This window comes from Hyperolius riggenbachi, chromosome 12 (assembly GCF_040937935.1).
Source record: "Hyperolius riggenbachi isolate aHypRig1 chromosome 12, aHypRig1.pri, whole genome shotgun sequence".
NCBI classification, from domain to species: Eukaryota; Metazoa; Chordata; class Amphibia; order Anura; family Hyperoliidae; genus Hyperolius; species Hyperolius riggenbachi.
Window position 1 is genome coordinate 159,181,506 of NC_090657.1, and position 72,089 is coordinate 159,253,594.

A 72,089-nucleotide genomic window follows, 5' to 3' on the forward strand; every position below is an offset into this window, starting at 1 on the left:
AATAAACATGGCAGCCTCCATCTCCCTCTCACCTCAAATTCTCTTTAAAAGGGGTTCTGTGGTTCTTTTTAAAAACAAAAACTGACACTTACCTGGGGGCTTCTACTGGCCCCCTGCAGCTGTCCTGTCCCGCGCCGTCATCATGCGATTCTCCGTTCCCCACCGCCGGTCACCATCCAATTATTCATCTAACTAGACGAATGCAACTCCCCGCGCACATCCTCACTCCCGTCTCCGGGAGCTTACTGCGCAGGTGAAGTATGAAATTTTCTCGTACTGCGCCTGCACAGTAAGCTCCCGGAGACGCGAGCGGGAACGAGGACACGCATGGCGGCACAGTTGCATTAGTTTAGTTAGACAAATAATTGGATGGTGACCGGCGGTGGGGAACGGAGAATCGTAGGAGGACGGCGCGGGAAAGGACAGCTGCAGGGGGCCAGTAGAAGCCATAGGTAAGTGTAAGGCCTCATTACCACGGAATGTTGAACTGTGTGCTCAGCAAGCAGTGTCCAGGCAGCAGTGCAGCAGTGAGCAGTTACCAGGCAGCAGTGAGCAGTTGTGAAAGTTTGAGAGACATTTCACTGCCTATCAACCGTCCGTGGAAAAGAAGCCTTCGTTTTTAAAAAGAACCACAAAACTTTAAGTTGAATTACTAAAATAAATGGGCTTTTGCACAATATATATATATTTTTATTCAGTTTTTCTAGGAAAAATGTAATGCTTTCATTGAATCATTATGTATGGTAAGCTTGACTGCAAAATATTGTAAGTATGAATTGGGCCAAGAAAAATGAGCAGGAAGCATACTGGACTGACTTTATTCCAAGCCACATAGAATTTGCATTATTTTCACATGCAAGCAGGATTTATTAGCATCTCATTTAACTCCTCTAGAGCATGGGTCCCAACCTGTGGGCCGCCGCCCACTGATGGTCCGTGGGCAGTTTTCTTTTAGGCCGCGGCGGGTCTGTCACCTCACCCCCCTCCCCCCATGGCCGCCGCTCCTGTTACCTTATGAGCGGGCGCCCGCTTCTCTTATATTCCCCCAGGCGCCGCTCTCCTGTTTGCAGCATCTCGTACAGCAGCGCTTCCTGCGCAGCTGCTGTAAGGAAGAGAAGGAGGCAGGGCAGCGGTTCCCATGGTAACGGTGATGCATATTACCGCTACAGGAAGCTGCTGCCCTGCTACCTACCCATACTAGGGCACTATACGGGCCACTATGCTTGCTATATACTGGGGCACTATACTAGCCATACTGGGGCAACTAAACTCCCTATACTGGGGCAACTATGCTAGCTATGCCGCCGCACCCCAGACCCCCCTCCCCCCGTAATCCGCTGCGCACGACACTGTCCACTAGGTCGCGCACGCACACACTAACCCCGCCAGAGAAAAAAAAATTTGGCCAGAAAATGGTCCCCAGGCCGGAAAAGGTTGGGGACCCCTGCTCTAAAGTTCCCCAACCCTTTCCTCAAGGCCCATCAGTACATGTTTTGCAGAAAGCCACAAACAAACAGGTGAGGTAATCAGTGTCTCAGCAGAGCTGTTTAACTACCCTCTGTGGATTTCCACAAAACCTGCACTGTTGGTGGGCCTCGAGGACAGGGTTGGGGAACACTGCTAAAGGACTGTGATTTGGCCTTGATGACCGATTCAAAGATGTGGACTTTGCAGATGGCATTTGGTTGCTGGTACAACGCAAAGATGTCCAAGAAGGACCGATAGACTGAGAACAACATGCATCTGTTGAGGGAGTAAAGATCAAAGACAAGGCGGCCACATTCATAGTGGCAGTTGTGTTCCCTGTGATCAGGACAACGGTGGTACACATAGGCTCACGTTGTCAGGAACAGTGAAGCAGTCAATGGAAAGTATGCTTCACTCTTACTGTTACCGTAATACACATGCACTGCTTTATGATGCCACAACCCGTTACACCATCGCACTGTGAACGTCGCATAGGTGGTGCGTTACTATGCAGCTGCAACACACTAATGTGAATGTTCCCTGAATGTAGATCCCACCCTCCAAGTGGCAGAGAAGGAGTTGGACAGTGGTGATGGTCCGAATAACCAAATTCCAAATCTCCCTAAATTCAGAAACTTTGCAGGAAATTCTACATCAAGGGACAACTGAAGTGAGAGGAATATGGAGGCTGCCATATTTATTTCATTTTCAACATACCAGTTGTCTGGCTGTCCTGCTGATCTATTTGGCTGCAGTAGTGTCTGAATCACACCAGAAACAAACATGCAGCTATTCTGTCAGATCTAACAATAATGTAAAACACCTGATCTGCTGAATGCTTGTTCAGGGTCTATGGCTGAAAGCATTAGAGGCAGAGGATCAGCAGAACAGCCAGGCAACTGGAATAGATTAAAAAGAAATAAATATAGCAGCCTCCATATCCCTCTCACCCCAAGTTCCCTTTAAGCTGGGATTGGGGCTTTATTCATTGGAAATGATAGTAAACCTGAAGTGGAAAAAACGGGGGTTAAATACTTACCTAAGAAAACAGAAGGCTCTGGATAGCATATTGTCCTCCCAATGCTCTGTACTGGACATTGGTCATGGGCCGTGCCCGGTGAAAGCACATTGGAAGTAGTACCAGAGAACTTTCATAGACAAGTGCACCTGTAGCGCGCATGCACTAGCAGTACGGAAACGATCGCTTCAGCAGTACTTGGAGACGCGAGTACTTCCAAAAACTTCCTGAAGCACAAGCAGGTCAGAGGCGCTTACAGAGGATGGTGCAGGAACACCAGCCAGCACAGAGGAACGGGAAGGCTCAGGAACGCCGGGCAGCACAGAGGAACGGGAAGGCTCAGGAACGCCGGGCAGCACAGAGGAACGGGAAGGCTCAGGAACGCCGGGCAGCACAGAGGAACGGGAAGGCTCAGGAACGCCGGGCAGCACAGAGGAACGGGAAGGCGCAGGAACGCCGGCCAGCACAGAGGAACGGGAAGGCGCAGGAACGCCGGCCAGCACAGAGGAACGGGAAGGCGCAGGAACGCCGGCCAGCACAGAGGAACGGGAAGGCGCAGGAACGCCGGCCAGCACAGAGGAACGGTAAGGCGCAGGAACGCCGGCCAGCACAGAGGAACGGGAAGGCGCAGGAACGCCGGCCAGCACAGAGGAACGGGAAGGCGCAGGAACGCCGGCCAGCACAGAGGAACGGGAAGGCGCAGGAACGCCGGCCAGCACAGAGGAACGGGAAGGCGCAGGAACGCCGGCCAGCACAGAGGAACGGGAAGGCGCAGGAACGCCGGCCAGCACAGAGGAACGGGAAGGCGCAGGAACGCCGGCCAGCACAGAGGAACGGGAAGGCTCAGGAACGCCGGGCAGCACAGAGGAACGGGAAGGCTCAAGAACGCCGGGCAGCACAGAGGAACGGGAAGGCGCAGGAACGCCGGGCAGCACAGAGGAACGGGAAGGCGCAGGAACGCCGGCCAGCACAGAGGAACGGGAAGGCGCAGGAACGCCGGCCAGCACAGAGGAACGGGAAGGCGCAGGAACGCCGGCCAGCACAGAGGAACGGGAAGGCGCAGGAACGCCGGCCAGCACAGAGGAACGGGAAGGCGCAGGAACGCCGGCCAGCACAGAGGAACGGGAAGGCGCAGGAACGCCGGGCAAGTATTCCTCAGTTTTCAGACAGTTTTAAAATAAAATGTTCTGGATGTTATGGATAAAACCCACACATTTTATGTGCCCATTTGTCCCGGTTATTAAGTTTAAAATATTTCCCTAGTACAATGTGTGGTGTCAATATTTTATTTAGAAACAAAAAGGTGTATTTTTCTGTTTTGCATCCATCACTAATTAATGTTCAGTCCCTCGGGTAACTTTATGTAATTTTTTTAATTGCCTTTTCTTTTTTACTATGCAAGCGTTTTGAGTAATAGAGTGTGTGTGTGTGTGTTGGGGGGTTTAAGGGGTTCATTTTAATGGTATGTTTAGGTGTTTACATATATTTAGAATTTTAAGATTTTTTTTAACAGTGGTCCTTTAAACCCATACAGATAAGAAGCATGTTTCTTCCTGAGTAAAATGAGCCATATATTACTTTCTCCTATGTTGCTGTCACTTACAGTAGGTAGTAGAAATCTGACAAATCCATAGGGGTTCTCAGCATGGTGTTTATGCTTTATAAAGACTCTCCCTGAAAAAGAGATAGGCTCTTCACCCTCCGCACCCTCCACAGTCACCCATGGTATGTGTCTTCTGTTTTTGTATGGACAATGTATTTTACCGTATGATGATTGCTCAATAAAGTGTATGACAGCAGGGATGAGCAGAAACTACGCCAGTGCGAATTTACGCATCGTAGTTTGAATCTACTCATCCTAGTTCGTAGGTGAAGTTGCAGAACTACGCTTACGAATTTACGCGTAGCTTACGCTTACTATGCGTAGTTAACATGTGTATTGCGTAGTGAACTATGTATGCATTACTCGCGTCTATTTTTCCGCGTACGATTGTATGCTTACAAATTTACGCATTGGAAAGGGGAATGTACGCATAGAAGAGTTCCCGGGATAAGCATCTAAATACAAATTAATGCATAAAATTTTCTGCATACAGGCATAAGCATCCGCATACACTACGCTTCGCACTACGCGTACTATTTGCGTATTTTACGAAATGCATACAAAGCGAATATTTGATTTCGAAGTCGTAGTTTGGCAAAGCGTAATTGCATAAAACTACGCGTAGTTCCAGCGTAGCGAAGTTGGCTGACTACGACCATCCCTGTATGACAGCAGTGCCGGCGCTCTCCTTCTCTTCGCATATAGATATGACTTTGGCCTGAGCACGCTGAAGACGTACAGTACACACACACCACAGTCTGGGAGTGTGCTGTCCCCCCTCCCGGATGGAAGACAGCTACTGCAGTGCCAGCATCTGTATTCTTTTTCACTTATATGACATCCTGAAAAAGATTTACACAAAGATGCTGGACAGCTTACCTGCTCACAGTATACTTTTTTTGGCAGTTGGACGGAGTAACTGCCATTCACAACGTGCTTTTGAAAATAAATAAATATCAGAGAACCCCCCATGAGGAGATGGGCTAGTCCAAAACCTGTCGATTCTGTCAGATTGCGACTACTTCCTGTAAGTGACAGCAAGAGAGGAGAAAATGGCTCATTTTACTCTGGGAGAAATGCACTTTTTATCTGTATATGTTTACATATATTTCAAATTTTAAGATTTTAGTGGCAATGGTCCATTAACCACTTCACCCACAAGGCTTTTTACCCTAAGGGACCAGAGCAATTTTCACCTGTCGGCATGAAATTATCTATTTTTTTTTTCCACCACCAATTAGGCTTTCTTTAGGTGGTACTTTTTGCTTAAAATTATTTTCTTCTAAATGGAGAGAAATGTATGTAGGTGTAATTTTACTATTTGGCCACAAGGCGTCCTCACACTTTCTGTTTGTAACGCATAGGAAGTAACGTATATATGTTACTACGTTTGTTACAATGACCGCAGGCATCTCATTTATGCAATCTCCCCACTAAGGGGCGGCAATGAGAATGCACACGGAAGCGCTCACAGCGGCAGACGAATATCTACGTCCCTGGGACTTGTTACCACCAGAGAGGTAAAGCAACCAATCACAATACCCATTACCAAAAACTTTTCCCTGATACCTAACCCAGCCCAGCCCCCTCCCCCCCAGGAGTTGTGGGTGTGGTTATGAGTTTTACATTCAGGCCCCTCGAGCATTCTACTCATAACAGGGACAGGCGCAGTGTCACAGCTGCAAGCAGGTACACTTCTTTGCACAGCAAAGAAATGAACAGCGCTACTTAAAAACAGATGAGTGCTTACCTGCAAAAAAGTGCACACCCCACTCATGGGATTCAAATACACAATGAGCACACACATGACCTGTCTACCACTTGGAGGATGTTAGTTTCACTAACAATTTGCAATTGTTAGGTACTTGTCCCTCCCACTGTCGTAGAAGTCTTTCCTCCATGGGAGGGGACCTAACACTAACTAAACCTACCTGTGCATATGCATAGCCTGGGCGCGCTACCAGTAAAATTAAGAATTGCGCAGAAAAAATGTGGGATCAGCGCATCACCAGGCCGCCCCTGAATGGCCTCAGCTCAGAGATGCGCTGAGCCCCCCCAGGAACTACGAACGCACCTTGAACCAAACAGAGGCTCTGCATATACACCAAAGAAACACTAACAAGTGGGAGCAGCTGACCAGAATTAAATCAAACACAGCAAAGAAATGAGCAGCGCTACTTAAAAACAGATGAGTGCTTACCTGCAAAAAAGTGCACACCCCACTCATGGGATTCAAATACACAATGAGCACACACATGACCTGTCTACCACTTGGAGGATGTTAGTTTCACTAACAATTTGCAATTGTTAGGTACTTGTCCCTCCCACTGTCGTAGAAGTCTTTCCTCCATGGGAGGGGACCTAACACTAACTAAACCTACCTGTGCATATGCATAGCCTGGGCGCGCTACCAGTAAAATTAAGAATTGCGCAGAAAAAATGTGGGATCAGCGCATCACCAGGCCGCCCCTGAATGGCCTCAGCTCAGAGATGCGCTGAGCCCCCCCAGGAACTACGAACGCACCTTGAACCAAACAGAGGCTCTGCATATACACCAAAGAAACACTAACAAGTGGGAGCAGCTGACCAGAATTAATTAGGTACACTTCTTTACCAACCACAGAGCAGCTGACAGATAACACAAGCCAGGTTTATTCTGAGGTGAGATTTATTTTAGAAATAGAACATTTACACATCTAGACACAGGAAACCAGCAGATCCATCCTTCTATCACAGAACGTCTACAATTCAGCATCTGAAAGACAAAAACAACAAGAGAAACATAATTATTACACAATGACTGACAACAAACATTGCCATCAGCTGATCCCAAGGGTGACCAGGAATGGGTACAGTATAGTGATGAAGCTTATTATAGAAGGAAGGGCAGGGGGGGGGGGGGGGGGGGGTGTCCAGAAAGCAACGCAGATACCTCATCCCTGAATAGCCTCCGAGGGGGGTTGGGCTACAAGCTGAGGGATCTTGAGGGGTCTGTGGCTAAATCATATTAAAGGTAGAGGTTCAGCAGGAAAGTCAGGTAATGTGCCCTGGGTCCTATAGACCTCCCCCCCCCCCCCCGCATTCCATCACCGTTAGCAGTCCATGACCCATGTCTCTTCCACTGCGGGTGGGCTTCGGAAGTCTTAGTAGACGGGTTGCGCCACACTGCGCATGCACGAGCGCCCTCACACACAGTACAGAGCCGCATGTCTCAGCAGGCCAGAAGACTTCCGAAACTCCCCGTGATGGGAGATTCAAATCGAGGAGCCTGCGCTGGAGCAAGGGGACCAGGAGAAGAACGGGAAGGCTTTAGATGATCCAGAGCCTTCCCTCTTCTTAGGCAAGCATCTTTTTTTTTTTTTATTACGCTTCAGATTTAGTTTAAATAAATGTCAGCCTCCATATCCCTCTCACTTCAGGTTCCCTATAAAAGGACAACTGTAACCAGAGGGATACGGAGGCTGCCATTTATTTCCTGTTAAAGGAAACCTTAAAGGGAACCTAAACTGAGAGGGCTATGGATGTTTCCTTTTAACCTCCTTGGCGGTATGGACGAGCTCAGCTCGTCCATACTGTCCAATCGCTAGCTACATGATTTAAAAAAAAATAAATCCAAAAAAATACTGCTGCGCAGCCTCCCTGGCGATCTTAATAGAACGCCAGGAAGGTTAAGCAATACCAGTTGCCTGGCAGTCCTGCTGATCTCTTTGATTGCAGTAGTGGCTGAATCACACCCGAAACCAGCATTCAGCTAATCCAGTCTGACTTCAGTCAGAGCACCTTATCTGCATGCTTGTTAAGGGGCTGTGGCTAAAAGTATTAGAGACACAGGATCAGCAGGAGAGTCAGGCAACTGGTATTATTTTAAAAGGAAAAATCCATATCCTCAGTGTAGGTTCCCTTTAACTGAGAGGGATATAGATGATATCTGTTTAACAATACCAGCTTGCCTGGCAGTCCCGCTGCTCTTTGGCTGCAGTAGAGGCTGAATCACACACCTGAAACAAGCATGCAGCTAATCCAGTCTGACTTCAGCCAGAGCACCTGATCTGCATGCTTGCTGAGGGGCTGTGGCTAAAAGGATCACAGGATCAGCAGGAGAGGGGGGGGGGGGGGGGGGCCTCCATCAAGAAGTTTCAATGTGGTGGCTTGCTGCTAATAGGTTTCGGGCACAAGGAAATAAGTATAGCAGCCTCTATATCACATTCACCACAAGTTTACTTTAAAGAGACTCTGTAACAAAATGTTCAGCCTTATTTCTTCTATCCTATAAGTTCTTATACCTGTTCTAATGTGGTCTATCTCACTGCAGCCTTTCCTAGTTGCACAGTGGCTGTATTATCTCTGTTATATAATCTAATCTTATTTCCTCTGACGGCTTTGTCTGGCTCACGCAGTAAATGTGCTGTCTGCTGTTATAGGCATAAGCTATACACACCCTCTCCACGCCCCTCCAGGCTCTGTGTGAGTCACAGACTGAGCTCCTCTCAGCCTATCACATTCTGGTTAGCAGCTTTGTCTTGTTTATAAACACTGCCTAGTACTGGCAATTACAATCTAGGATTGCAGCAGGGAGCGGCAGAAACAGCACAGAGGGGCCCAGGAGAACAGAAGGAATAGAATGGTATGCTTTTTATAGTAAGAATTTTAGAGTACAGATTCTCTTTAAAACAGAAGGTATTTACCTTCAGCTTTAATTGAGCAGCTGTGGTTAGCATTAAAATCAGAGACAGACATATCAAATGTTTATACAGTCGAATCTTGTTCTAGTAAACCTCTGGATATAGTAAACTCTGGCCTCAGGTCCCAGCAAATACGTCTGTATAAATATACAATGTATGACCAATTTTGATATAGTAACCAACTTTTCCCTTGGAGTTTACTATAAAGGGATTCTACTGTATTGGAGTCATGGCAGACAGCAGGGCATCCCCCTCAAAACCGGTTCTGCAGCCACTGCCCTCCCCTTCCCCCCACCAGTTGTGCAGCCACTGCCCTGCCCTCCCCCCCCGCCAGATGTGCAGCCACTGACCTGCCCTCCCCCCCACCAGATGTGCAGCCACTGCCCTGCCCTCCCCCCAGATGTGCAGCCACTGCCCTGCCCTCCCCCCCCCCACCACCAGATGTGCAGCCACTGCCCTGCCCTCCCCCCCACCACCACCAGATGTGCAGCCACTGCCCTGCCCTCCCCCCCACCACCAGATGTGCAGCCACTGCCCTGCCCTCCCCCCCACCAGATGTGCAGCCACTGCTCCCCCCCCCCCCCACCACCAGTTCTGCAGCCACTGCTCCCCCCTTCCCCCACCAGTTCTGCAGCCACTGCCCTCCCCTTCCCCCACCAGTTCTGCAGCCACTGCCCCCCGCCAGTTTTGTAGCCGCTGTGTCCCTAACCGACCCCCCCCCCCCTCCATTTCCCACAACTTTAGTAGCCACTGTGCCCCCAACCCCACCAGTTCTGCAGCCATTGGGGTGTCCCCTTCCCACCAGTTCTGCAGCCACAGTTCTCCCCTTCCCACCAGTTCTGCAGCCACTGCCCCCCCCCCCCCCCACTTCCCACCAGTTCTGCAGCCACTGGGGTGCCACCCACCCACCAGTTCTGCAGCCAGATGAACGCCAATGGTCATTCCTCGTCACTCACAGTTGTCATTCCTTCTTCGGTTTGACAATCCGGACATTTGCAATGGCTGTTTTTTCCGCTTCTGCCTTGAATTGGGGTTTCAGCGCCGCCCGGACAGCCTGAGCACAGATTTGAGAGTAGCGGATGTAGCTGAAAACAAGAACAGATAGTCCTATAAGTCAGCGCAGCACCACCTGCTGTGTATCATGACAACACTAGAAGAGTGAGGAACAGAAATACGCCTATCACCCCACCGCACATATAGTACAATAAAGCTGGCCATACACTGGCCCGATTTGCCCGCCGCCGATTTGCCACCGCACATATAGTACAATAAAGCTGGCCATACACTGGCCCGATTTGCCGCCGTTTCGACAGCAGATTCGATCACTGGGCAGTAACACCACCACAACAGATTGTGAACGGTTTCAGGCTGAAATCAGTTCACAATCTGTTTGCAGTAAAGGTAGCCATACGATCCCTCTCTGATCAGATTCGATCAGAGAGGGATCTATCTGTTGGTCGAATCTGATGGCAAATCGACCAGTGTATGGCTACCCTTAAGTCAGTGCAGCACCACCTACTGTGCATCATGTGAACACACAGACAGAGGCACAGCAATACTAACCCCTGCACTGCTCAGATAGTCCTATGAGTCAGCACAGCACCACCTGCTGTGCATCATGAGAATACAGAGGCAAAGCAAAGCAATACTCCCAAACCACTGCACTGCTCAGATAGTGGACTAGATGCTCCAGGAGTTTAGAAGCAAAATGGGAGGAAGAAGATAGGGCGGTAGCCTGATGGGAGGAGTGTGATAGGGCGGTAGCCGGACGGGCGGAAGGGACGTAGGGCGGCAGCCTGATGGGCGGAAGGGACGTAGGGCGGCAGCCTGATGGGAGTGAGGTTTTTTTTAGCAGGGATGGTACGGAGGTTGCTTCATTCCACAATCCAAAAACATTTATAGAAAAATTATGAATGCAAAATGCTGTATAAAGTAAAAGTGCACACAGTACAACAGATGAACCGACACTTTATTAGTGAGTGCTGAAAGAGAACCCGAGGTGGGATTTAATTATGCTAGTGGGGCACAGAGGCTGGTTGTGCACACTAACACCAGCCTCTGTTGCCCCATGGTGTGCCTCCAGGACTCCTCTGCGCACCGCTATACCCCCCCGCAGTGCTGGCGACACACAGCGTGTCGCCAGCTCAATGTTTACCTATGCGCTGTCTGTCAGTGCCGCTCCCCCGCATCGGCGCTACCCGCCCGTGTCCCTTCCCTCCCGCTGATTGGAGGGAAGCAACGCGGGCGGGTAGCGCCGATACGGAGGAGGCGGGGGAGCGGCGCTGACAAAGAGCGCATAGGTAAACATTGAGCTGGCGACACGCAGTGTGTCGCCAGCACTGCAGGGGGTATAGAGGCGTGCAGGGGGGTCCTGGAGGCACACCATGGGGCAACAGAGGCTGGTGTTAGTGTGCACAACCAGCCTCTGTGCCCCACTAGCATAATTAAATCCCACCTCGGGTTCTCTTGAAGATTCACCTGTCACGCTTGTTTGATTCCTGGTCTCCTCCAGCATCTCTGCAAGCACCTATAACGTGACGGTGTAGTGCAACCGCTACCACATGGCAGTGTTCTCCCCAGGCTAGTTTTCATGAGCACCCGGCTCAACCCGTCACTCAACAATCCTCCGGTTCCCCGCCTCGGCTTATGCTAAGAATACACGGGTCGATCCGGCGGCCGATTAGACGCCGGATCGACCCTAGCCGCGTCCACGCGGATCGATCCCCGCTGGTCCCCGCCGGCGCTTCCTTATCAGCGCTCGATTCCCTGCCAATGTCCGCTGGCGGGGATCGAGCGGGCAAGGGTCGAGCGGCATGATCGGGCCAGCTAAATATTATCAGCTGGTCGATACACCACACAGAAACGTACCGTGTATCCCCAGCATTAGTTTAGTATTCCACCGACTGGCCAGTTGATGGTCTCTTTGCAGGATGCTTCCTGGGACACGAGGTTCACCACACAGTGGCCATCGACTGGCAGGTCAGTGGAAACCAAAACTCAGCCGCAGAAGGCGCAGCACAGGACGTCGGCAGGGGGCTGGTAAAATCTCCAGGTAAGTGAAATACCTTTTTTTAGTTTGATTTATGTACACCTGAGTGTTGGGGGGTACAGACTAACCAGCAAGCTCATGGTGACCCAGAACTCATTGGAGTGTGTAAGGGACTACAATGGTCCTAAAAGCCCCCTTACTAAGATGTTAAGAAAAACAAAAATTTGCTTTCCTAAAACAGAAAGAATTTGCGATAATTCAGGTTGGAGTGAGCTCGAGATGTCTCCCAGAGCACCACTGCTGAATATATGCAAATTAACCATTGTACCCTTAGAAGCTAAACACACCTCCAGAACCGCTGGAATGCAATGATGTGTCAGCTTGTTAAATTGTACAGAGCCATAATAATCCAACATGCATACAGACTGTTTCGGATTGTTTGATCCTCATCAGTGCATGGCATGGATTAATTTGGCTCTATGGAGTAGGGGGGGGGGGGGGGGGGGTGAGAGAGGGTTGTGGAAGCGCAGAGGATAAACTGTGTCCGGAGATGACTCTGCCGGTGAGGCGGAGCACCGATCCCGTGAGATGCTCGGATGGGAGGGGGGGGGGGGGGTTGGAACTGAGCCGACTCTCAGCTCCCCCCACCCCCGGCTGTCCGTGAACGCTAACTGATCCCTCCCCCCGGTCTCCCCGCACCTGAGGCCAGCCTGTCTCCAGTACGCCACCATTATGCTGATTCTCGGCTCTCCGGTCACCGCGTACACAGAAGGTCAAGAGGAGAGTCGCCGCCGGAAATGCAGAGCCAAGCTACGCCCCTCCGCCAATCACAGAGCCTCCTGTTGCGCAGACCGGGTAGAGACGTCACACACGGCTCAAACTTTTTTTTTTTTCAATTTGTAAACTTTATTTGTAACAGTTTAATTTTCCACCAGGGAGCGATGATAACTGCGAGTTACAATATTCTTCTCTAATATTCTCTCACGCATGATGGTGCTGAGCTCAATCTCACCCCTGCAGGACTAGAATCAGCACGTCCAAAATATATATCTGAATGTAAAATCACTACTTACCCCAACACTTTCTTACAATCACTGCACTAACTGCCAGTGACTGCCACACACTGCCCTGCTATAACTGCCACACACTGCCCTGCTATAACTGCCACACACTGCCCTGCTATAACTACCATGCACTGCCTGCTATAACTGTAATACACTGCTCCCTGCTATAACTGACACTCTGCCTGGCGCCTGCTATAACTGCCAAACACTGCACTGCTGTACCTATCACACACTGCCCTGCTATAACTGCCACACACTGCACTGCTGTAACTGCCACACAATGCCCTGCTATAACTGCCACACAATGCCCTGCTACAACTGCCACACACTGCCCTGCTGTAACTGCCACACACTGCCCTGCTGTAACTGCCACACACTGCCCTGCTGTAACTGCCATAACTGTCACCCACTGCCACACACTGCCCTGCTACAACTGCCACACACTGCCTGCTATAACTGCCACACACTGCCCTGCTATAACTGCCACACACTACTTGCTATAACTGCCGCACACTGCCTGCTATAACTGCCACACACTGCACTGCTGTAACTATCGAGCACTGCCCTTCTACAACTGCCACACACTGCCCTGCTATAACTGCCACACACTGCCATGCTATAACTGCCACACACTGCCTGCTATAATTGACAAACACTGCTCCTTGCTATAACTGCCGCACACTGCCTGCGATAACTGCCACACGCTGCTACCTGCTATAACTGCCACACACTGCCTGCTATACCTGCCAAACACTGCACTGCTGTATATCACACTTTGCCCTACTAGATCTGCCACACACTGCCCTGCTATAACTATTATACCATACACTGCCTGCTATAACGGCCACACACTGCTCCCTGCTACAACTGCCACACACTGCTCCCTGCTATAACTGCCACACACTGCTCTCTGCTATAACTGCCACAAACTGCCCTGCTATAACTGCCACATACTGCCCTGTTATAGCTGCCACAAACTGCCCTGCTATAACTGCCACACACTGCCTGCTATAACTGCCGCACACTGCTTCCTGCTATAACTACTGCACACTGCCTGCGATAACTGCCACACACTGCCTGTTATACCTGCCAAACACTGCACTGCTGTAACTATCGAGCACTGCCTTGCTACAACTGCCACACACTGCCTGCTATAACTGCCACATACTGCCCTGCTATAACTGCCACAAACTGCCCTGTTATAACTGCATCAAACTGCCCTGCTACAACTGCAACACACTGCCTGCTATAACTGCCACACACTGCCCGCTATAATTGCCATAACTGTCACCCGCTGCCCTGCTACAACTGCCACGCGCTACCATGCTCTAACTGCCACACACTGCCTGCTCTAACTGCCACACACCGCCCTGCTATAACTGCCAAACACTGCACGGCTGTACCTATCATACACTGCATTGCTATAACTGCCACACATTACCCTGCTATAACTGCCACACACTGCCTGCTATAACTGCCACACACTGCCTGCTACAACTGCCAAACACTGCACTGCTGTAACTATCACACACTGCCCTGCAGTAACTGTTACACACTGCACTGCTATAACTATCACACACTGCCTGCTATAACTGCCACACACTGCCCTGCTATAACTGCCACACACTGCTTGCTATAACTGCCATAACTGTCACCTGCTGCCCTGCTATAACTACCATGCTCGAACCGCCACACACTGCCTGCTATAACTCCCACACACTGCCTGTTATCACTACCACTCACTGCCTGCTAGAACTGACACACACTGCTCCCTGCTATAACAGCCACACACTACCCCTGATATAACTGCAACACACTGCCTGCTATAACTGCCAAACACTGCACTGCTGTAACTATCACACATTGCCCTGCTATAACTGCCACACACTGCCCTGCTATAACTGTTATACCATACACTGCCTGCTATAACGGCCACACACTGCTCCCTGCTACAACTGCCACACACTGCCTGCTATAACTGCCACAAACTGCTTCCTACTATAACTGCCACACACTGCACTGCTGTAACTATAACACACTGCCCTGCTATAACTGCCACACACTGTCTGCTAAAACTTCCACACACTGTCTGCTAAAACTGCCACACACTGCCCTGCTATAACTGCCACACACTGCCTGCTATAATTGCCACACACTGCAATGCTGTAACTATCACACACTGCCCTGCTATTACTACCACACACTGCCCTGCTATTACTACCACACACTGCCTGCTATAACTGCCACACACTGCTTCTTGCTATAACTGTGTGTATACTATAACTGTTATACCATACACAGCCTGCTATAACTGCCACACACTGCCTGTGATAACTGCAACACACTGCCTGATATACCTGCAAAACACTGCACTGCTATAACTGCCACACTGCACTGCTGTAACTATCACACATTGCCCTGCTATATCTGCCACACACTGCCCTGCCACACACTGCCCTGCTATAACTGTTATACCATACACTGCCTTCTATAACGGCCACACACTGCTCCCTGCTACAACTGCCACACACTGCTCCCTGCTATAACTGCCACAAACTGCCCTGCTATAACTGCCACAAACTGCCCTGCTATAACTGCCACACACTGTCTGCTATAACTGCCACACACTGCCTGCTATAATTGCCACACACTGCACTGCTGTAACTATCACACACTGCCCTGCTTTAACTGACACACACTGCTCCCTGCTATAACAGCCACACACTACCCCTGATATAACTGCAACACACTGCCTGCTATAACTGCCAAACACTGCACTGCTGTAACTATCACACACTGCCCTGCTATAACTGTTATACCATACACTGCCTGCTATAACGGCCACACACTGCTCCCTGCTACAACTGCCACACACTGCCTGCTATAACTGCCACAAACTGCTTCCTACTATAACTGCCACACACTGCACTGCTGTAACTATAACACACTGCCCTGCTATAACTGCCACACACTGTCTGCTAAAACTGCCACACACTGTCTGCTAAAACTGCCACACACTGCCCTGCTATAACTGCCACACACTGCCTGCTATAATTGCCACACACTGCAATGCTGTAACTATCACACACTGCCCTGCTATTACTACCACACACTGCCCTGCTATTACTACCACACACTGCCTGCTATAACTGCCACACACTGCTTCTTGCTATAACTGTGTGTATACTATAACTGTTATACCATACACAGCCTGCTATAACTGCCACACACTGCCTGTGATAACTGCAACACACTGCCTGATATACCTGCAAAACACTGCACTGCTATAACTGCCACACTGCACTGCTGTAACTATCACACATTGCCCTGCTATATCTGCCACACACTGCCCTGCCACACACTGCCCTGCTATAACTGTTATACCATACACTGCCTTCTATAACGGCCACACACTGCTCCCTGCTACAACTGCCACACACTGCTCCCTGCTATAACTGCCACAAACTGCCCTGCTATAACTGCCACAAACTGCCCTGCTATAACTGCCACACACTGTCTGCTATAACTGCCACACACTGCCTGCTATAATTGCCACACACTGTCTGCTATAACTGCCACACACTGCCTGCTATAATTGCCACACACTGCACTGCTGTAACTATCACACACTGCCCTGCTATAACTGCCACACACTGCTCCCTGCTATAACTGCCACACACTGCCTGCAATAACTGCCACACACTGCTCCCTGCTATAACTGCCATACACTGCACTGCTAAAACTATCGCACACTGCCCTGCTTTAACTGCCACACACTGCCTGCTATACCTGCCACACACTGCCCTGCTATACCTGCCACAAACTACCCTGCTATAACTGCCACACACTGCCTGCTATAACTGCCACATCCTACCCTGCTATAACTGCCACAAACGTCATTGCTATAACTGCCACAAACTTCCCTGCTATAACTGCTACAAATTGCCCTGCTATAACTGCCACGCACTGTCCTGCTATAACTGCCACACACTGCCTGCTATAACTGCCACACATTGCCTTCTATAACTGCCATAAATGTCACCCACTGCCCTGATATAACTGCCACACACTACCATGCTCTGACACACTGCTTGCTATAACTGCCACACACTGTCTGCAATAACTGCCACACACTGCTCCCTGCTATAACTGCCACACACTGCCTGCTATACCTGCCAAACACTGCACTGCTATAACTATCACACACTGCCCTGTTATAACTGCCACACACTGCCCTGCTACAACTGTCACACACTCCTTGCTATACCTGCCATACACTGCCTGCTATACCTGCCATACACTGCCTGCTATACCTGCCACAAACTGCCCTGCTATAACTGCCACACACTGCCTGCTATAACTGCCACACATTGCCTGCTATAACTGCCATAACTGTCACCCGTTGCCCAGATATAACTGCCACACGCTACCATGCTCTGACTGACACAGTCCCTGCTCTAACTGCCAGACACTCCTCCCTGCTATAACTGCCACACACCGCCCTGCTATAACTGCCAAACACTGCACTGCTGTAACTATCACACACTACCTGCTTTAACTGCCACACATTGCCCTGCTATAACTGCCACACACTGCCCTGCTATAACTGTCACACACTGCTTGCTATAATTGCCAAACACTGCACTGCTGTAACTATCACACACTGCCCTGCTGTAACTGCCACTCGCTGCCCTGCTGTAACTGCCACACACTTCCCTGTTGTAAGTGCCACACACTGCCCTGCTTTAACTGTTACACACTGCACTGCTACAACTGCCACACACTGCACAGCTATAACTGTCACACACTGTCCTGCTATAACTGCCACACACTGCACTGCTATAACTATCACACATTGCCCTGCTTAACTGCCACAAACTGCCCTGCTATAACTGCCAGACACATCACTGCTGTAACTATCACACACTGCCTGCTATAACAGCCACACACAGCTTCCTGCTAGAACTGCCACACACTGCCTGCTATAACTGCCAAACACTGCACTGCTATAACTGCCACACATTGTCCTGCTATAACTGGCACACACTGCCTGCTATAACTGCCAAATACTGCACTGCTGTAACTATCACACATTGCCCTGCCATAACTGCCACAAACTGCCCTGTTAAAACTGCCACACACTGCCCTACTATAACTGCCACACACTGCCCTACTATAACTGCCACACACTGCCCTGCTACAACTGCCACACACTGCCCTGCTACTACTGGCACACTGCACTGCTATAACTGTCACACACTGCCCTGCTATAACTGCCACACACTGCCATGCTATAACTGCCACACACTGCCATGCTATAACTACCACACACTACCCTGCTATAACTGCCACACGCCACCATGCTATAACTGCCACTCGCTGCAGTGCTATAACTGCCACACACTGTAATAAGTGCCACACACTGCCTTGCTATAACTGTCACACACTGCCCTGCTTTAACTGCCACTCGCTGCACTGCTATAACTGCCACACACATCACTGCTGTAACTATCACACACTGCCTGCTATAACGGCCACACACTGCTCCCTGCTATAACTGCCACACACTGCCTGCTATAACTGCCACACTGCACTGCTATAACTGCCACACACTGCCCTGCTATAACTGCCACATACTTCCCTGCTATAACTGCCACACACTACCATGCTATAACTACCACACACTACCATGCTATAACTGCCACACACTGCCCTGCTGTAACTGCCACACACTGCCCTGCTGAAACTGCCATACTGTAGTAACTGCCACACACTGCCTTGCTGTAACTGTCACACACTGCCCTGCTTTAACTGCCACTCACTGCACTGCTATAACTGCCACACACTGCCCTGCTATAACTGCCACACATTGCTCTGCTATAACTGCCACACACTGCCTGCTATAACTGCCAAATACTGCGCTGCTGTAACTATCACACATTGCCCTGCCAAAACTGCCACACACTGCCCTGCTATAACTGCCACACACCACCATGCTATAACTGCCACTCGCTGCAGTGCTGTAACTGCCACTTGCTGCAGTGCTGTAACTGCCACACACTGTAATAACTGCCACACACTGCCCTGCTGTAACTGCCACTGGCTGCACTGCTATAACTGCCACACACTGCCCTGCTGAAACTGACACTCGCTGCCCTGCTGTAACTGCCACTCGTTGCCCTTCTAAAACTGCCACACACTTCCCTGCCTTAACTGTTACACACTGCACTGCTACAACTGCCACACACTGCACTGCTATAACTGCCACACACTGCACTGCTATAACTGCCACACACTAATGCTATAACTGTCACTCACTGCCTGCTATAACTGCCACACACTGTCCTGCTATATCTGCCACACTTCCCTGCCATAACTGCCACACTGCACTGCTATAACTGCCACACACTGCCCTGCTATAACTGCCACATACTTCCCTGCTATAACTACCACACACTACCCCGCTATAACTGCCACACACTGCCCTGCTGTAACTGCCACACTGTAATAACTGCCACACTCTGCCCTGCTTTAACTGCCACTCACTGCACTGCTATAACTGCCACACACTGCCCTGCTATAACTGCCACACATTGCTCTGCTATAACTGCCACACACTGCCTGCTATAACTGCCAAATACTGCACTGCTGTAACTATCACACATTGCCCTGCCATAACTGCCACACACTGCCCTGCTATAACTGCCACACACCACCATGCTATAACTGCCACTCGCTGCAGTGCTGTAACTGCCACTTGCTGCAGTGCTGTAACTGCCACACACTGTAATAACTGCCACACACTGCCCTGCTGTAACTGCCACTGGCTGCACTGCTATAACTGCCACACACTGCCCTGCTGAAACTGCCACTCGTTGCCCTTCTAAAACTGCCACACACTGCCCTGCCTTAACTGTTACACACTGCACTGCTATAACTGCCACACAGTGCACTGCTATAACTGCCACACACTAATGCTATAACTGTCACTCACTGCCTGCTATAACTGCCACACACTGTCCTGCTATATCTGCCACACTTCCCTGCTATAACTGCCACACACTTCCCTGCTATAACTGCCACACACTGCCCTGCTATAACTACCACACACTACCCCGCTATAACTGCCACATACTGCCTGCATGTAACTGCCACATACTGTAATAACTGCCACACACTGCCCTGCTTTAACTGCCACTCGCTGCACTGCTATAACTGCCACTGGCTGCCCTTCTAAAACTGCCACACACTGCCCTGCTTTAACTGTTATACACTGCACTGCTATAACTGCCACACATTGCCCTGCCATATCTGTCACACACTGCCCTGCTATAACTGCCACACAATACCCTTGCTATAACTGCCACACACTGCCCTACCATTACAACCACAAACTGCCCTGCCATTGCTGCCACACACCGCCCTGCAATGACTGCCCTACACTGCACTAATTGACACGCTGCACTGTTATAACAGCCACACGCAGGGCCGGATTTCTGGCAAGGCCACATAGGCCATGGCCTAGGGCACCAGAAATTTAGGGGCGGCTCAGTGAGGGACAGTAAAGCTGTTCTATGCAGCCATCCCTATCTGCAAGGACTGCTTTAACCTTTGAACTCTCTGTCCTGTGTACTTGTGTCGTCCCTGCAAGACCTGTAAGCTCTATACTGCAGGTACACTTCAGCCTAAGGCCACATACAGACATCAGACCATAGTCTTTGGAAAATGAAAGATCACAGACCAATCTTACCACCCTTCCTGTAGTATAAGAGCCATACTCTACACAGTCTTTTCTATGGAGCTGAACTCCACATCAGAAAAAAATCATTGCAAGATGCTGCACACGCAGATGCTGTACAGACACAAAAGATCAGTATCTGCAAAAGATCTGTTCCTGCCAAAAATCCATTCCTGCAAATTGCAATGATAGTCTATGAGATCTGCAGATCATCATACACACATGATTTAACTGACATTCATCTGCAGATCTGAAAATCCATCCTGGTGGATCTGATCTGCAGATGAATGTCAGTTAAATCATGTGTGTATGATGATCTGCAGATCTCATAGACTATCATTGCAATTTGCAGGAATGGATTTTTGGCAGGAACAGATCTTTTGCAGATACTGATCTTTTGTGTCTGTACAGCATCTGTGTGTGCAGCATCTTGCAATGATTTTTTTCTGATGGGGAGTTCAGCTCCATAGAAAAGACTGTGTAGGTATGGCTCTCATACTACATGGAAGGGGGTAAGATTGGTCTGTGATCTTAAATTTTCCAAAGACTATGGTCTGATGTCTGTATGTGGCCTAACTCTCATGGTGACACAATGGGTCCATCATTAATGAGATGGCAAACATAACGTAAAAGTTCTTAAGGAAAATATAACTTATAATTTATACGCGTATTACTGAAATAGTTATTGTCTGTGACATCCAATGATGTAAGTACAATTCTCATTGGGGCACACAGAGATAATAACCATACAGACGGTATAGTTGGCCTTGGGCGGTAAAAAATACAAATCCGGCCCTGGCCACACGCTGCCGTGCTATAACTGTCACATTGAACTGCAATGATGAGCTTCACCAATATGTTCAGGCAGCGAGTAATATGTATCCCTCATAATATACCGCAGGCGGACATGGTGTAATAATGGATAGTGAACAGGATTACGTATTGCCCCTGCTGCATGCTGTTCCTCCGCTTCACCAGCAGGGGGCGCCTGCGCTGCAGTGAGAGAGACACCTCAGTTCCCCATCAGGCCCTCCTTACATTCCTTACGCAGCGGAGACAACGTAACAATTGGAGAATAGATGACCGACGCAACCGTAGCTTTACGCATGTTTTCTTTGTATTTATGTAACCTGCGGGGAGATGCCCTCTTGTGGCCACTTTCAGTATTACATGTGGAAATGTATAAGACTTTCTCAACCAGGGTTCCCTGGAACCCTAGGTTTCCTTGAGGACTCTGCAGGGGTTCCCTGGCATTTTCCCCCATAGTGGAGGAAGTACAGGGTGGGCCATTTATATGGATACACCTCATATACCACACCATACCATCACATTTTTTTGTCCCAACAGTCTTGGAGGGATCTATCCAATGTGGGTTAGTGTCAGCACAATAGCGGTGGTTTTGTTTGTTAACTTCACCATTCACATAAAATGATGTATCCATATAAATGGCCCACCCTGTATAATAGAGCACATTATAATAGGGGGTACTGTAAAAGAAGCACTAAATTGGGGGTCAGAATAATAACGAGCACAGCATGTGTGGCAGTGTAATAGTAGTTAGTGGAATAAACAGCCTCACCTACTTTTAAAGACCTTGCCTCTGCAAAAATAAATGCAGGGGTTCCTAGAGATTAAAAAATTGTTTGCAGGGATTCCTCAAAATTTAAAAATTGTTTGCAGGGGTTGCTTGAGATTAGAGATGCTCAAATCCGAATTCGGGAGATACCCAGATAGTTGCTATCCGGATATCTCCCAGTACGTGTGTGTGTGTGGGGTGTGGTCGGAGTCAAGCTTACCTGTCTGACGTCTTCTTCTTCCGTCCCTGGCGCCTCCCACGATCTGTTCCACGCGCATCACGTGACTACAAACACTTTCTCCTTCAACCCGGAAGGAGGAAGTGTTTGTACTCACGTGACCGCCGCGTGGAACGCATTGCAGGAGGCGCCAGGGACGGACGAAGAAGATGTCAGACAGGTAAGCTTGACCCTGCCCAGGTGTACTGGTAGATATCCGGATAGCAACTATCCAGGTATCTCCCGAATTCGGATTTAAGCATCTCTACTTGAGATCCTTTGTTCTCTGGTTGAACTCGATGGACACAAGTCTTTTTTTCAACCCAAATAACTATGTAACTATGGAAAAGTTATAAGCAGGATTCCTTCAGGGTAAAAAGGTTGAGAAAGGCTGCTATAGCATATGGATTTTCAGAATAATTAATTTCACTAAGTACAAGGGAGGTTATACCCGGAATTGTTTTGGCTCATACAGGATTGATACAGTCAGTATATTATATATATATATATATATATATATATATATATATATATATATATATATATATATATCTTCACAACTATAGTTTTATAGTTTTAAGTGTTCATTATTGATGTTGGTGGTCCCGGTGATGTCACAGCCTAGGGCTGATTAGACCTGCAAAACTTTTCTCACAGAACTCACAGAACATTCTGGGAGATTGTTTTTTTTTCTATTGGCTTCAGCAGTCTCAGAAAAACACTCCACAGAGAACTAAAGACCTTCGTCCATGCATAAAGGAAGAATAACTGACAGGACTAAACATGTGGCCGCCTGTGAAATTACATAAGATAAATCGGGGTGAGTAAAGATTTAAAAAAAATGGGTAAACAAAGGCCCGAGCCACACTGGCACTAAAAAAAAAAAAAAAAAACCAAACCATAACCGGCTCCCGAACAGATGTTAACAGATCCAATGTTAACTTATGGATCCATTCACACTGGTCCGTTTGAACTGATCTGTTCTGTGCGATCTGCTGGACAGACTGCAAGTTTGGATCTGAATTTTTACTCAGACAGATGCTGTCCCACAGATCAGTTTTCCATCCATGCAGGGCTGTTTCTTGGGCAGTGCAAGCAGGACAACCACCTTGGGCGCAGACCGGCAAGTAGAAGAAGGGGGGCGCAGGCTGAAGGACATAACCACTAGGGAGCTGGTGACATGGGGTGCAGCCAAACGGAAGAATGAAGATTACCAGCGCAATCACCTTCTTTGTCTCCTCTTGGGCTTTGACCCGGAAATTATATATAATTATTTATTCTTAAAAGCACTGGGGAAATCAGTATACAAGCGCTTTGTGATTTCCCTATACCTTCTAATGAGCCAAAGCACTCAAAAAAATGGTACAGGCAGCGCTTTTGAAATCGGAGAGCAATTGAAAAGCTCATATGTGAAGAAGCAAAACAGGGAAGGACCCGCAACATCCACACACAAATGAGCCAAAGGGAGCCAGGAACCTGTGAGCTCAGCAACCAGTAGAGAAGAAAGAAAATTCCGCTGCACCAATGGCTGGGTGAGAAAAGGTTCTCCGTTTATTGTTGCATCAGTGGGTACAAGAAAAGTTAAAAAAGCTCACGCGTATCGGAGCTCATGGCCCCTTAATCATAGCTTTCACATTGTTAGAATTGCTATAACATTATAGATTAGAGTCATATGTTAGACTAACGTCCATTCTGAAGTTTAACCCTTGAGGAGTCCTGGTCCCCAGTTTCCAAATCCAGAAAGCCTCTCTTTCGTAAAACCCTGTACAGATCACCCCCTCTGGCAGAACGCATGACCCTCTCTACCCCTTGGAAAAGAAAACCCCTCATGTCTCCCTGATGTGCATTCAAAAAATGCTTAGACACACTAGAAACCTGAGAGATGTAAGATTTATTCCTGAGGCATCTAGAGGCTCCACTGTAATGTTCAGAAATGCGTTGGCGTAGAGGTCGTGTAGTACAACCTACATATTGCAACCTGCAGATGGTGCAACCGACAAGATAGACTACCCTATGATCCCCTATGGTGAATTATTGAGAGCAGCTAGAAATTGCTCTGACTAAGGATATGGAGAGAGAGCTGGCTTTGGTGGAGCGGCGACTTCAGGATAGGGGCTATGATTGCAGTTTAACTAAAAGAGCTAAAAAACAAGTATACAATAAAAATTGCATTGAGTTGCTGCATAAAGGTTCTGATTGCAGACCGGGACGTAAAAAGAGGGGATTGACTTTTACAACCCCATATAGTTTAGAATATAACCAAATTGTTAATATAGTTAAGAAATACTTACCCATTCTGCACTCGGACCCAAAGCTCCATGAAATCCTGGGACAAGGTTGCAGTTTTTCTGCGCGTCGGGCTCCTACCCTGGGGTCCCGGCTCTCCCCGAGCCTTTTCTCTAGTTTGGAGAAAAAGGTTCCCACGTGGTTAACCTACACAGGTTGTTTCAAATGTGGGTATAATACCTGCAGGTATTGTACCGTGCATGGTGCAACTCGAGAGATAGTCTCCACCTCCAATGGAACGAAATTTCAGATTAAGCAGTATATAAATTGCAACACAAATCATGTAGTCTATCTTGTCGGTTGCACCATCTGCAGGTTGCAATATGTAGGTTGTACTACACGACCTCTACGCCAACGCATTTCTGAACATTACAATGGAGCCTCTAGATGCCTTAGGAATAAATCTTACATCTCTCAGGTTTCTAGTGTGTCTAAGCATTTTTTTGTATGCACATCAGGGAAACATGACGAGTTTTCTTTTCCAAGGGGTAGAGAGGGTCATGCGTTCTGCCAGAGGGGGTGATCTGTACAGGGTTTTACGAAAGAGAGAGGCTTTCTGGATTTGGAAACTGGGGACCAGGACTCCTCAAGGGTTAAACTCCAGAATGGACGTTAGTCTAACATATGACTCTAATCTATAATGTTATAGCAATTCTGGATGTTCACCAGCACTTTGGATTGAACTTTGAGATAGATATATATATATATTTTTTTTTTTTTTTGCCATGTCTGTCTTTTGGTGTATCTGGATAATTTTGACATAGTGTTGATATGCTTGTTACTGCGTGTGTAACATTTTATGTTATTTCATATTTTGGCTTCTGCCATTTTAATGAGGAGTTATATTATGTGTGTTGCTTTAAGGCCTTTGGCCACACCTCCCTCCCTCCTTGTGGTGGGACAGCACTGGACTATTTAAACTAGTGCATTGTAACAATGTGTAAGCTATGATTAAGGGGCCATGAGCTCCGATACGCGTGAGCTTTTTTAACTTTTATTGTACCCACTGATGCAACAATAAACGGAGAACCTTTTCTCACCCAGCCATTGGTGCAGCGGAATTTTCTTTCTTCTCTGCTCATATGTAAACACTCTCATAGGAAATCATATCACAAGCGCTTTCAAGGGCAATTTCTTGAAATTGCCAGCACTAAAAAAAAACCAAAAAAAAAACCCACAAAAGCTCATAGTGTGAACAAGCCTTGCGGGTTCAGTCCACGGGATGGGGGCGCAATTTTTACACCCTCACCCTGGGAGCAATTTAGCCTAGAAACTGCCCTGCATCCGTGCCAATGTGAACCGCCTCTAATAAATGAATACTGTAAAAGAAAAAAAAAAGCGCTATTTTATTCATCACTAGTTTACCTAAGCCCGTTTAAAAACAGGCTCTAAGTCTCTTCACGGTTCATGCCGCCAGTAAGTGCGCGCGCACCCGCCCACCCTGCCTCCTGTCCCAACGGCTGTCAGTGCTCGACATACGCAAAGCACTGACACAGGGACACTTACACTTTATTACATAGGATGTTCTATGCCGTACAGTTCCTCTACAAGAGGATGACTAAAGCCTTTTTAGCACCAGCAGCTGACAGGCAGCGAATTCACAGCCTGTGCACTGCTCCCATCCACCAGCCGGGCTCTTGCTAGAGTTTGTCACAAACAGACAGTTCCCCCCCCGAGTATCAATGTGGAATCTTCGCGGGTTGATCCGAGAAGGGGGCCGGGGCAACCCGTTTCTATGTGCAGGATGCCTTTCCAGGTGGTCACAATGACTGTTGCAGAACTTTTACACTTCATTCTGGGCTTAATTTCATGGTTGATAATGAATTTTTATCAGCAAATACGAGGGACATCCATGGGGCGGCCTGCTCTCCTGCCTATGCTAATCTGCTCCTGGGATTTTGGGAACAAAGATGTATGTACAAGCATCAACTGTGGCAGGAGCAGGCCACCTTCAGGATCAGATAGATAAAATACGGGTGGTATGGACAGGTACTAAGGACAAACATCCTTCATGGATGATCCAAACGATAATAGATTTAACCCTAGCTGATGGCCCGGCATGTATTTAGCTGGTGTTGGCTCCACCCACATTTTCTAACCCTAACACACAATTACTCAATGACCAAGTTTGTGAGCTTTGTGGTCTTTGGCATCAATAATTTGCATTGAAATTAAACAAATCGAATTGGCTGTTTGGGGTTCAAATTCAGAAAAGAGGGTGGAGCTACAGTCACCCAATGACCGACTGTACCAGGTTTGAGGCTTGTGCCATTAACTGTGCAAGAGTGGCAGCAATGAAATATTTCCCCTTGAAAATCAATAGGTGAATTTTGATTGGCTTTTGTAGACTCCCCCCACTTTTCTGGATATAAATCCCAGTCACCCAGTGACAAACTGTGCAAAGTTTGAGAACCCTGCCATTAACAGTGTAAGAATGGTTGCAGTTCACATTATCCCAGTGAAATGTGTATTTGTCTCCGCCCACTTTTTGGTTATGGGGATAAAAAGTAGCCTATATGTTATTCCCAGGGAATGTACTGTGTGCCAAATTTCATTCAAATCCATTCAGCCATTGTTGCGTGATTGATTAACAAACATCCAAACTTTCCCATTTATAATATTAGTGAGATTATGGTAATTTACAGTGTAAACAGGCGGTTCTCGAGTTTCTTGGCTCGCCAAATAAAATGAGGATAAATTAGTGTCCTCCAGTTATAGGAAACCTACAACTGGTAAAACCGCGGTTTTTAAAGAAATTTGGTCTCAGTCTTTTGACGGCGCTCAAATTAATGTCCGAGTGCTGCTATAGCTGCAATTCACATTACAGCCTATGGTGGTGCCAGCTGCACTCAAATGTCCCTGTGCTGTTTGTTCATCTTGCTTTCTAAATAGATGGCAATTTTTTGTTTTCCCTCCATACACAGATCATGTCCACCTGTCTATTGTGCAACCCTAGGGACAGAAAGTGTATTTGCACAGCTTTTGTATTGCCCTCTGATGTATTTATAAATGTTAATCAGGTCACCTCAGTCACTTTTTTCCCCAAGCTCAAGAAGTCCACTTTTTACAACCTTTCCTAAGTGAACCTAGAATTGTACAGAGAAAAACAGGTTCACTTACCTGGGGCTTCTACCAGCCCCTGTGTGTATACCATCACTGAATGATCCTTAAGTTCCCTGTAGTGCCCCTTTCATTTGGTTGTGCAGCCCTGTTCCACACACCTGATCGCTCTCCCAGGGATGGGAGCGCTCTGCACATGCGCAGTACAGGGAAATAGAGGTTGCGTGCCGACTTACCAAGTCGCCCAGCCAAAAAGGGACGTGTTGGGGGACTGGAGGATAGTTTTTTCACAGCATGGGCACAGGGCGGCTGCAGGAGGCTGATAGAAGCCCCAACTAAGTTAAAATAAACCAGGGCTGTTTTCACTAAAAATGTTTTATAGATACCTGGGGCTACCTCCAGCCCCATAAGCTCAGATCTCTCCCACACCGCTGTCCTCTGATGTCCTCAGCTCCGGTACTGGGTCCCCGCACTTCCGTCAGTCGGAACAAGTCTACGCAGAAGTGAGCCCTCTACGTATCTCTCCAGCAGCTGCTGAAGAGATACGCAAACAGAGCACTTCACTTACGTCAGACTGGCTCCAACTGACAAAAGGGAGGGGACCCGGTAACGGAGCTGCAGACAGGACGGCGGCATGGAAGCAATCGGTGCGTATTGGACTGGAGGAAGCCCCAGGTATGTATAAATCGGTTTAGTTAGAACAGCTCTGGTACACTTCAAACTTTTTTTGTACAATTTAGGTTCCCTTTAATCAGGGCTGTGGAGTCGGAGCAATTTTGGTCCTTGATTTAATAAACTGAGGAGTCGGGAGTCGGATGATTTTTGTAAAAAAATCCACAGCCCTGTGAAGTATTAGGCTAAAGAGTCTGAGTCGAGGAGTTGGAGCCATTTTGGGTACCCGGAGTTGGAGTCGTGGTTTCATAAACTGAGGAGTCGGAGTTGGAAGATTTTTGTACAGACTCCACAGCCCTGCCCTTAATAATGAAGCCCCTCGTCTAATCTCTCGACAGGAGAGTACTCTATAGTTTCAAACTATTTGTAGATGCTGCAGTGACACATTCCTCCATAATCTTCAGCTGACTCTGCACTTCTGTGTTGTGCTACCATACATGCGACCTTTACCTTCATTGAGATTACATCAGCAGGCACACGGACAATAAATGACACACAAGGAGTCTGGTTTCCAGTTTTTACTGGTATTTGCTTGTTGAAATGACATACATTACAAGAACAGCAAGGTACATACAAAAATAAATGGAGGAGTGCTAACTTTATAAAACAAGTCATTAAACCCTTATTGTCTGTACAAGTAAGGCAATGTTCCATTTCTGACACACAAGCAAACACAAGACTTCACCGTCTCATCTCCCAATGAACGACGTTTATAAGCAGAAATTGTGCGGATCCCGTAGAACGTGCTGCCATATTGTGATTAGTACCGATATTCTGTTTACTCAAAATAATAGCAATCAGTTGTGCCAACACACGTTAGCATCTCTGAACTTACAAATCGCCCATAGCTTCTGTGCGCTCACATATCCCTGATGGCTTCCGTGAGCTCACAAATCACTGCTGAACCATAAAACCAATCTGCCAGACTACATGACAAGACCACAATTTCCTGGAACATGCTGGGAAATGGTCTATACACCGACATGGTCAAGGGGATGCCAATACTACCAGATTATATGCAAGATCATATAGGTTTCCTTTAAACTGCACCAAACCAAATCAGCAAACAATTTGCTAGATTTAAATGCAAGCCATAAACAATGAGCAGATCATTGCTGGATACCAGATAGTATCCCACAACAAGTTCAGGAAGGTGTCTGGAGATTGCTTTATAAATTAAGCCCAAGCTTGTGTTTTGGCATCTTCTGTGGTCACATGTCCCCCACAGCATCCCCGATTGGAGGAAAGCAACCATAAAACTTGCAGAAAGAGTAAGAGAAATGTATTGGCTTTCCCTGCCTGGTAGGTTATGCCCAGAGGACCAATATTAAATAGAGCAGACATTTTCATCAACACTGTACAGGTCTGGTTTTTAGCACTTTCATTAACATACAGATTCCACTAACATCACAGGAGACAGATACAGCAACATACAGAGAAATGGATAAAACGTAGACTGTGAAAATAATGATCTGCTGTACGGATAGAGCGATCTATGCATCCTATCGATGGCAGAACTATGGTCAGTTATGTGGGCCATGGCTCTAGCTTATCTTCCCATCCAATATTACATAATCTCCAGCAGTGATAGACTATCACCCGACAAATCACTACAGCTGCTTAGGACTTCCTCCTTACCGAGACTCCCCTCCACCCACCAAAGGGAATACTCCATATATTTCTATGAAAAGCTCACTCAAGGACAAGCAAGGCTTCCTCCAGCTCTTGCTGCTCCTCCCATCACCAGATACATTGGTGTCTCCATCCAGCAATGCCCATCTGGTCACCAGTAAAATGAGTGAGCAGCAGTCTGGCCAATCACAGCTGCCTCCGTAGCACACAGCGGAGTACTGGGAGCAGTGAGACTGGAGGCAGTTTTGGAAAGGGGCACAGCAGGAGCCAGCAGAGCAGGGAGAGAGTAGCAGCATGGACTGGAAGTAGCCTTCCTAGTGAGCCACACCTTCCCACCTGCAGATTGGTGAAGGGACAGGCCTAGAGTCGCACTGAGTACCCCTACGATAAATATGACGATTGTGTTCTGCACTAGTTAAGCAGTCTTACACTGCTGCCATAATCAAAACTTTGGAATAGCCAGAGGGCTGGTCACGTGACATACTGCAGCCAATGCTGCAATAGACCCTTCATGTAAAGCAACCAATCAGTTTACAGTACGTTAGCGACATCACTAGTTCTTAGCCAACCATTAAGCTGCATATTTTATGGGTACCACCAACAAAATGGCTGTCTCTGTTTCATTAGGAAAAATAAGATCCTTGTAACATTAAGAGATGTAACTAAGAGCCGAGTCCACTGGACCTTCTGGACAGGTTGCGGGTCACGTGATGTCACCTGACAGAAGGTGGAGTCTCGTTTATGGAAGGCACGTCAGACTGTTGTCCATAGCAACCAGAATCTCACATTCATTATTTCATATGGCACTGGGAGGTAGACAAAGCATCTGATTGGAGGACCTGGGCAACATGTCTTCCCTTTCATAAAGGAGGCTCAGGGATTGGTCCATTGCTGGAGAGATCACATGACAAGCAGTCACAATAGTACGAATACCAGGAAGTCACTTTATTCCCTGGTCCCCTTCACTTCTTGTTCCCACACTGCTGTTGCCTCTCCCCCATGCTTCAATTTGAAAAATCCTACTAAATAGTTACATTCTTAAATAAGAATAAATAGATGAAGTGCCCGGAAGGGACGCCCCGGCACTTCCAGAGCAAGCTCCTAATAGGACAGAGTGAGCAGACATCATTCTTCTACAAAGGTTGCTGCCGCCATGGTCGACCGGATCCCGCCTCTTGTTGTCGCCTTCAGATCCTCCAGCTCGGAGTTGAGTTTGCCGATTACCCATTCCATGGCATCCCGGCCCTGCAGAGAGAAGGGGGACAGAGGTCAATCACAACCGGTCATTATCAGGACATCCACGGCTGCCAGCTGCAGGGAAGACTGGGCAGGTTTATAAAGCAGTGATAGGTAGGTATAGCCGATTTACTGCTGCCATTTCATATTCATAAAGCAATACAAAGCATATAGTGATCAGATTAAAGCCCAGCACATGACAGATTGCCGGCTAGGTCCGCCTCAGCTGATAGCCTGGCGTGTGCACAGCAGCCGATGAGTTTCCGAGATCCACAGTGCGGCTTCAACTCAGCCAAGCCCCTCCCCCAAACGCAGACCCATTGTGTGCTGTCCGGTCACACCACCCCCCACCCACATAGCCACATAATACATCACTGGCCTCTATAATGGAGACAGCCCCAAACGAATCCTGATTTCTGCAGGTGACGGTAATTGTGAGCGTGTACACTCCTATATTGCCCATTTATCAACCCTCTCCACTCCTTAAGTCTGGTACACACTTTCAATTACAATTGGCCAATCACCAACTTTACCACCTCCATTGTAGTATGAGGGGCAACAGATATTGAACACTGAGCAGATTGTGTAGGTACACCCTCATACTACATGGAAGTGGTACAATTGGTCAGTGATTGGGAGAGTGTCCTACATTGGAATTTCCCCTACAGCCTCAATGTCAGATGTGGTCTGACAGGAAAATGTGGCTGCTGGTAGATGGCGCTGTATCATCCTTCACAGATCTAAGTGTCAGGCCATGTCCTCGGCGGCTCCACTGGATTGTAGAAGTGCAGCTGCTGGACCTGGTCCGGCACTGCACCCTCCTGTGTGGTCAGACACTTTCATCCTCTCTAGCAGCAGCAGTGCTGCGCAATGACAAAGATGCTGGCGCTAGTGCAAGGGGGTGGAGCTAATTCTAATGGGAAGAGGAACAGACCCCTTCAGAACTCCGCCAATCCTTTTTCTTGATCACCCTTGTCCCCTTAGCACCAGGGTTGTGGAGTCGGTACAAAAATCTTCCAACTCCTCAGTTTATGAAACCACGACTCCAACTCCGACTCCGGGTACCCAAAATGGTTATGACTCCGACTCCTTAGTCTAATACTTAACAGGGCTGTGGATTTTGTACAAAAATCATCCGACTCCCGACTCAGACTCCTCAGTTTATGAAATCAACGACTCAGACTCCAACTTCCACTGCCCAAAATTACTCTGACTCCACAGCCCTGCTTAACACACCAGAAATAATGATGGGGGCGGGGCATGAGTGATAAGGAGAAAGGATTTCGTTAGTTTAATAGGAAGCAGGTGATTTTCTGTTCAGAGTGCGATCAGACACTGCTGCACGATATAGATTTTGTGTATGGTGGCATCTACATTTCATAGTCGACTAACACTACCGCATATATTACATTCCCACAATCAGCTATAGTTAAACTTATGCTGCTCCAATGATATAAATGACTTGATAAAAGTTAAATTTAAGTGCATTTAGGGGCCTCTATGTATGGATTTTGTGTACATAAAGGGAGAGGTAGTCCTTGGATGGGAGTAGATCTGCACCGAGAGAACTACCCTGTATGCATTTAGATAGTTTAGCCTGTCTAATTCCCCCTCATCTAAGACTAATCACAAGTGTAATTTAATCTCAGCTGTGTCAGCTGTCTGCCGTGGCAGATAAGCGCATTTGAAAGCACAGGATGTTAATATGTCTGCTTCCATGAAAGCAGGAAATAGACTCATGGCAGATTTATTGTAGGATTTGTATCAGCTGTAACAAAAATGTTTTTCTTTAACCACTTCACCCCAAGGCGGTTTTTACCGGACAAGAGCAATTTTCACCTTTCAGTGCTGATCCCTTTCATTTGCCAATAGCTTAATCACAATGAATGTGATTACAATGAAATGATCTCTATCTTGTTTTTCTCACCACCAATTGGGCTTTTTGGGGTTCATATTTGTTTTCAGTAATTACTTTATTTTCTATACATTTTAGAGGGGAAAACAAGGAAAAAAATGAAAAACATACCATTTCTCCAATTTCATCCCCTATAGTTTTAATAAAACACTGCTACTGTACATAAAACCCACACATTTTATCTGCCTATTTGTCCTGGTTATAACAAGATTTTAATTATGTCCCTAGTACAAAGTATGGTGACAGTATAGTATTTGGAAATAAAGGTGTATTTTTTTTTGGGGGGGGGTTTTCATTATTTCCACGTGCATGCGCGGGAGCGCGCGCACAGCTGCAGCAGTGTACAACGTTTTAAAACGTCCTGGAGCCATTAAGAGGCTCCAGCAGGACATTTTAAAACGTCTGCATGTCATTAAGTGGTTAAAGAGGAACGGTCGTGAAAATCTTAAAATTTTAAAACAAATGCAAATAAGAAGTACGTTTCTTCTGGAGTAAAATGAGCTATAAATTACTTCTTTCCTATGTTGCTGTCACTTACAGTAAGTATAAGAAATCCGACATTATCGACAGATTTTGTGTTTGTCCATCTCTTCATGGGGGATTCTCAGCATGGCCTTTATTCTTTATAAAGACACTCCCTGCAAATGATTTATACAAAGATGCTGACCAGCCTCCCTACTCACAGTAAACTTTTTTTGGCAATTGGACGGAGCAACTACCATTCACTAAGTGCATTTTAAAAATAAAGAAATCCCTGTGAACCCCCAATGAGGAGATGAGCTAGTCCAAAACCTGTCGGTTCTGTCAGATCACTACTAACTACTATAAGTGACAGCAACATAGGAGAAAGGTAATTTATGGCTCATTTTACTCTGGAAGAAACATACTTCTTAATTGTTTTTTTACATCTATTTTAAGTTAAGATTTCCTCGACAGAGGTCTTTTAAAGATTATTATGCTGTTGCTTATCTTTTAGAGCAGAGGGAGTTCTGAGTTAAAGTCTGCTTTAAAAAGACTCTGAAGTGAGTCTCAATTCCCATTTTAAATAGTATTTCTGTAAAGCAGTATAGGGCATGCCAAACCGCCGCTATCCAGCGGCAAAACAAAGGGTTTATACCCCAATATGCCCTCTTCAAAATCCACGACTTTCTTGGTCGTGGTTTTTGCTGCTCATGGAGGCAGAGCTATGAGCTGCAGCTCTGCCTCCATGCACGTCAATCGCCGCATGGATCTCCACCTCTCCCCAGCCCCTCTCTGTGAAGGCAGATTGAGAGGGGCAGGGAGAGGCGGCGACCATCGGGGATTGACGCGCCAAGAGGCAGAGCTACAGCCAATAGCTCTGCCTCTATGAGGAAGAGCTCCCCGGACCTAGAAGAGGGGATTTGGGGAGGGTTAACATGCCCTATATCGGCTTTACATAAATACTATTTAAAAACAGGAATGAAGACTTACTTCAGAGTCTCTTTAAAGGGAACCTGAGGTAAAAACACACGTCTGACATTTATTTCCTTTTAACCTCCCTGGCATTCAATTTCCACTGGATTTCTGTACAAAAAGTGGTTCCATTCATTTTCATGAAATGATTGCCTGCAACTTAACAAAACGTGCCCAGCAAGTGTCTAGTGTACATTTTCAGAATAATAAAAAGATTCAAACACAAGACAAGACAAGACAAATAACATTTATATTACGCTTTTCTCCTTGCGGACTCAAAGCGCCAGAGCAGAGCAGCAGCCACTAGGGCGCGCTCTATTGGCAGTAGCAGTGTAAGGGAGACTTGCCAAAGGTCTCCTACTGAATTAGTGCTGGCTTACTGAACAGGCAGAGCCGAGATTCGAACCCTGGTCTCCTGTGTCAGAGGCAGAGCCCTTAACCATTACACCATCAGCCAACTGCTGCATGTAAAAGATTCAATGCAATTTTCCCTTTCTGCCAGGCCACAATTTCCCCAGTTCAGCTTATTGGCAGAAAACACACACTAGGGCTGCACGATTTTAGGGAAAAATTGAAATCGAGATTTTTCTCTTAGAAATTGCGATTTTTCACGATTTTTTCAAAACAAGCTTTAGCACTAAATTCACAATGTACAGTAACATTTACAAACATGCACTGACAGAAAATGAAATCATATTATCAAACTGAGTGTAGTATGATGTCATTTTCTGCCATGTTTGTAAATGTTACTGCATTCATGCGCAGAGTAATTTAATACAGTCCTGCGACAGAGAGTGGGGCTGCCCGATATATCACTGCCTGCCACCAACAGAGGAACATGAAACCACATGGACTGTATTCCTCCAATACCCCCTATGGACTGTATATCCCAGTCCCCCATACTGTCCCTTACATCCTCCACACACCTATGGACTATATACCCCAACCCCCTATATCCTTCCCTTATTCCCACATTACCCCCTCCCCATGTTAATGTTTTGTTTTGCTTTGGCAATGCTAAATGTATTTGGTCCTGCCAATAAAGCTTTTTTGGATTTTGAGAGACACACAGAGAGGGAGGGGAGAGAGAGGGAGGGAGAGAGATGGTGGCCTGGCTACCACAGGGACTGGTGGACCTGGGCCACTGGTGGCACTGGCAGAGCTGACAGTGGCCGCAATGTTAGTGTGGCTGAGGGTGGTTGTGGCCAGGGCTGTGGAGTCGGAGTCGAGGAGTCGGGGCAATTTTGGGCACCCGGAGTCGGAGTTTCAGAAACTGAGGAGACTGAGTCGGGAGTCGGAGCCGCATGATTTTTGTACAAAATCCACAGCCATGTTAAGTAGTAGACTAAGGAGTCGGAGTCGAGGAGTCGGAGTCTGAGCAATTTTGGGTACCCGGAGTCGTGGTTTCAGAAACTGAGGAGTCGGAGTTGGAAGATTTTTGCACCGACTCCACAGCCCTGGTTGTGGCCATGATGTCCTGTGACAGAGAGAGGGGGAGAGAGAGAAAGAGGGAGGGAGAGAGAGACAGAAAGAGAAAGAGAGAGAGAGAGAGAGAGAGAGAGAGAGAGAGAGACAGAGACACAGAGAGAGAGAAAGGGGAAGAGAGAGAGAGGGAGAAAGTGACAGAGACAGAGGGAGGGAGAGAGAGAGGGAGGGAGAGAGGGGGGGGAGAGAGAGACACACACACACACAGAGGGGGCAGATAGATGGGGGGGGGGACAGAGAGGGAGGGAGACAGAAAGAGAGGGGGAGAGACAGAAAGAGAGGGGGAGAGACAGAAAGAGAGGACGGAGAGACAGAAAGAGAGGACGGAGAGACAGAAAGAGAGGACGGAGAGACAGAAAGAGAGGACGGAGAGACAGAAAGAGAGGACGGAGAGACAGAAAGAGAGGACGGAGAGACAGAAAGAGAGGACGGAGAGACAGAAAGAGAGGGGGAGAGACAGAAAGAGAGGGAGAGACAGAAAGAGAGGGGGAGAGACAGAAAGAGAGGGGGAGAGACAGAAAGAGAGGGGGAGAGACATAGGGGGCTGATAGATGGGGGAGAGAGAGACAGAGGGGGAGGCGAGAGACAGAAAGAGGGTGAGAGACAGAGGGGGAGAGAGAGACAGATGGGGCAGATAGAGGGGGGGGGGGGAGAAAGAACCAGAGAGAGGAAGGGAGGGAGAGAGACAGAAAGAGGGGGAGAGAGACAGAGAGAGGAGAGACAAAGAGCAAGACAGAGAGGGGGGGAAAGAGAGGGGACAGATGAGACAGAGAGGGGGGGGGGGGCGAGACAGGAGGGGGGGGGGGGGGCGAGACAGGGGGGGGGGGGAGAGACACAGGGGGCGTGAGAGACACGGGGGGGGGAAAGAGAGAGTGGCCGGAGCTAGAGGTGACCGCTGCACAATGCAGGTGGAAGGACTGGCTGGGGGATCTCTGTTGGTAGGCTGAGGCCTCTCGCTCCCTGCCACTATTAAGTCCAGCAGGCTGAGGCACAGCAAAGTTGCTCACAGGCAGCGAGCATCCATTTCGCGCTGGCGAGAAGGGGGCAGCGGCGGGCATCCATTTCACGCTGGCGAGAAGGGGGCAGCGGCAGGTCGTCATTACTTCAAGGCGGGCGGCAGGCAGCGTGATTCAGGTCACTTTCGGATTCTGCCTCCGCCCGCACCCGGCGCACACCAGCAGTGCATATTTGTGAATGTTAATGAGCCGGGCAGCGAGTCCAGTCTAGAGCGGCACACAGCGCCACCAATCACTAGATAGAGATAGTATGACGGCGGCTGTAGGCGGAGCTGTACCCTCTGTACGGATCCGCCTATTGCCTCCGTCATACCATCTCTATCTAGCTATTGGTGGCGCTGTGTGCTGCTCTGGACTGGACTCGCCCTCCCCCCTGCTGCCCGGCTCATTGATAGTCATAAATATCTTCTGCCAATCAGTGGCTCTTTATGACGGTGAGGCGGTAGGCGGGACAAAACCACAGCTACTGACGATCGGTAGATCGTCTGCACGTGAATTGCGGTTTCGGTTTAAAAACCGTGCAGTCCTTACACACAGTTTTTAGCATTAAAGTTCACGCTTGTGTGATAATGTGTAAATGCAGATTTCCAGAGCATGCAAAAATTTGCATATGAACGGGAATTTTAATCAGGGCTGTGGAGTCGGAGTAATTTTGGGTGACTGGAGTCGGAGACGGGAAAAAAAATGCATCGACTCCTAATGAATTTAAACTAATTAAAATAGAAAATGTGATAAAATGTTCTATTTCTCAGATAGCAATTAAATAATTTATACATACAGTAATAGCTGTGCTTAGTCCACAAAAATGAAATAAACCAATCAAAATTAGTTACTTGTGCTGCTTCAATAAAGCAGTCCCCGTATTTTTACAGTCAGAAATACGTATCTGATTGTGACTGTATATATGATGTGTACACAGGAATCTCTTATATATACTAAACATCTATGCTGTAAGAATAAAGCTTGATGTGTAGCCGTGTCACTAATAGAGATGGTCAATGAGATGGAAATAATTCTGTGCTGATGCAGATTTATGCAAATATATGCACTCTCTTTGCTCATTAAATCAAATAATTTGATATGTTAAAATTTGGTTTGGTGACTACAAATTAAAGGGTACCTTAGACGGATGAAAAGAAAAGTTTTATACATACCTGGGGCTTCCTCCAGCCCCCTTCAGTCTAATCAGTCCCTCGCTGTCCTCCTCCACCACCTGGACCTTCTGCTATGAGTCCTGGTAATTCAGCCAGTCAGTGCAGTCCGGACACATGCCGCTCCTACAGCCAGGAGCATTCTACATTTGCGCAATAGTGCTGCACAGGTGTAGTACGCTCCCGGCGGCGGAATGTGTGCATGCGCACTACGCCAGACTGGCTCAAGTACCTGGACTCATAGCAGAAGTCTCAGGTGGCGGAGGAAAACAGCGAGGGACTGATTAGCCTGAAGGGGGCTGGAGGAAGCCCCAGGTATGTATAAAACTTTTCTTTTCATCCGTCTCAGGTTTACTTTGTTACACATTAGTACTATACTCTACATGTGCACTCTCCACAGAGCTGCAGGGAATCCACTGAGAATGTTGTGCACATTGAACACAGAGGTGTTGTCTATCACCTATAAACCAAATTCAGATTGTACATGAAGAATGTGTAATAGAGGAAGAATCCCCTCATTCCCCTGCACAGTACCTGCACATCACTCTTACATGTACCCACAGTTACATTGCCTAGGGCCTGATAGATGTTCTTGGTTCCGGTCTGCACCTTTTACAAGTACTCTTAACAAGGACTACTTTTAGTCTATGACTAAAGGGAAGAAATATGGCAGTCTAAATATCCTTCTCACTTCAGTTGTCTTAAAATTCCTAAGCGTTGGCAGTTATGAGACGAATTTCATGTTACATACTTTCAATCAACAAGACTAATATGCAAATTAGAGGAGTCGGAGTAATCCTAAACGGAGGAGTCGGAGGATTTTTGTACCGCCTCCACAGGCCTGTGCTAAAAACACACAAAATCCAGAGCTCTGCCTTCCTGGACAAGCCCGACTCATCCATTCCATTTCAGCTATTTTTCACTGGAAACCAGAGCTCTGCCTTCCTAGACAAGCCCGACTCATCCATTCCATTTCAGCTATTTTTCACTGGAAAAGTCAGACCCGTCTATACTGTCAGCGAGGCTAAACAATGCAGACTGCCTGGCTGTCCTGGTGTCTCTAATACATTTAGCTGTAGCCCCAAAACAAGCATGCAGATCAGGTGCTCTGACTGAAGTGTGACTGGATTAGCTGCATGCTTGTTTCTGATGTGATTCAGACACTACTACAGCCAGAGATCAGCAGGGCTGCCAGGTAACTGGTATTGTTTAAAAGTAAATAAATATGGCAGCCTACATATCCCTCTTGCCTCAGGTTCCTTTTAAAGTGGATCCGAGATGAACTTTTACTCATTGCATAATTGTGTGTTCCTTTCCTATTGTAGGGCATTCCTCAAGCCAAATACTTTGTTTTAATACTCTTAATTCCCTATAAAACTAAACAAGCCTCGCCCACAGATTTTCAGAGAGCCTTGGCATTTTCAGACAGTAGCAAGGGCTCATGGGAGATCAGTCTGGGCAGGAGGAGGGGGAGGTATTACTAGCCAGAGATTTCAGAGGCAGAGGGGAGGAGGTAGGAGGAGGGGGGGGGATTAGGTTTTCTTCACAGGATGAGTGCTCAGGATTCAGATAAGCTTGCCTGTGTGTAATGTTTACAAACATGGCTGCTGTCGTATCACAGGAATAAATAATCATATTCTATTGAAGCCGTTTGCAGCTAGATTTGCTGTGTAAACTATCTAAACTTTAGATAAAACATATAGACAAGTTACTTCTTAGTTAGTTTTTCATTTCGGATCCGCTTTAATGCTGGTTTTGAAAGGCAATGGAAATGGCCTGAACTGCCCTGCACAAGTATCACCATTAGAGGGAGACAGACAATGCAAGTCATGAGAGGTCAGTGAAATAGTCTAATTGAGAAGGGATGTGTGTGCACACCCTGGCTGCATCTTACCCACTCAACATCCTTTCCAGGACTTCCACTTAAATATTTATGAGCGGAGGCTTCTGTCCAATGAAAAGGGAGGGAAGAGGAACAGGGAGTGACCCCATTTACTGACAGCGAGCCAAATATTCAATAGTACTGGAAGGGACAGATTCTCATTGTCAGCCATCTGACTGCCATCGACCCATCCCTTTCACAATCAGGCATGCTGGAAAAAATTGATCGCATACAGCTTTGGGTTTGGTGGCGTCACAGGCCTGAATTCGGATCAATTTCAGAATGAGGTGTATGAGCAGCTGACAGATCTCCAATCGGATTTGATCAGAGAGATTTGTCTCTTGGTGGAATCTGCCCCTCATCGCTAGATGTATGGCTACCTTAAATTCACACTAGGGTAATTAGCAGGAGATTCCCGCTAATCGCCGAACCGCTAGCGTCTTTAAAGCGATAGTGCAATTGTAACCCTATGGCAGTGATCCCACTGCCGCGATTGCCGTAGATCGCGGGCATTTTACAGTTGACAGCAATCACAAAACTTGTTACCTGCAGCATTTTCTCGTGATTCTGAAATGATTGTGATACAATGCTTATAAAAGTGCTGAACTCGATCACTCTGAATCGCGAGCGTGTACAGTGATTTTACCGCTCTGAAGTAAAATCACCTGCACAATACGGTAGTGCTACTGGTTTGCCAGTTTCAGGTGTGAATGGGCCCCTAAAGGCTCGTACACACGCTTGATGTTATGGGACGTCAGACCCTTCCCACTGGGTGGACGTTCCAGCGGTCAGTCCAGCGTGTGAACAGTCTGTCTGCAGACTAATAAGGCTGTTTCTGAACGCCCGCCCAGCGGGAGGGTCTGACGGACCAGTCGTTCAGTGTGTACTAGCCTTTAGTGTAACTTTTGAAATCTTGCTGACTACAGAGCTGTAGGTGGCTCTGAACTCTTAAGAAAAAAAACAGGATTAGCTTGTTTGTGGGAAGCCTGGCTGGCTGGATGTCACCCGCATGATATTGTCACCTGGTCAGCAGATAAGAGCAGCAGAGGCACAGTCACATGACATTGTCACCTGTGCGTCAGATAAGAGCAGCGGAGGCACAGTCAGATGATGTCACCACTCACCTTGTTAGCGTTGCTGGAGATGGTGTTGGCCATCATCCCCTCCAGATAGCTGCTCAGACTGACTCCTTTCACTGTAATGATGGCTTCCTGCGTGAGGATCGTCCTGAAACACAAAGCGATTATCACACTGCGCTCTGAGGACACGCCACTAGATCACAGGATATGGTGCTCGCTACAGATTGGTTTTCTGTCTAAGGGCCGGTACACACCATGCAATTTCCAGTCAGATCCACAGGTCGAATTGATAATTTCCGATTTGCTTCCTATTGGTTGATTTTATCCAGTAATGATCTGAAAAATCAATCCTGTTGATCAGGAGCAGATCAGACATGTAGGAAATTACCAATTCGACCCATCAATCTGGCAAGAAATTGCGTTGTGTGCACCAGGGATTATACTCACTTTTTGTCATCTTCAGGATGTGGTTTGTACACCAGCCTTTCATCCACAGATATCAAGTTTGTAAATGTGATCTGGAAGAACATAAAAAGTAATCACATTATATTCTGAATATTAAACTCCTTGCCCAACCCCTTCCCCAGCAGTTAAGATGATCTGATGTAATGGAGGTGTGGCTTCACTCTCCCCCCATCGAGCCCATGTGACCTTAGGGGACTGGCCAGGGGGAGGCACCACAGACAGGCCAGGTCCGAGAAGGCAGAAGATAGTCCATGAAAATCTCTCAACCGCTGAAGATTAATTCTATTTGGTAAAACTACAGTTTTCTTTACAAACCCTTATTTGTGAAAAACGTTTGTGGTATGCTTTAAAAAGAGAATCTGTGCCGCAGGGCCCATTCAGACTGGTGGCTGCACACTGCTGGGATCCACCATGTCCACACTATTATGAATGGCAATATTAATCTCAATTAGTGTACAGTCAAATGCGTTTGCACAATGATCGACCATGCATTCTCTGGAGTTTCTCCGTTATGGATCTGTGAATGCAGCAGATGACAGAAGCTGCATCTGTCATCTGCTGCATTCACGGATCCGTAACGGAGAAACGCCGGAGACTGATGCCAAATGCTTCTCCGCTCGAAAGCAAAAAAAGCTTTTAGTATCTAAACGAGCCACTGACAGCGTGAACCAGCCCTGAAGCTGTCAGTAAGTACATTAGACAAATGCTAACAAAGGCCCATACACATGCAGGATGGATGTCGCTCAGACTGGGCACTGGTCCCTTGGGAGAGACCGCTGGGCCGAGGCTGTACAGACACATAGCTAGCCTACAGGCTGACAATGTGTTCTGCTATGGGGCGGATGGCCGAGGGAGCGGCGAGCACAAAGCTATCAGCCATCTCCTGCCCACAGGCTGACCATGTGTTCTGATTCTATTCCTATTACGGTCTATGGTTGCACCGGCTGCTCCTAAATCTCCTGTGCCGTTATTACAGCGCTCGGGCCGAGGGAGCAGCGAGCACAAAGCTATCGGCCATCACTCAAGGGAGTTGATCCGTCTGGCAGATTGCTGGCTGGGAGGTGGTCGGGGTCTGCTGTACACACGCAAGATAAGCTGAGGTCATTATTCGCCGCCTCAGCTGACTTTAATCTAGAGTGTGTAAGGATCGGAACAGTCCCACAAAGACCAGGCTGATAATACATGTCAGATTACAGTCGGCTGAGGTGGTCACTATCGACCACCTCTGCCGATAATCCGGCGTGTGTACAGAGGTACCCACCAAGAAACCACCGATTGGCCAGGGATCTGCCAGGCAGCTCAACTCAGTCCAGGAATGGGCAAAACTATTGTTTCTCAGTCACTCCTCTGCCTCCCTGCTGAGCAACAGAATGCTTCCACAGCTGACTCTGCGTGTGTACAGCCTCAGCCCAGCGATGTCACCCCTGCCCCCCCACAGGTCCTGACCCCCATCAGACAACATCAATCACGCGTGTGTCGGCCTTATGGCTTTCCAGGAAGGAGAAACAGGAAATCCAATCAGAGTGACCCCCATTAGAGCCACATGCAGATAAAGGACACAGGCTAGATAAGCAGAGGTCAGTCTGACTTTCCCAGGACAGATGGCAATGTGACATTGCAGTCAGCACCAGTATAGACGGGGAGGGGGAGAAAGCCATGGGCGGGGCTTTCCTCTGGCAATAGACATGTGACAAAGTAACCTCAATATTTACATTAGAAAGCACAAGACATGGTAAAAGCAGAGAGCGTGCAGATAACAGGCAGTCAGGCAGTGAATGCACTGTCAGGAACATGCTGAGTCTATTGCACACAGAGGTGACTCACGTTGGCAGACTTTAGTTCCATAATTTTGGCTGCGGGATCCACCACTGAATGTTCCTGGATGTAAGTCTTTGTTCTGGAAGCCCCAATAAGCTGCAGACACAACACAAAGAAGAAATACACACCGTTACAACAACTCCAAGTTACAGAGGCTGCAAATCTCCCATTAGAACTAAGGTATCCTTTAAATACTGCATGGAAAAAACCTGAGGTTCCAGTAGCTCTGACAAACCCAACTTCCAGGAACTGTACCCCCCCATGCCCCTCCTACAACCGGCAGAGGGCAGGTGTAGCTATGCCCACCCTACAACCGGCAGAGGGCAGGTGTAAGCAGCAATGTCCCCGTAACTCTATGTCTGAAGAAATCACATACTGGGGAGAGCACCTCCACCCTGCAAGGAACGCCGATATACAGATATTCTCATATCGGGGGATCCACTCAGTATGAGCAGCTACAGGCCATGAGCCCCAGGATGCACACACAAACAATTTTGGATTGGATAACCACTAGCAAATTGTACTTTATACTGGTTGAACTCGATGGACGTATGTCTTTTTTCAACCAAAATAACTATGTAACTATGTAACCACCTCCATGTAGTATGAAGACCAACAAATTTTGAATACTATAAACCAGATTGTGTAAGTAAGCTCTCAAACTACATGCAAAATTGTCCAATCACAATCGATCAAATTGGATGTGTGTATAGTCACCTGAAGATGGTCTGCCAGGCCTGTGTCGCTCAAGGGTTCAGATACAGATGCCTGCATGGACACGGACACACACACACAAGCCGCCTCTGGTGTATGTCGCTATGCGGGGGCGGATTGACAAGAGTGGGTGTGTCAGAGCAGCTTCCGGGGGTGAGAACAATGCAGTCAGGTAATCAGCGGGAATCAGGCATAACTACAGAGCGAAGTACGGATCCGCACACAGGCTTATGCAAAAACAGAAAACCACAACGATCTGACAGTATACAGACGATGGTTGTACGAGTGTGTGATGGGACAAGAAAGGTTTTCTCTAATTCTGCATAAGCCTGTGTGTGGATCTGTACTTTACCATGTAGATTACAATTGCCTTGGATCCTGCTGGATGAAGGTGTGAGGTTCTCTTTTCTCTATCACTAGAGAACGGACAACCAGGATCTTTAGCGATAGTCATTGAGCCACTGTACCCTTGCTGGTCTGACCGTTTACTTTTGGCTATGACTGGAATTATCATTTGCCACGGCTGATTTCAGACCAGTGTGGGCCTGTAGTAGTTTCACTGACACATGACTAGCAGGTATCACAGCTGTATGGACTGTAATCAGCTGCTCTGTGAGGCAGGAATGATTTATGAAGAGTTAGGGCTAAAGCAACCAGCTCATCTCCCAGATCTAAGAACACAACTCGCAACACAAAGACTGCTGACTATGGGAATTCCTGTGTGATGAGCCACCAGTCTGCACTTCCCCCAGCCCGACACTCGGCAACTCACCGATTTCACCAAGGAGGGCATCCCCCACTCTGTGCTCAGCAGCCGGTCACTGTGCAGCTTGCCGCTCGAGTCCACATGTCTGTTCAGCACATCCACGCCAACCACGCTGGGATTCATGGGATTGGGGTACTTCTGCATGGCGGCTGTCGTAACCGTCTCCCATGGGTGGCTGCCAAACAAAACACAGACATGAATATCTTCCCTAAAACATAGTAAACACTACTGTAAATCAGCCAGCAATTACTAGAGCAACCCCAGAGACGGCCAATGGAAGACCAATCACTTCCACGTGACGCTAATTAGGTGTTAATTTTATGCAGAGTTATGTGGCTTGTAAAGGACCAATCACATTCTGTAGCAGATGATGATTAGTCCCAGCTTGGAGCAGCACCTGCTGGATTTGATCAGATTCTATTTCCAAACTATATTAAAAAAATGCATCTTTTTGAATCAATTAGTTAGACCTCTTTCTTGGGCAGTGAAATGCCTCTCAAATGCTTACAACTGCTCGCTGCTGCCTGGCAATGGCTACTCGCTGACGCCTGGCAACTGCTCACTGAGCACACAGTTCAACTGCCTGTGGAAAGGAGGCCTGTCAATATCCATCCCTTAGGCCTCTTTTCCCCGGACTGTTAGGCAGTGAAATGCCCCTCAAACTCTCACAACTGCCTGGTAACTGCTTGTTTCTGCCTGGTAACTGATTGCCGAGCACACAGCTCAACAATTCATGGAAAAGAGGCCTTATTCCTAGCTGCATACATTTCTATAAAATTAGCAATTAACAATGATTAGCATGTTAGACAATAAAGCCTCATCTACACGGGTAGATGAAGCTCCGATCCGGCGGCTCGATTAGCCGCTGGCTCGCCTCTTCCGCGTCCCCGCTCGCGCGTCGGATTCGATCCCCCGCTCGTCCTCGCTTATCTTCCGCTCGATTCCCTGCCATTGTCCCCTCGCGGAGAGCGAGCAGGGAATCGGCGGTGGGGAGATCCGTCCTGTCGGATCTTATCAATCGAGCCGCATCAGAGGCTCGATTGATAAGGAACATCAGCGCCGCATCTACGCGTGTAGATGCGGCTTTACACTAAGGCCTCTTTTCCACGAACTGTTGAGCTGTGTGCTCAGCAAGCAGTTACCAGGCAGCAGTGAGCGGATACCAAGCAGTAGTGAGCAGTTGTGAGTTTGAGAAGCATTGCATTGCCTATCAACAGTCCGTGGAAAAGAGGCTTTAGTAAAGCAAGCTACACCGATTTCTACGATCAGTATTTGGCCTGCTTAACTGACCAATCAAGCGATTTATAGGGTCAATCGCTCCGAGTGGAAAGTTTTGGTTGATTGACACCAGATTGGGAGCGCATCACTAGCGTACTCTCACCTGTCCACCACACGACCTGGTCTCTGCTTTTCCTTAGCGTCTTCACTTCCGTGTCCCCAAATACCTGTGTGACCTGATGCAGGGGACATTAGACGCCTCTACTGGTTACAGCGCCCCTAGTGTCAGTTCCCTGCATTACATCACAATGGCATAGGGAAGTGAATACGGAGCAGCCAGTCTGGAGAAGCAGAGACCAGGTCTATGCGGCGGACAGTTGATATAAAATACCACAAATATCCTTCCACAGCAGGAAGTTCACCTCCTTTCAATGTCTTTACTCCATATTCTGGAGATGACATCAGCAGCAGTGATTGAACAGATCAGGAATGCTGGCATGCAGGTCTACATGTATATATTTGGGATGATTGTGAATCAGCCAGTGAGTAATCACTCTGCCATGTCAGTCCAGGTGGAGCTCCATAACACCGATACTCACTATGTGACATGCTAAGCGGTTATCAGGTCTGCAGTCTTATCAGACAGGAAGGAAGGCCAGGAGCACGGGATACACCCAAACACACCTGTGCAACCGTTCCATCAGATATCCCGACAGATACCGATCATCCTCCACATCCTCTGCCATCTACACATGTTGGACTTAAACAGCTGAAACCAAATGGTCGATAGAGATATCAAGGACAGCGCTGTAACCCAAATTTTGATGTCTTGCAGCAGCTTTATCATATCGCTGGAATACTATAAACGCCCCCAGAAGTGACGCACAACCTCGGTTACACAGATTGTGTGCATCGTTCAATAACGCAAAGATTGGTGTACACACTGCATTTCATGCACGGTTATCGGCAGAACAGATCCTGCAGGCTGGCAGAGATCAGTTGTTTCTCTGCATCGGATGTCATCCCATTTGGGTGTATAATGCACAGACCATCTTACAACTGGTCATATGTTTTCACCAACTTTTATCTGGCATGAGTATGTAGCTTAATATGTGTTTGCCTGCCTTAACAGATCTCGTGATCGGTCGTTTTTCCAACCACAGAGTGCAGCAATGATCAGCCCTCCTCAGGTATTTGCAGCACACTCCTCTGAACAATAAGCGACCTTTATGTCTATTGTGTAGTGTTATAGGCGGTGTATTATTATTACTGTACAGATTGTACAGGGCGGAGGCTGCCACACAATGTGCTCTTATGCAACACAAGACGTTCTTGTCTGTGCTCTGTTACCGGCATGTAAATGATGAGATTAACTCCAGCTGTGTGCAGATAAATAGCAGCTTGTGAAGCATTACTATGTGTGCCGGGCCGGGGAACGCCATGTGACTGTACATAATTCAGTAACTGGAATCAGCTGTCTGTGAAGCCAGGGAACTTCCTTCCCAAAATAGGAAGTGGAGGGGAGATGTGAGACTCCCCCCCCCAGGAAATACACAAGGGGGAGTCGTCCTCAAGAAGAGGCGTACAGACTGTCACATGCGCAGCGGAGGCTACTGTCATGTCATGGAAATAGAATGAGGAAGATAAAGGGCACAGCCCACCTCACTCACATTCCAGCTCTACGCAGCACACCCCACCTAAGATCCCAGCTCTGCATGGCCAGAACACCAGCGTCCAGCCACAATTATTATTAAGTATATATAGTGCTGATAGCGTCCGCAGGGCTGTACAGAGTATATTGTCTTGTCAGTAACATTCCCTCAGAGGGGCTCACAATCTAATCCCTACTATAGTCATATGTCTATGTATCTATTGTATAGTGCATGTATCATAGTTGAGGGCCAAATTAGGGTGAAACCAATTAACTAATTTCTATGTTTTGGGGATGAGGGTTGAAAATCTGAGCGCCCGGAGGAAAAGCACACACGGAGAGAACATAAACTCCATGCAGATAGTGCCCTGGCTGGGATTTGATCTGGGGACCAAGCGCTGCAAGGTGAGAGCGCTAACCATTATACCACCGTGCTACAATCTGGCAAGGGCACCAGCGCCCAGCCACAATCCGGCACCACACTCTCCATAGTACCAATCACTAAATACACAGATTCTCTACATAATGAGGCTATTTGTCAGTTCTGAGAAGCCTGCAGGCCGTCTAGTCTTCTCCCAGTGACGTATGCCTCGGATTATACACCAATAAAGAAGGTGGGGACACTAAAGACCTGTACACAAACTAGATTAAAGTCGGCTGATAATGGCCCTCTCTGACAATAATCTGGCATGAATAAAAGCAGCCCACAACCAGCATCTGGCCAGCAATGCAGCAGGAGACTCACCTCAACAGCCGATAGCTCCGTGCTCGCCCATCGTGTGACATCACATCTGAGACACTTCGACCCCCCAACAGACTACATTGTCGGCCTGTAGGATGTATACCTGTGAATACAGCCTTGGCCCCGCGATGTCGCCTGAGGTATCAGGTCCTGATCCCCATTGGGCATCAGTTGTGCGTGCCCCTTTCACAGATGGCATCAGCCCACGCTGTGTTACCCTTTTTTACCGCAAGGTACTGCTAGGATAATGAAAGTCTATGGTGCCATGCAAACGTCCATGATGGTCCTCCTGACCGACATTGTGTCCCCAGTTGGTTCGGTCGGGCTTTTGAACTGGGAATAATCAATTTATCAACAGAGAATAAATGCAGACAGTCCCCTACTTACAAGCAATTCCAGTTACAACGTTTCATACATATTAAAAAGACACCCATGTAAACCAGCCCTTGAAGGACAACTGAAGTGAAAGGGATGGGGAGGCTGACATGTTTATTTTCTTTTAAGCAATACCAGTCACCTGGCTATCATCTGCCTCTAAATCCCTTTAGCCATAACCCCTGAACAAGCATAGAGCATATCAGGTGTTTGACATTGTCAGATCTGACAAGATTAGCTGCATGCTTGTTTCTGGTGGTATTCAGACACTACTGCAGCAAAATAGATCAGCAGAGCTGCCAGGTAACTGGCATTGCTTAATAGGAAATAAAATATGACAGCCCCCATATGTCCCACCTTGGGTTCCCTCTTATCCTCACCCTGCTTCCAGTACAAGGACAGGCTTGGGAATACTGCTGTTAGGTAATTATTGAAACCACATGTTCTCTCCCTTTAATATGATGACAGCACGTTACACAACATCAGATTCCACGTGGTGACATTGTGGAACCGTTTGGATGGCAGCCAAGGAATGTCACCTCTATCGCACGCAGAGCAGGTTACCAGGTATTGCACACAGGACTGATAAGAGGCTGACAGAGATCATTCGAAAGTCATTAGGCCTGCAGTAACCTGCACGCAGCACAGGAACACAGAGTGCTGGAGGAGAATGTGTCCCTCTGTGCGATACACGGTCAGAGGTGACTGCTGATCAGATCTGCAGCAAGGCACAAAGTGCTAGAGGAGGATGTGACCCTCTGTGTGATACATGGTCATGTCAGCGGTCACTGCTGGTCAGATATACAGCAGCAAGGCACAAGAGTGCTGAAGGAGGATAATGTGTATGGACGAGTCACAGCAGATGTACCTCAAGAGCAAACAAAGTTCCGCACAAGTATTCTGAACATACCTTTGTCATTCACAACGCTGTGCAGATGACAGAGCGGGGATGCTCCATTCCAGGGACATACAGATAAGCACCAATAGTCGTTTACAGTATTTACACACGCAATCATGTATTACGATATACAGATCTTTACGCCATCGGGTTGTTTTGCAATGAATGATTGCTGATCAGCTGCGGATCATTTGATCACAATGACTTGTGTAGTGCGCACATGGCTAAAGGCAATTTCACACGTTTGATTGATGTTTCCCGACAAAGCAGGGCATTGGAGTCAGAGCAATTTTGGGTACCTGGAGTCGGAAGTTTCATATACTGAGGAGTCGGATGATTTTTTGTGCTAACTCCACACCGCGTGTCCAGCACTGACATGTGAAGCTACAAACTGCATAAGGCTGCATTTTAATTGCACCTGACTGGAGCTCGTGGGCAGCAGACGGGACTCTGAACTGCTCGACTAGTGCAGAGTTCAGCCTTCCGTCTGACAAAGGCCTGAGCCGGAAGGTGAAGGAAGAGTTGGAATAATTCTGGCTCAGGCCTCACATCCTTCAAGGGCAGTCAGGAGTCAGATTACCAGCAGAGAACAAGCTGGCTAGAATGCATAGGAAGGTACACAGGATGCGACAGCAGCTTTCTACCTAAAGCCAGACACAGAAGTGTGCAACCAACACAACCACACGTCCTTCCTGCGCTCACATGACATCACCGCTCTCACATCCTGAACCGCAATAAATTTAATAACTACTGTGGACAGATCTGGGAATGAGAGAAGGCGTAATCCTGCCTAGAATGTGTGGCCAGCCAGAGACAATTATTTAACTGCTGGCAGAAGCCCATGCAGCTCGCTTCACGCTGGAGAAATGGCAACCCGGTTCACACGTGTCTAAAAATCATCACCAAACACACACCCTCCCCATGCTGGGGTCACTACACTACAAGGGTAACCTGAGGCCAAAACTGCCACCCTACCTATAGAGAATGCAGTCTGCACTTCTATCAATCATGACATTAGTTGAATGTTTTAGTGCTGAGACAGTAATTCTAACTGGCTAATCTCCACTGACTGAGCAATCTGGCCTCTAGCTGCTGGCGATGAGCAACATCCCCCTACAGATCCAACAGCTTTGAATAATTATTTGTTAAGCACTTTATATTCTCAATATAAAGCCTTCTACTGCAAGGTGAATTTGTGGGGAAGCACATGATTAATTAAAACTTCTCTTATTGGCTGGTCAAGATCAGTCTACACAGCAAGCAGGAGCAAGACACAATCACATGACTGACCAGTGAATCAGTGAAGTGCAAATCAATCATGTGCCTCTCCTTACTGGAAAATGACTAAATTCTACTGCAGATGTAAAAAGATTTACCAGTTTGGTGATGTATCAGTCCCCCGGCCCCCATAGCTGACTGCTGCTGTGGGCACCATAGATTGCCAGCGGACAGGGCAATATATAACACCTTTTCTGAATACACTACAGGGCATACCCCCTTGTAATAATTCACTAAATGGTTTGCCGTCATTATGGCGGCGGCTGCGCCCTGTACTGCTGGCAGGTTTAGTTGCTCGAGTCAGCTATAAATTCAGAATAGCATCCATTTTCTGCAGCACTTACTATACAAATCACTCTGCAATCACAGCCAGAATGATGGCGATTGCTGCAGGACTTTACAGCAGCCAAGGAATGCCCGGCATGCTGCTTTTATAGATGCCATCACTGCAGCTCCATGCACTGGAGGGACAGCCAAAAAACTGCAAACAAAACGGGTTGCTAAGGAAAATCCTACAAACAACACCTGCCAAGTCTTGCATCACATTCTGCTCTACTCTACTTGTTGCGTATACCCCACAGCCTGGCGACAGCCCGATCCTGGGTGCCGCTGCTTTACTTCTCTTATCAGATCTTAGAGGTGGGCACACTGCAGCACAATGCGGCCGAAGTGCTCCAAGCACTGCAGAAGTAACAGTCACTGCAGTGTGCTGCCCTGCAACCCCTGGAAGTTGCATGTTACCATTTTTTTCCCTTAGAATAGCGTGTGAATACCGTACGGTGCAAGTTTACAGTGGTGGTGCGATTGCTACGAATTGCACCACTACCACAGTGAACTACCATAAAAAAGGACCCTTAAAAATAAAGTTAAGATACTTAAAGGGAATCTTAAAGAGACTCCGTAACAAAAATTTCATCCGCTTTTCTTCCATCCTACAAGTTCCAAAATCTATTCTAATGTGCTCTGGCTTACTGCAGCACTTTCTACTATCACTATCTCTGTAATAAATCAACTTATCTCTCTCCTGTCAGACTTGTCGGCCTGTGTCTGGAAGGCTGCCAAGTTCTTCAGTGTTGTGGTTCTGTGATGCATCTCCCCTCCCTCCAGGCCCCTCTATGCACACTGCCTGTGTGTTATTTAGATTAGGGCAGCTTCTCTCTGCTCTATTATCTTTTACAAGCTTAACAAATCCTCCTCTGATCTGGCTGGGCTTTCACATACTGAGGAATTACATACGGGCAGAGCTGTCTGCACTCTGCAGGAAGAAACAGCCTGACACTTCAGTGGTTGAAAGCTGCAGAGGGAAAGAAACACACAAATGATCTCTTGAGATTCAAAAGGAAGGCTGTATACAGCCTGCTTGTGCATGGATGTATTTTCTATGTGTGGACATACTGTACATCAACCTACTTCCTGTTTTGGTGGCCATTTTGTTTGTTTATAAACAAACTTTTTAACCACTTCTGTGCCAGGGGGGTATTTTTCTGATCGGTGCTGCGTGGGCTCTCCAGCCCGCAGCACCGATCAGATAGCAGCCAGGGTGATCAGACTTCCCCCCCCCCCTTTTTTCCCCACTAGGGGGGTGTCCTGCTGGGGGGGGGGGGGGGGGGGAGGTCTGATCGCCGCCGGCTGCTTGCGCTTGTGGGGCTCTTCAAAGCCCCCCTCCGCATCGCTTCCTGGCCTCCTTCCCCTTCCCTCCCTCTCCCTCTCCGGATTTCCGTCCTGCGCCTGATGGGATAGGCTTTAGCCTATCAGATGCCGGCGATCCCCGGCCAATCAGAGGCCGGGGATCGCCGATCTCCTCTACGGCGCTGCTGCGAAGCAGCGCCGTATATATGTAAACACCGGGGAAGATCTTCCCCGCGTGTTTACATTTACCCTGCGAGCCGCGATCGGCGGCTCGCAGGGTGTTCACGGAGACACCCTCCGTGAACTGACATGGAACGGCCGCTCATACGAGCGGCCGTTTCATGGAATCCACTTCAGGATTCAGGGGCGTACTTAAGCGTACGCAGAATCCTGAAGTGGTTAAAACTGTTTTTAACCACTTTTAATGCGGCGGGGAGCAGCAAAATTGTGACAGAGGTTAATAGGAAATGTCCCCTAACGCACTGGTATGTTTACTTTTGTGCGATTTTAACAATACAGATTCTCTTTAAGTGAAAACCAAAAAATGGTTTTAACTTACCCGGGGTTTCTTCCAGCCCCTCCGCCCCTTTGGACTCCTACTGTGACAACGACGTCACCCTGATCATCTCTGGGCAGCCACGGTGCCCCCCGCATAACTGGACTACTGCACACGTGCACCTTGGTGGCGCTCTCATGGTCGGGAGCATTCTGTGCATGCGCAGTATGTGTACTCCGCTACTGCGCAGAGAGCACGACCAGGGTGTGCAGTGGCTGGGCAGTGGCAGTATTGATTAAAAGGAAATAAATATGGCAGCCTCTCTATCCCTCTCAACTCGAGTTACAGGTTTACCTTAAAGGACTACTGTAGGGGTCTTGGTTCACTTCTGGAATTTGTGACTTTAAAATTGCAAACCCACTGCGCGACCGCATCCTTGCTACCGCTGGAGTCACCGGGAGTGTATTGCGCAGGCTGCTCCAGGTGAAGTCGGCGGGTGCGAGGACGCAGCCACACAGGTGCCGTGGGTTTGCGAAATCGCAAATTCCAGAAGTGAACTGGCAGCGGGGATTGGAGCATCTGTGAGTGGCTGCGCGGGCACAGGACGTCTGCAGGGGACCATTAGAAGCCCAATGTAAGTTCAACGTCTCCCCCCCTTCCTTAGAGCCCATTTACACTTAATCAGTTGGTATGCGTTAGTGCACGTTTTTTCCATTGCAGTGCATTGGGAAGAAGATTTCAGTTCAAACGCGTTAAGTGTGAAAGGTGCTATAGGAAAACATGGGCATTACTTTGAAAATCAGTTTTCTTTCAGTTAAAACTGAGAGCAACTGATTAAGTGTAAAAGGGGCCTTAGCCCCCTACAGTAGTCCTTTAAACCTTGTGAAAATGTTGAACTGTTCTCGATCGAGGCATCTATGTAAAAGGTAGTGTGTGTACAGCAGCTGATCCACCTGACAGACTGACTCAGCGAAGCACATTGTTTTCTCTTGCTCTGTCGCGCCATCGCCTCCCCACCCCCGCATAGCAACAAAACTAAAGCGTTGCTAGTCTGCAGTTGCCCCGGGGACAAGACGTCAGCCTCGTGCTTTGCTCACTGTCATCCATTACTATACAGTCTATTATATCAGATCTGTCACCTCAAATTTCTCATGAGTGTACTTTGCCAGTAAAATCTGATTAAGGTGGCCGGACTGGTTTGGTTGCTTAGAAATAATTGTTCTGGGGACAATGCAGAGCAGAGATAAGAGCAATTACCATCAGATTGCTGGAGTAATCCAACCAAATCCAGCGGAACCCGCTCCGCTGCTGCTCCTTGCATGATGAAAAGAGCCAGCAGGATCTCCCAAGACCTCTCCCACCCAGGAAGCCACTTCTTTGAGCCCCTCCAATCAGGCCACCGCTTCAAAGTAGTCCGCTCCAGAACCACGAGGCACAGAAACACCTTTTTTCCCCAGGCAGTCCTACTCCTGAACACTCCCCCCGAACACTTCTCCCACCTGGCCCCCTCAAGCGTAGCCCATGTACAACGCAGTTCCCCAGTCGTCAACACTGACTCTAGCCCCCGCCTGTAACAATGCACTCTGCACCAATGCTATGCTGATATACCTGAAAATGCATGTATTTATGTATGTATGTCCTATGTCTTTTTGCTCTCCGCCATTGCCATGTGTACCACAACCAATTCCGGGGGCGCCAACACCGTACTCGGCGAATAAAACCGATTCTGATGACCAAACCATCAGATTCCTCTGAAATTGTTCGTCCAACCCAATCCTGATTTCACCAAGCAAAACTATTTCAGGCAGATCTGCTCAACACTACAGGATCTGCCAGTAAATGACAGTTCTATCTGATTTTTGCAGCCAGCATTTCTGCCCTCATCCCTGATCCTGAGGTAGTCTCAACACTTCAGAAGCATCATCGGATCTCCAGGCAGCTGGACTACAGCCACCAGCATGCCACATCTGCACGCTCAGGTGTAGGGAAATGGTAAAGGTGCACTATACATCAGGCAGTTTACCTGACCAAACGACCTTCCACTTCGAAGCATAGGAAAATCTACGCCGCAATATCTCCACCATATCGATGTTTTGGCTCAAATGGACATGCTGGAAAAAATCTCAATGGAAGGGCTCGATCGGGTGCCCATCGGTAACGGCATTCAATATTGTGAAGACCATTGTACCTGACAGACCCCAGCCTATGTCCCGAGAGTAAAACTCCACCCTGTGCCCAAATTTTACCATCTCACCTGTCTGCCAGCATTATTCCTAGCCGCCTCCTCCACATCACTCGCGCCTGAGATCGCCAGCGGACAAGGTGAGATCTTAGGGAGCACAGGCCTACTTCACGTTGTGCATTTCTGATAGCATCTATGATTTTCCATTGTACCATTCGCACTTTGTGTTTGCTGCGCATAGTTATAGCTGCCTGGCAATTTTTCAAGCAGCTAGCATAAAAGCGCACAGATGCAGGGAGAAAGTCCCATGTGTCTGTCATCACACATGTCTACACGTTGTCTGTACAGCGATTGTGCCCGACTGTACCCAAATCACAATGAGAGATAGGTCATATAGTGGCAACAATTTCCTAGCAGATTTAAAAGACAACATTACTGAGAGGGATATGGAGGCTGCCATATTTGTTCCCTTTTAAACAATACCAGCTGCCTGGCTGTCCTGCTGATCCTCTGCCTCTAATATTTCAAACCAAAGCCCCTGAATAAGCATGCACATCAGGTGCTCTGACTGAAGTGTGACTGAATTAGTGGCATGCTTGTTCCAGGTGTGTGATTTATACACTACTACGACCAGAGAGATCAGCAGAACAGCCAGGCAACTGGTATTGTTTAAAAGGAAATATAGCAGCCTCTATATTCCTCTGCAGTCAGTTGTCCTTTGATCAAAGCAATTTGACTAATGGTGGCCACTAATGATCCAATCTTTTCCATCCAATTTTACCAAATCTATGTAGTATGAGGATAAATTTAGTGACTGTATTGAATGGATAATTTAGGCAACTGCCTTATGTTACACATGTTATGCGGCCAGACTTGGGCACACTCAGAAAAGTCAGAGCAGTAAAATGGCCAGGGGTGATGGAAAGCTCGGAAGCCTGCGGTTACTAATAGCAACACAAGTTCACCAGTGACAAACAACCCATAATGCCCAGCACAACCTCTGTCCTGACCAGCAGGGGTGAAGCTCCCTGGAGGTCACAGGTCGCACCACTGGCCAGCTGACTTCAGGTCAGAGGTCACTCCCCACTTACTAACGTCAGAATCTTCACTCACCAGTCAGTGCATAACTGCAGCATGCTGGGCCTTGTAGTCCTGCAATAGCCAGGGATCCCTGGATCCCAGTGCTATAATGACAACGAATATTGGGATTTGTAGTCCTATATGAGCCAGGGGAATCCAGATTAGTGTTATAAAATCAAGGCGTACTGGAACTGAAGTCTTACAAGAGCCAGATCACAGTGCTGCAATGGCAAAGTATGCAGAGACTTTCAGTCCTACCTCAGCTAGGGGAATCTATTACGCTATGATGGCAAGACATGATAGGCCTTGAAGTCCTACAAGAGTCAGGAGGGATAGATTACAGAGCCAGAATGGCAAAGCATGTTGGGACTTGTAGTCCTGCAACAGCCAGGGGAATCCAGATCACAGTACTATGATTGCATGCTAAGACTTGTAGTCCTCCCCCAGCCATGGGAACCCAGGTCAGAGTGTTATAATGGCATGCTGAGACTTGTAGTCCAGCAGCAGCCAAAAGAATCCAGGATAAAGTAGGCCTTGCAGTCACGCAGCGCGAGGATATGGGGGGTAATGGGGGCAGAGCCAGTACCGGGCACACAGTGATGAAGAATAACCGCCTGGAAGCCGCATTACCCACACACACCCACATTCCCCTCCCGGTAGTCCCTCCCTCGGCTCCCTGCCACTCACTCGAACACGTGCTCTGAGGTCCAGATCTTCATCTTCTCTCCGCAGTAATCCGCTTCCGCCGCTCTCTGGAAACCGAGTGGCCCGGCCTCGCGCCCAGCACGCACTCCTAGGAAGCCGGCCGGCCAATCAGCACCGCTTGCATCACCACCCGGACGTCACCAGCACCGCCCATCGGCGCCCGGTGTAATGTCAGATATTGCAGCCCGGAAGCAGCCTTCCTCACTGAGTATCGCGCATGCTCAGTGGGAAGTTAGACATTATTTAGCTGAAATATCTCCGCTTCCGCACCACGTACACTCCCGAAATTTTCAGGGGAGGGAGGGGACCCACAGATCCAGCTCTGTGTCGAATTGCAGCCCCCTAGCCCCGGTAGTTCCCGAGGTAGGGTTGCTGCAATCAGTCTCGGGAACCAGCGGGGCTCGGCGGCTGCAATTCGGCACAGAGCTAGATGTGGGGGTCCCCTCCCTCCCCTGCAAATTTCGGGGGTGTACGTGGTGCGGAAGTGGAGATATTTAGGATATTTAGGACGTGGCTGCACAATGTAATGGGGCGCAGGCTCCTACTGCGCATGCGGGGCTGCAAAATCTGAGAGGCTGCAATAGCTGACATGACACCGGCAGGAGGTGACCTTCATGCGGCTCCACGCCCCTCCCTGCTGTACAGAACATTAGACCCCGCCCCTTCCCCCCTGCTGTAATATTCCAGCCAATCATTCTCCGCCTCCTATAATATCCTATCCTGTATTATTCCAGAGCTGCAGTGAGAGAAGCACTGTAAGGTTTCATTGATGCTGACAAATGTCTTCGTGTCATCACAATGTACTAATAGGCCTAGTGCACACCAGAGCGTTTCGGCTGCAGTTTGCGATCCGCTTGCGGGTGCGGATCCGCTAGGGTAATGTATTTCAATGGGCTGGTGCACACCAGAGCGGGAGGCGTTTTGCAGAAACGCATACTCCCGGGCTGCTGCAGATTTTGGATTGCGGATGCGTTTCTGCCTCAATGTTAAGTATAGGAAAACTGCAAACCGCTCTGAAAAACGGCACTTCAGAGCGGTTTGCCTGGCGGTTTTTGTTACAGTAGCTGTTCAGTAACAGCTTTACTGTAACAATACATGAAATCTACTACACCAAAACCGCTACACAAAACCGCAAAACGCTAGCTGAAACGCTGCAGAAAAAGAAGAAAAAGCGTTTCAAAATCTGCTAGCATTTTGCGGATCTGCTAGCGGTTTTTGGTGTGCACCAGGCCATACTGCTTAGCGGACCTGAACGCAGAACTTCCTCTCTGCTCTGAAAGATAAGCAGCAGCAGCACAAAAAAAAATTCTCTTTTACGGCTGATAAACATCTTGCAATACATCTGCAGTGTATCTACTTCCTGCTTTCATGGAAGCAGACATATTGTTAACATCCTATTGATACAAATTAGCTGCTCTACTGTGGCAGGTAGCTGACACCACTGAGGGATTAAATTACAACCTGTGATTAGTCACAGATGAGGGGGGATTTTCCTCCAATATTCAAAAAACATACAGATAAGTTAATAGGCTACCCCCTAAATTGGCCCTAGACTAGATACATACATCACATGATATATACCTAGACATATGACTATGGTAGGGATTAGATTGTGAGCCCCTCTGAGGGACAGTTAGTGACAAGACAATATATACTCTGTACAGCGCTACGGAAGATGTCGGCGCTATATAAATAATAATAATAATTAGGCTAAATTCTCTAAATACATACAGGGTGCATTTATCTCCGGTCGGTTTCCTTCTGTACTGTGCAAGAGTTCAGCTCCTGAGACAAGACAATATACTCTGTACAGTGTCGCAGAAAATGTCGGCACTATATATTAATTAATAATACCTCCCAACTTTTAGAAATGCGAGAGGGACACTTTAAGACACGCCCCTGTTACACCTCTAATCATGTCCTGCCACGCCCCTCGCCATTTAGCTAAAAATTCATAAACAAAAGCTGCAATTGTAAAATTCAGACCACACTGGTCCTCACTATCATAGACAGTAACATTTAAAATTAAGAAATATATCAATTTAAAGGATGGGAATAAAGTTTGGAGCCATTTAAACACATTTTTCATTAGACAAATACAAATATTTATATAAATTTGAGCATCAGTCCTGAAAGAGGGACAGAGGGATGTGGTTCCCTAAAAAGACTTCAGTCCAGAAAACGGACAGTTGGGTGTTATGAGTATTGTATAAACTGTTAGGGCTTGTTCACACTAAGCTAGAGCAGCACAGCTTAATGAGAGAAGGGTGAGTTATGCACACGCTCTGTGGTGCCTGGCTCTTCTACTGACCACATATGCTATTGCTCCGTTGTTATTGCCTGATGAAGCGGGATCAAACCTGCGAAACGCGTTGCATATTTGGAGTTAATAAATAAAATATATTGCCTGTCTTTACTACAGTCGTTGTGTGTCTACTTGGAGGAGGTAAGTCCACCACTACCTCCTCTATTTACCAAGAATTTGTTTTTTTAAGCTCATTTAGCTATCTTTTATCCTTTTGGCGCCTCTGTTCTCCTGCATAATTAACAGTACAATAGTTCCCTCAGACACCATTATTCAATCAGATGTTTATGAATGATTTGCACAGAAAACCCCACAGTACAAGGAGAAAATTGACATAAAACAATACAGTGGTAGACACTGGAACACAGAATTTTGTCAATCAGAATGTTAGATTTTACAATCGTATCTGAAGAGAGAAAGAGCCCTAATGGATCTATTTATGAGAACAATCGATAATTACTTACAATCCTGCAAATCTAATTGCTTGATCGCATCTGAGGAAAATATTGTACTGTTAATGGACACCTTAACAGGGCAAGTACATGCGTTTCTTTTCACCCGCAAGAGCAAAGCCACTGATCTAGTAAATGTGGAGACGTATGACAGGCCCGAGCTTACCAGCGCGGGGAGGGACGATGATGTAAAATGCCGGCATCCGCTGCTGACGGTCATAGTGAGCTGGTATACAGAGCTGGGGGGACCCTCATGCTTGCTCATTTCCAAGTACTATAGATATGGGAAGGGCAGTCATACTTCTTTTGTTCCATGGAGCTAATGTATTCCACACCTTGTTATGCCTTCTGCGGTTGTAGCTGAGAAAATGCGCGGTGCCAGCCGCAGCACATAAGCAGTGCTTGGTCATAATACAACTGCTCATATGGGAAGTCAGCCTTGTGCAGTTGTGGTGAATTAGGCATGCAGCAAGCAGCAATGGTAATTTACGCACAGGTTACTACCCCACTGATATTACAGTGACTTTGCTATATACTGGATGACCTTCTTTATCTGACAACAACTCTTGCTATGAAGGCTGTGAACAAATATGAGCTGCGTGTCACAGTACAAATCACTGGCTGTGTGTTGCAGTACAAATCACTGGCTGTGTGTTGCAGTACAACTCACTGGCTGTGTGTCGCAGTACAACTCACTGGCTGTGTGTCGCAGTACAACTCAGTGGCTGTGTGTCCAACTACAACTCAGTGGCCGTGTGTCGCAGTACAACTCAGTGGCCGTGTGTCGCAGTACAACTCAGTGGCCGTGTGTCGCAGTGCAACTCAGTGGCCGTGTGTGGCAGTACAACTCAGTGGCCGTGTGTCGCAGTACAACTCAGTGGCCGTGTGTCGCAGTACAACTCAGTGGCCGTGTGTCGCAGTACAACTCAGTGGCCGTGTGTCGCAGTACAACTCAGTGGCCGTGTGTCGCAGTACAACTCAGTGGCCGTGTGTCGCAGTACAACTCAGTGGCCGTGTGTCGCAGTACAACTCAGTGGCCGTGTGTCGCAGTACAACTCAGTGGCCGTGTGTCGCAGTACAACTCAGTGGCCGTGTGTCGCAGTACAACTCAGTGGCCGTGTGTCGCAGTACAACTCAGTGGCCGTGTGTCGCAGTACAACTCACTGGCCGTGTGTCGCAGTACAACTCACTGGCCGTGTGTCGCAGTACAACTCACTGGCCGTGTGTCGCAGTACAACTCACTGGCCGTGTGTCGCAGTACAACTCACTGGCCGTGTGTCGTAGTACAACTCACTGGCCGTGTGTCGTAGTACAACTCACTGGCCGTGTGTCGCAGTACAACTCACTGGCCGTCTGTCGCAGTACAACTCAGTGGCCGTGTGTCGCAGTACAACTCAGTGGCCGTGTGTCGCTGTACAACTCAGTGGCCGTGTGTCGCAGTACAACTCAGTGGCCGTGTGTCGCAGTACAACTCAGTGGCCGTGTGTCGCAGTACAACTCAGTGGCCGTGTGTCGCAGTACAACTCAGTGGCCGTGTGTCGCAGTACAACTCAGTGGCTGTGTGTCGCAGTACAACTCACTGGCCGTGTGTCGTAGTCAGGGGCGTAGCAATAGGGGTTGCAGAGGTTGCGACCGCATCGGGGCCCTTGGGCCAGAGGGGCCCCGAAGGGCCCTTATTCAACTACAGTATTAGCTCTCTATTGGTCCTGTGCTCATAATAACCACTTCTATAGATACTTTGAATATTTGTAATCATTAACAAACTGTTCCCCATCCCCTTCTTGCACCTCTGACACTGTAGTTGCCATTGGCAGGTTTTGGTGCGCCGTATCAATTGTTATATATAGAGTGCTTGGGGGGCCCCATTGTAAAATTTGCCTCAGGGCCCACAGCGCCTTAGCTACACCACTGGTCGTAGTACAACTCAGTGGCTGTGTGTCGCAGTACAACTCACTGGCCGTGTGTCGCAGTACAACTCAGTGGCTTTGTGTCGCAGTACAACTCAGTGGCCGTGTGTCGCAGTACAACTCAGTGGCCGTGTGTCGCAGTACAACTCAGTGGCCGTGTGTCGCAGTACAACTCAGTGGCTTTGTGTCGCAGTACAACTCAGTGGCTTTGTGTCGCAGTACAACTCAGTGGCTTTGTGTCGCAGTACAACTCAGTGGCCGTGTGTCGCAGTACAACTCAGTGGCCGTGTGTCGCAGTACAACTCAGTGGCTTTGTGTCGCAGTACAACTCAGTGGCTTTGTGTCGCAGTACAACTCAGTGGCTTTGTGTCGCAGTACAACTCAGTGGCCGTGTGTCGCAGTACAACTCAGTGGCCGTGTGTCGCAGTACAACTCAGTGGCCGTGTGTCGCAGTACAACTCAGTGGCCGTGTGTCGCAGTACAACTCAGTGGCCGTGTGTCGCAGTACAACTCAGTGGCCGTGTGTCGCAGTACAACTCAATGACCGTGTGTCGCACTACAACTCAGTGGGCGCGTGTCGCAGTACAACTCAGTGGCTGTGTGTCGCAGTACAACTCAGTGGCTGTGTGTCGCAGTACAACTCAGTGGCCATGTGTCGCAGTACAACTCAGTGGCTGTGTGTCGCAGTACAACTCACTGGCCGTGTGTCGCAGTACAACTCAGTGGCTGTGTGTCGCAGTACAACTCAGTGGCTTTGTGTCGCAGTACAACTCATTGGCCGTGTGTCGCAGTACAACTCAGTGACCGTGTGTCGCAGTACAACTCAGTGGCCGTGTGTCGCAGTACAACTCAGTGGCTGTGTGTCACAGTACAACTCAGTAGCTGTGTGTCGCAGTACAACTCAATGGCTGTGTGTCGCAGTACAACTCAATGGCTGTGTGTCGCAGTACAACTCGGTCTAGTTTACACACATAGGTAAGAGCAGGAAGATCACCAAGACAGGATAACAGTAGTAAGTTGCTGATGTCATGATTAATAAATGTTGGCCGTCAGGAAAGCCGGGTGTCCTGGAGGAACTCTGTCATTCACAATAAGCTGTAATGTGACAACGCCTCAGTAGAAATAGTTTTCCCATCAGACATGCAACCTGTCTGACTCCTTTGATGAATAGTGCAGCAGCCCTGAGTACATAAACAGGGTGATTATATTGTGTGATAATGTGGAAGTTATAATGTGCAGCAATAACGGGTTACTGAAGCCTAGAGGTGTGACTCCTGGGAGATCTGGCCCTGTGGGGTCCTGATGGGCCCGTGTCTCCTTCCCTCCGACGGAGCGACATACGACAAGCGTCACAGGGCCGGAGGGGGGGACACAACTGTCTGGGCGCCCAGCTGAATCCTTCCACCAGGCTGATTACTGGCTGAGCCACGGGGGGGGGGGGGGGGGCTGCTGTCGTCACAGCAGAGGAGACCATGAATCGGCCACAAAGTATATTTTTGAACGTTCTGAAAAATCTGACCAGTGTATCACACACACCTGGGTACAACTTTTCCCCAATTATTAAAAAAAAAAGAAATTAAAAACTTGAATTTTGAATAGCTTAAAAGGCCCACTATCGCGAAAACAAAAAGTACGGTAGTTAAAATCTGACAGAACCGACAGATTTTGGACTAGTCCATCTCCTCATGGGGGATACTCAGGGCTTCCTGAACGGCCAAAATAGTCAGACATGAGCCTCCCTACTCCCTTACACGCTTTTTTGTCAGTTAGCATTAGCAACTGCCGTTCAGGAAATGCTAATGAAAACACAGAGAATCTCCCATGAGGAGATGGACTAGTCAAAAACCTGTTGATTCTGTCAGATTTTTAACTGCTTATTTTTTTTTGCCAGAGTGGTCCTTGAAATCTATTGAAACAACCAATGTTTTTTATGGAAAACGGGAAGATCTAATCTTTTTATCATATGGTGTGTGGCCACCATTAGTTACACTGACAAATGAGCGCCGGAAGGCATGATTCCATTGTAAGCTGTGGGTCGCCCCCCCCCCCCTCCCCATTTCTCTTAGAACAGTACGTACACCATGTGCTCGGTAGAGATGTCTCGAACCTCCGATTTTAGGTTCGCAAACCTCTAAAGCGAACTTCCACAAACGTTCCCGTTCGCACGAACCGCAATAGACTTCAATGGGCAGGCGAACTTTGAAAACTACAAACACAAATGGCCACAAAAGTGATGGAAAAGATGTTTCAAGGGGTATAACACCTGGAGGGGGGGGGGCATGGCGGAGTGGGATACACGACAAAAGTCCTGGGGAAAATTACGGATTTGACGCACAGCAGGGTTTTATGGGCAGAAATCACATTGCATACTAAATTGGAGGCATAATGTGCTTTAAAACATCTTGTGTGTGTATATATCAATCAGGTAGTGTAATTAGTGTACTGCTTCACACTGACAGACCAAACTCACTGTGTAACGCACCGCAAACAGCTGTTTGTGTAGTGATGGCCGTGCTGGACTGATGCGCACAATGACGAGAGTGCAGGCGATGGTGGTTTTCAAGCCCATATGGTCGCCGGGCTGAGGTAGCTCAATGACAGAACAACAGTGACTGTCCAGCTGATCGAAATTTGGTCTGTCCACAATGAAGCAACGACCTTATTATTTTGGGTGTGCCCCCCAACATACTCATATAGCTGGTCATTGCTTCATTGTGATACGCAAGCCCCTTCACCGCGGCAAGGTAACGATCATCAAGGGGAAGTGACACATGTACATGCCTTTTGTTTTGTTGTTGCAGCCGCAGTGCAGCCAGAAAAATTAGGCAGGCATGTACACGCACCAGAAAAAATTATTATTGTTTTTGTTAGCTGCTAGCAGGAATCCACCTGGAGTCCTGGACCCTGTTGGTGGTGGCGGAGAAGGCAGTCAAGCGGCCTGCAAGCAGAGATGCTGTGTGGGGACCGACTTAGTCTTGGGTCAGGCACTCACACGGCGTACAGGCAGTGATGCTGTGTGTGTGGACTGACTTAGTCTTGGGGCAGACAGTCACACGGCGTACAGGCACAGATGCTGTGTGTGGGGACTGACTTAGTCTTCGGGCAGGCCTGTCCGTGCTTTGCAGACCAGGCATCCGTGGTCAGATGGACCTTTGACCCAACGCTTTGTGCCAGAGATGACACCACTTGCCTTTCAACATCATGTTACAGTTTGGGTATTGCCTTTTTTGAGAAATAATTGCGGCCTAGTATCTTCCACTGCGGTGTGTGGCTTTGCTTTTGTGTGCTGCTTTTCCTCATGTGGTCATCCCATTGCAGTTTGTGCTTTTTTATCATGTGCCTTCGTAAGGCAGTTGTCCCTACACGGGTCTTGGTCTTTCCACGGCTCAATTTTCGGTGGCAGAGAGTACAGATAGCATTGCTCTCATCTGAGGCAGACACACACAAAAATGTTCACACCACTGAGCCCTGGGATGATGGCACTTTGGTAGTGGCGGCCGACTGAGTGTTAAGTGGGGTGCAGAATCAGAGCAGGAGGAGGAAGATATGTCACGGTTCCGTGCGGAAGCTGAGGAAGACGAGGTGTTCTGTGTTAAATAGTCAACTACGTCTTGACAATCTTGGGAGTTGATGGCATGTGCACACTGTACTTTTGTCCAGGGCCACACGAAATCACGACAGCACGACCACGAACAGACCTGCCAGGTGGCCTGCCTCCGCCTCTGCCTGTAGTTTTGTCCATATTGGGGGGGATGAAGTGAAAGGAATGCACTGACTTGACTAATACAATGTGCAGTCACACAGGTGCAGTGAAAGGTATACACTGACTTACTGTTGCTATAATACAATGTGCAGTCACACAGATGCAGTGAAAGGTATGCAGTGACTGCTGGTATAACAATGTGCAGTCACACAGGTGCAGTGAAAATGGATGCACTGACTGCTGGTATATAAAACAGCGCGGGGTCACACAGGTGCAGTGAAAAGGTATGCACGGACTGGTATATAAAACAGCTTGCTGTCACACAGAAGCAGTGAAAGGTATGCAGTGACTGGTATATAAAACAGCATGCGGTCACACAGGTGCAGTGAAAAGGTATGCACGGATTGGTATATAAAACAGCTTGCTGTCACACAGATGCAGGTATGCAGTGACTGGTATTATAATACAATGTGCAAAAGTCACACTAGGCAGTGGGCACTGAATGTGCTGGGCCTGGCTCAGTATAGAAATTAGCAAGGGCCAGTTGCAACAGACAGGGCTGTATATGCAGTGCCAGTGGGCCACAAAAAAAAACAACTGCATCAGTACATCACAAGTACATTAGTTCTCAAAAGAGCTGTTTTGGGTGCTTTTCATCAACAAATATCAGCAAGTAGCAAGCTAACAGACCTCCTAACAATCGCTTTCCCTATCTCTCCAATGTCTCTCCCTAATCTCTCACTAATGCAGCAGCGGAAAGTGAAAAAATGGCTCACGCTGCAGCCTTTTATGAGGGGAGGCTCCAGGAGGGAGTGCAGCCTGATTGGCTGCCATGTGTCTGCTGACTGCGATGTAGAGGGTCAAAGTTTAGCTCAATGATGTAGTATAGGGGGCGGGTCGAACTCGCATAAAGTTCGCGTTCGATCGGGTCGGGCCATCTCTATTGCTCGGGGCCTGCACTGATGAACGAATGGTCAAGCATGATCTGCACAGGTGACCCCCATTCTGTGCTTCGTTTCCTGAGCCTGGGGACTGCAAGTGTTTATATTAAAGCCTCAAAGCTCCATGCATCCCATGCACTCAGTGATGGGGATATAGACAATAATAACAAAAACCAAACATACGGTAACTTAAAGAACAAGCGACACCCATTCTAACCTAGAAATAAAAAACACATATATAAGTAGATGAATACTAGTTCTACTTACATAACAGATGTATTGCACTGTCTACATTATGATTCCTGTGAATTTTATAAAGGAAAAGCAGATAATCCAATTCTAGACAGTTTCCATATTGGGTACCTTTGACTTCCTGACATAATTTCCTCCCTCACTCTTTTTTCTCATCTTGCTAATTGTGTAATTGTTACCCGCCCTCCTCCCCTAGTCTTCAGACACTCCCACTGAGGTCTATAATAGGAAGTGCACTGTCTTATGTCTTATGAAGGAGGGGGAAATAGTATGTGACATGATGGCAGGGATTAGATTGTAGGCTCCTCTCCGGACAGTTAGTGACATGATGGCAGGGATTAGATTGCATGGCTCCTCTGAGGACAGTAAGTGACATGATGGCAGGGATTAGATTGTAGGCTCCTCTCCGGACAGTTAGTGACATGATGGCAGGGATTAGATTGTAGGCTCCTCTCAGGACAGTTAGTGACATGATGGCAGGGATTAGATTGTAGGCTCCTCTCCGGACAGTTAGTGACATGATGGCAGGGATTAGATTGTAGGCTCCTCTCAGGACAGTTAGTGACATGATGGCAGGGATTAGATTGTAGGCTCCTCTCAGGACAGTTAGTGACATGATGGCAGTGATTAGATTGTAGGCTCCTCTGAGGACAGTTAGTGACATGATGGCAGGGATTAGATTGTAGGCTCCTCTCAGGACAGTAAGTGACATGATGGCAGGGATTAGATTGTAGGCTCCTCTGAGGACAGTTAGTGACATGATGGCATGGATTAGAATGTAAACTCCTCTGAGGACAGTTAGTGACATGATGGTAGGGATTAGAATGTAGGCTCTTCTGAGGACAGTTAGTGAGGTGATGGCAGGGATTACATTATAAGATCCTCTGAGGACAGATGATGACATGATGGCAGGGATTAGATTATTAGATTGTAAACTTCTTGGTGAGCGGCACATTTAGTGAGTGACTGGCAGCTCATAGATTACTGTAAGTGCCAGTTCACTGCCCCTTCATCCCCTGAGTGCCAGATCTGCCTGTTGGTAGCAGCCCCCCACTATCTGCAAACTCTGTGCAGCAGGGCGACTGTTTGGCAGGCTAACTGCTACTGCCACCCTGCTGCCCACAGCTCACCCCTTTCCTGGTGCCTTAGGCCATGGCCTTAGGATTGCCAGGTCGGCTGATGGAGAAAACCGGACAGGGGGTGGAGTTAGGGGCGGAGTCAGAAGCGCACTTTTATGTAGAGTGGGGCTAAGCAATGGGCTTTTTAAAAAATGTTTTTTACAGTATTTATATCGCACTGACATCTTCTGCAGCACATTACAGAGTACATAGCCATGTCACTAACTGTCCTTACCAGTACATGCACATAAGAGACCACTTTTCACCAGTAAATGCACATAATAAGAGACCGCTTTTCACCAGTAAATGCACATAATAAGAGACAGAGCAGAAAACTATTACAAAACTGGAAAACTATGCAAATAATGCAATAGTTGCCCCCAGCATAGGTTAGATAGGTAGGTGCCCCCAGTATAGGTCATTTAGGTAGGTGTCTCCAATATAGGTAGCCAGTATAGTTGTCACCTGTATAGGCTAGCTAGGTAGGTAGGTGCCCCCAATACAGGTTAGATAAGTGCCCCCAGTATAGGTTAGATAAATAGATGCCCCCCCCCCCCCAGTGTAGGTTAGATAGGTAGCTGCACCCCAGTATAGGTTAGATAGGTAGGTGCCCCTCAGTATACGTTAGATAGGTAGGTGCCCCCCAGTATAGGTTAGATTAGGTAGCTGCCCCCCCTTCCAGTATAGGCTAGATTAGACAGGTGCCCCCCAGTATAGGTTAGATAGGTAGCTGCCCCCCCGCATAGGTTAGATTAGGTAGGTGCCCCCCAGTATAGGTTGGATAGGTAGCTGCCCCCCAGTGTAAGTTAGATAGGTAGCTGCCCCCCAGTGTAGGTTAGATTAGGTAGGTGCCCCCCCCGCATAGGTTAGATTAGGTAGATGCCCCCCAGGATAGGTTAGATAGGTAGCTGCCCCCCAGCGTAGGTTAGATTAGGTAGGTGCCCCCCAGGATAGGTTAGATAGGTAGCTGCCCCCCAGCGTAGGTTAGATTAGGTAGGTGCCCCCCAGGATAGGTTAGATAGGTAGCTGCCCCCCAGCGTAGGTTAGATTAGGTAGGTGCCCCCCAGGATAGGTTAGATAGGTAGCTGCCCCCCAGCGTAGGTTAGATTAGGTAGGTGCCCCCCAGGATAGGTTAGATAGGTAGCTGCCCCCCAGCGTAGGTTAGATTAGGTAGGTGCCCCTCAGGATAGGTTAGATAGGTAGCTGCCCCCCAGCGTAGGTTAGATTAGGTAGGTGCCCCCAGGATAGGTTAGATAGGTAGCTGTCCCCCATAATGGAGGCGGGAGCCGGAGCCGCGGGGAGGGCAACCCGACCTCTCCCTCCCTCTCCCGGGCCGCCCTCCGTGCTCCCCCCTCAGATGTATAGTGAGCAGCAGCAGCCAGGGAGGGAGCGCTGTATACAACATACCTCCCTGGCTCCAAGCGCTGCTCTCTCGTCGCCGGTCTTCTCCCATCTGCCTACACGCGTATACATACGCTGCTTTGGGCTAAACAGGAAGCAGCGTGTGTATAAGCGTGTATGCAGAGAGGAGAAGACCGGCGGCGAGAGAGCAGCGCTTGGAGCCAGGGAGGTATGTTGTATACAGCGCTCCCTCCCTGGCTGCTGGGGCTAGAAACGGGCATGGGCAAAAGGCATAAAACCGGACATCTTAATTGTCCGGTTTAACATGCGTTTTTGGACAGGACACAGCGGCCAAAAACCGGACTGTCCGGTCTAAAACCGGACACCTGGCAACCCTACATGGCCTTTGTGGCCTTGCCTGAAATCCAGCCATGGCCCTGTGCTCCCAGTGATGCTTAGCCTAGGCTGTTTAGCTAAGCAGAGTAGTAGGAGGGGGGGGGGCAACCAACCACAGGAAGTAGGTGGAGACAACAGACCCGACTCCGCTCGGGTTGGTCCACCTGGACTTGGGCGTGGTTGCTCTCCTTGGTGAAAGTGACAGATTATTGCTATGGCGTCTGTCTAGACCCCTCCAACAGGGTATGTTGGGGGTAGGGAAAGCACAATTTGGGTAAAGAGGCGCCCCAGTGTGAATAAAATTGGATTAAGAACAAGAAAAAAATCGAAGGGGGGCTTCTTCCAGAGCATCCTGGGGGACCAGTCATTATTTTAGCTGGCGTTGGAAATCACCTGACAGCAGTAAAGCTGTCGCCACCTATGATGAATTTCCAGGTGTAAATCAGGGAGAGGAAAGATTTTACAATGGGCAAACACTGACTACATCATTTATAAATTAATACTGTAAAAAAAAAACAAAAAAAAAACAAGCAATCGTATTCATTACGTTATTTTCACTACAGTATAAAGTGTACCTGAGATGCAAACCGTCTCAGGTACCATACTTACCTGGGACTTCCTCCAGTCCCCTTGAAGCCACTCGTCTCTCGCTGCCCTGGGTAAGTATGGAACCTGAGATGTCTTTCGTTTCAGGTTCACTTTAAGGCCTTGTTCACATTATAAATCGCCAGTGCTATCGCAATCGCCGAGCGATTATACTGTGATTTTTTCCCTGCGATTTACGCTTAGAAAAGGATTTTTTTTCACTTCCTGATGTCAGTCAGGAAGTGAACTCTTTCACCTGGAAATGAATAAATACAACGAGCTTGATTCATTAAGCGTGCAAAATGTTAGCACGCCAGTAAAAAGCCACTTTGCACATGCTAACATGCTTTGCATGTGCTAACTAGGGTGCTAAGTAGTTTGCACGTGCAAACTGCTTAGCACCCTGATTAGCACATGCAAAGCATGTTAACACTGTAGTTTGCACTTGCTAACCACGGTGCTAAGTAGTTTGCATGTGCTAACTACGGTGCTAAGTAGTTTGCACATGCAAACTACTTTGCACCCTAGTTTGCATGTGCAAAGCTTTCAGGTGTGATAATTAGAGTTGGGCCGAACGGTTCGCCTGCGAACGGTTCCATGCGAACTTCAGTGGTTCGCGTTCGCGTCCCGCAGGCGAAGTTTTGCGGAAGTTCGGTTCGCCCCATAATGCACCATGAGGGTCAACTTTGACCCTCTACATCACAGTCAGCAGGCCCAGTGTAGCCAATTAGGCTACACTAGCCCCTGGAGCCACTCCCCCCCTAATAAAAGGCAGGCAGCGGCGGCCATTAAGCTCACTCGTGTGCCTGCGTTAGTGAGAGTAGGGCGAGCTGCTGCAGACTGTCTCTCATAGGGAAAGATTAGTTAAGCTTAGCTTGTTCCTGGCTGCATACCTGTTCTGTGAACCCACCACTGCATACCTGTACTGTGAACCCACCACTGCATACCTGTTCAGTGAACCCACCACTGCATACCTGTTCTGTGAACCCACCACTGCATACCTGTACTGTGAACCCACCACTGCATACCTGTTCAGTGAACCTGCCACTGCATACCTGTTCTGTGAACCCACCACTGCATACCTGTTCAGTGAACCCACCACTGCATACCTGTTCAGTGAACCCACCACTGCATACCTGTTCAGTGAACCTGCCACTGCATACCTGTACTGTTCAGTGAACCCGCCACTGCATACCTGTTCTGTTCAGTGAACCCGCCACTGTATACCTGTTCTGTTCAGTGAACCTGCCACTGTATACCTGTTCTGTTCAGTGAACCCGCCACTGTATACCTGTTCAGTGAACCTGCCACTGCATACCTGTTCTGTTCAGTGAACCCGCCACTGTATACCTGTTCAGTGAACCCACCACTGCATACCTGTTCAGTGAACCCACCACTGCATACCTGTTCAGTGAACCTGCCACTGCATACCTGTTCTGTTCAGTGAACCCGCCACTGCATACCTGTTCTGTTCAGTGAACCTGCCACTGCATACCTGTTCTGTGAACCCGCCACTGTATACCTGTTCTGTTCAGTGAACCCGCCACTGCATACCTGTTCTGTTCAGTGAACCCGCCACTGCATACCTGTTCTCGCCATGGTGCGCACCAGTCCAGCACGGCCGTCACTACACAAACAGCTGTTTGCGGTGCGTTACACGGTGAGTTTGGTGTGTCAGTGTGAAGCAGTACCTTAATTACACTACCTGATTGATGTATACACATGCAAGATGTTTTAAAGCACTTTAGGCCTGTCATTTAGCATTCAATGTGATTTCTGCCCTTAAAACGCTGCTTTGCGTCAAATCCAGATTTTTCCCGGGGACTTTTGGCGTGTATCCCACTCCTCCACCTGGGGTTCCAGGTGTTAG

At 48.0% G+C, this 72,089-nt stretch overlaps 2 protein-coding genes across 3 annotated transcripts; both read right to left on the bottom strand.

The window, feature by feature from the left end:
* Positions 1-6,738: 6,738 nt before the first annotated feature.
* On the bottom strand, positions 6,739-12,585 carry ATP5F1E (ATP synthase F1 subunit epsilon). 2 transcript variants are annotated; one of them, XR_011025112.1, is made up of 3 exons: positions 12,459-12,585; positions 9,680-9,855; positions 6,739-6,843 (listed from the first exon to the last, which is right to left on the bottom strand). XR_011025112.1 is itself a non-coding variant. In XM_068262454.1 (3 exons), the coding sequence occupies exons 1-2, from the start codon at positions 12,488-12,490 to the stop codon at positions 9,732-9,734; spliced, it is 156 nt and encodes a 51-aa protein (XP_068118555.1). In that variant the 5' UTR covers positions 12,491-12,579; the 3' UTR covers positions 6,739-6,843; positions 9,727-9,731. The 2 variants fall into 2 exon arrangements, 1 of the variants encoding a protein (XP_068118555.1); XM_068262454.1 differs by having other exon boundaries at positions 9,727-9,855; positions 12,459-12,579.
* Positions 12,586-28,875: 16,290 nt separating this feature from the next.
* On the bottom strand, positions 28,876-57,307 carry PRELID3B (PRELI domain containing 3B). Its single transcript, XM_068261988.1, has 6 exons — positions 57,202-57,307; positions 44,972-45,140; positions 43,492-43,581; positions 41,650-41,720; positions 41,248-41,350; positions 28,876-31,249 (listed from the first exon to the last, which is right to left on the bottom strand). The coding sequence occupies exons 1-6, from the start codon at positions 57,231-57,233 to the stop codon at positions 31,130-31,132; spliced, it is 585 nt and encodes a 194-aa protein (XP_068118089.1). The 5' UTR covers positions 57,234-57,307; the 3' UTR covers positions 28,876-31,129.
* Positions 57,308-72,089: the final 14,782 nt, after the last annotated feature.

Excerpts from the sequence above, each read along its gene's own strand:
- ATP5F1E (XM_068262454.1), bottom strand. The coding sequence starts at position 12,490 with ATGGTGGCGTACTGGAGACAGGCTGGCCTCAG. Across the intron at positions 9,856-12,458 it reads TGGAGACAGGCTGGCCTCAG|CTACATCCGCTACTCTCAAA; the intron begins GTGCGGGGAGAC and ends TCTTGTTTTCAG.
- PRELID3B (XM_068261988.1), bottom strand. The coding sequence starts at position 57,233 with ATGAAGATCTGGACCTCAGAGCACGTGTTCGA. Across the intron at positions 43,582-44,971 it reads TGCCCTCCTTGGTGAAATCG|CTTATTGGGGCTTCCAGAAC; the intron begins GTGAGTTGCCGA and ends TTGTGTCTGCAG. Across the intron at positions 41,351-41,649 it reads CATCCTGAAGATGACAAAAA|GACGATCCTCACGCAGGAAG; the intron begins GTGAGTATAATC and ends TTTGTGTTTCAG.